The sequence below is a fragment of the Triticum urartu genome, chromosome 5 (genome assembly GCF_003073215.2).
Source record: "Triticum urartu cultivar G1812 chromosome 5, Tu2.1, whole genome shotgun sequence".
NCBI lineage: Eukaryota > Viridiplantae > Streptophyta > Magnoliopsida > Poales > Poaceae > Triticum > Triticum urartu.
Genome location: NC_053026.1, coordinates 566,825,789 through 566,897,877, shown reverse-complemented (window position 1 = coordinate 566,897,877; position 72,089 = coordinate 566,825,789). Strand labels below are relative to the sequence as shown.

Here is a 72,089-nt window from a genome sequence, read left to right as displayed (position 1 = left end):
CATGGATACTGCCATCCAGAGGCCATGTAGAAGGGCCTCGTATTCGGCTGCATTGTTGGAGTCTGTGTACATAATTTGGAGTACATACTGGACTGTGTCTCCTGTGGGGGACGTTAAAACGATGCCAGCCCCCAGTCCAGCCAACATTTTGGAGCCGTCGAAATGCATGATCCAGTTTGAGTATGTGCCGTATTCTTTAGGGAGTTCGGCCTCCGTCCATTCTGCGACGAAGTCGGCCAAAACTTGCGATTTGATAGCTCGCCATGGCTTATAGGTTATATCGAACGGGAGGAGCTCAATGGCCCATTTTGCGATCCGGCCCTTTGCATCACGGTTGTTGAGAATATCGTTAAGTGGTACTTCCGAGGCTACTTTTATGGAGCACTCTTGAAAGTAGTGTCATAGCTTTTGGGATGCCATGAATACTGCGTATGCAATTTTTTGATAATGCGGGTACCGTGATTTGCATGGAGTGAGGACAATGGACACGTAGTAGACCGGCCTTTTAAGGGGGAGTTTGTGTCCATCCGTTTCCCGCTCGACAATGAGCACTGCGCTGACAACTTGATGTGTTGCTGCAATGTACAATAGCATTGGTTCGCCAGTGTTAGGCGCGGCCAAGACTGGGTTTGTTGCCAGTATGGCTTTTATTTCCTCGAGTACGGCCGTGGCGGCGTCCGTCCACTCGAAGTGTTCGGTGCGCCGGAGTAGGCGATAAAGGGGCAGTGCCTTTTCTCCCAAGCGGGAGATGAAGCGGCTTAGAGCCGCCACGCATCTGGTTAGCTTTTGTATTTGTTTGAGGTCCTTTGGGATATTCAATTGTGACAAAGCTCGGATCTTGGCCGGATTTGCTTCAATTCCTCTACCGGATACGATGAAGCCCAAGAGCTTTCCGGCTGGAACGCCGAAGACGCATTTTTTCGGGTTGAGCTTGATGTCGTATTTTCGAAGGTTATCGAATGTGAGCCTCAAGTCGTCTACTAGAGATTCGACATGTCTTGATTTGATGACCACATCATCCACATATGCCTCCACTGTTTTGCCAATTTGATTTGCCAGACATGTCTGCATCATGCGCTGATATGTTGCGCCGGCGTTTTTTAGCCCGAAGGGCATTGTGTTGAAGCAGAATGGGTCGTATGGTGTGATGAATGTTGTTGCATCTTGGTATGATTCCGCCATCTTGATTTGATGGTAACCGGAGTATGCGTCGAGGAAACACAACGAGTCGTGTCCTGCGGTGGCATCGATAATTTGATCGATACGGGGGAGGGGGAAGGGATCCTTTGGGCAAGCCTTGTTAAGGTCTTTAAAGTCGACACACAGGCGCCAAGATTTGTCCTTCTTTGGTACCATCACCAGGTTTGCTAGCCAGTCCGGATGTTTTATGTCTCTAATGAATCCGGCCTCCAATAGCTTGGCTAGATCTTCTCCCATAGCCTGTCTCTTGGGTTCGGAGAAACGCTGAAGGGCTTGTTTGACAGGCTTGAATCCTTTTAGGATATTTAAGCTGTGTTCGGCCAGCCTGCGTGGGATCCCTGGCATGTCTGAAGGGTGCCAGGCAAAAACGTCCCAATTCTCTCGTAGGAACTCTCGCAGTGCGGCGTCAACATCGGGGTTCAGTCGTGCCCCGATGGAAGCTATTTTATTCGGGTCCGTTGGATGGACCTGGAATTTGACTATTTCGTCAGCTGGCTTGAAGGATGTGGATTTGGATCTTTTGTCGAGTATCACGTCATCCCTGTTAACCATGGAGCGCAGCGCGGTCAGTTCCTCGGCCGCTAAGGCTTCGGATAGTGCCTCAAGGGCTAATGCGGTCGTCTTGTTTTCGGCGCGGAGTGCTATGTCCGGATCACTAGCTAGAGTGATAATTCCATTCGGCCCGGGCATCTTAAGCTTCATGTACCCGTAATGGGGTATCGCTTGGAAGATTGTGAATGCTTCCCGCCCTAGTAAGGCGTGATGTCCGCTTTTAAACGGGGCCACCTGAAACGTGACTTCTTCGGACCTGTAATTATCCAGCGTGCCGAACACCACATCTAGTGTGATTTTTCCTGTGCAGTGCGCTTCCCGACTGGGGATTATTCCTCTAAAGGTTGTGCTGCTTTGCTCGACGCGGTTCCAGTCTATTCCCATTTTTTGAAGGGTTTCCTCATAAATGAGGTTCAGTCCGCTGCCTCCATCCATGAGCACCTTGGTGAGGCGAAAGCCGTCCACTATGGGACTGAGGACCAATGCGGCTGGTGCTCGGGCTGTTCGGAATCTAGGTTCATCACTTGCGTTGAAGGTGATAGCAGTGTCGCTCCATGGATTTATTGTTGCAACTTGATAGACTTCGGCGAGGTTGCGGAGTGTTCTTTTTCGCATATTTTTGATGCGAAAGTCTCGAAGACTGTGAGAATGGTACTGGTGTCCTCGGGCTGGCTTTCTGTGGCCTCCCGATTTAAGAGGTCCTCGCCAATTTTGGCTACCTGCCGGAGTATCCAACATGCTCTAAGGCTATGAGTTGGTGTGGCGTCCTCTGTACTGTGAATTTTACAGGGTCCATCAAGCCACTTTTCCAGTACGGTTCCATGCCCTATAAAGGGTTTTGGTTTTTTGCTTTTTATCCCGGGTGTATTATGGTGATGCACCCTCTTAGTTCGGACAGGGTTATTATTCAAGGCCGGATTATCCCAAAATTTTATTTCGGTTTTCCAGGCACTTTCCATCGCACAGTACTTTTGTACTATGGACGCCAAGTCAGCGAAGCGTGTAATATCACGACGACTTATGGCATTAAGGATTCCCTCGTCCGTGCAATTACTGCAGAAGATTGATATTGCGTCTCCCTCGCGGTAATCCTTTATCCTGTTCATAACCAGGAGGAATCTGGCCCAGAAATGATGTACTGTTTCGTCGGGCCTCTGCCTGACTTGGGAGAGATCGCTTATGTTCGGGTGGGTGGGTGTCGTTGAATCTGAAACCTCACCCAATCCAAGATTCGGAGGCCGAAGAGTTTCCGAATTCTGAAGTTCGGATTCCTGGACGTTATCCAACGAATCCGGCCCGTTGCCTGATTCTAAGCTCAGGTCTTGAGTTACATCCTCCCCTCCGCGGGTATCCGTCTTGGAGGGATCGGGAATTCGGACGTAACTAGTCCTTAAAATAGATGAAGGGTCGCCGCACTGCGCCTCTACCACAGCAACGTGGTGGGTGACTTGAGGAGAGTTAATTTCTCTTAGATCGGGCTTAAGCCCAACCTGGTCATAATCCGTAGCGACCCCCAGGGCGGCGATGCGATCCAAGAGCTCGTTTACGAAAGAGAGCTCCATTGGATCTAACTGCTCGACGAGCTCCGAGTTGACGTGTAGATTGCTTTTGATGACCCGAGAGGTCACCGTCGGTGCAACAGCCGAACAGGCGGTCATGAGGAAACCACCTAGCCGGAGGGTTTGGCCAACAGCCAGGCTCCCTTAGCAACGGCGCCGTCTTTGAAGACGGGAGAAGGCATCCTTCCTGATTGTGACGGCACAGAGGAACTCTCAATGAAAGCACCAATGTCGGTGTCAAAACCGGCGGATCTCGGGTAGGGGGTCCCGAACTGTGCGTCTAGGCCGGATGGTAACAGGAGACAGGGGACACTTTGTTTTACCCAGGTTCGGGCCCTCTCGATGGAGGTAAAACCCTACTCCTGCTTGATTAATATTGATGATATGGGTAGTACAAGAGTAGATCTACCACGAGATCAAGGAGGCTAAACCCTAGAAGCTAGCCTATGGTATGATTGTGTATGGAGTTGATTCTGTCCTACGGACTACAACCCTCCGGTTTATATAGACACCGGATAGGGTTAGGGTTACACAGAGTCGGTTACAATGGGTAGGAGATCTTGAATATCGCGTCGCCAAGCTTGCCTTCCACGCCAAGGAAAGTCCCATTCGGACACGGGACGAAGTCTTCAATCTTGTATCTTCATAGTCCAGAGTCCGGCTGAAGGTATAGTCCGGCTACCCGAACACCCCCTAATCCCGGACTCCCTCAGCTTTCAACTTGGTTAGATCGGACTACTTGCTGGAGGTGCTAAATCATCATGGCTTTCCTACCCGCTTTCGTGACTGAGTCCCGGCACTTCTATCGCTCCGCGTCCTCGGGAGTATTGCTAAATGGTATTGCTGGTGACCCAATCAAGCAAGGCCAGGGTCTCAGGCAGGGGGATCTGCTTTCAACACTCTTCGTGCTTGGCATAGACCCCCTATATCACATCCTCAGCAAAGCCACAGTCCAAGGAAAGCTACATCCCTTGCCCGGGAGACAAACGGGGAGAATTCGTGCCTCGCTCTATGCTGACGACGCCACCATTTTCTGTGCCCCCATTAAGGAGGACATCCAATACCTTACCAACATGCTTTCTTCCTTTGGTGAATCTACTAGCCTCTCCACAAACTGCACTAAGAGTACCGTGGCCCCCATCAGATGTGCCAACGTGGACCTAGATGATGTTCTCCAGTCATTCCCAGCTTGTCACCCCTCCTTCCCGATCCGCTACCTCGGGCTCCCCCTCGCGGTCAAAAGATTAAGGAGGGTGCATCTCCAACTACTTGAAGACAAGGCTGCGGGCAAATTGGCGCCTGGGAAAGGAAGGCACGTTGCTATTGCGGATCATATGACCTTGGTAAAGGCAGTCCTTACGATGGTGGCCATTTATCACATCACGCCGCTCGACATCCCGGTGGAGGTTCTAAAAGCAATTGACAAGTTGCGGTGTGCCTACCTCTTGGTAGGATCTGACACGGTTAGTGGCGGCAAGTGCAAGATTAACTGGGAGCACGTCTGCAAGCCAAAGGAATATGGGGGCCTTGGCATTTTGCACCTTCGCAAGTTTGCCGCCGCCCTCCAGCTGAGGTGGCTATGACTTGAGTGGGATGACCCACCCCGTGCATGGTGTGGATTAGGGACGCCTTGCACGATATCTGACCGCGACCTTTTCGTGGACTTGACTGAGGTCATGATCGGCGATAGACAGAAGGCTTCCTTCTGGGAATCTTCTTGGCTTTAGGGCATTAGGCCCAAAGACATTGCGCCAAAGATTTTTGATATTTCACACAAGAAAGGTGCTACCGTAACCACGACCTTAAGGGGTGTGCACTAGATAGAGAAAATCAACATTGACACTGGCCTCACTCTAGAACATCTTCAACAATTCTTGGCCCTTTGGGAGAAGCTAGTGACCATGACCATTCAGCCGGGTGTACACGACTCTATCGTGTGGAAGTCAACCAATGACAGGCAGTACTCTGCAAAGTCTGCTTACTTGGCATGGTTTCATGACCTCTCGCACTCAAGTTTGGCTGCTATGGTCTGGAAGGCGTGGGCTCCCCCCAAATGCAAATTTTTCGCCTGGCTTGTTATCCAAAACAGAGTTTGGACGGTAGATAGGCTTCAGAGGAGAAGATGGCCCAATTGCGACAAATGCCCACTCTGCAGTCAGGTGCAAGAATCTGCAACACACCTGCTCTTCAAGTGCCACTTCTCTATTCGGATGTGGAATGCAGTCTTCTCATGGCTTGGGCTTGCTATCCCCACAGCCCCGTGGCTCCTGTTCGATTCGGTGAAATCTTGGTGGGATGCGGTCCTCTCTGATAACGCACACCCGACGAAGGCCCTGTCTTCTCTGTTACTACTTATGGGATAGGAGATCTGGAATGAAAGGAATGCTCATGTCTTCACGAACAATGTGGCACTGGTGGCGACTGTCATGCGACGCATCAAAGAGGAAGTTTCTATTTGGGCCACGCGGGTGCTAAGCATTTGCGCAATGTAATGCTGCGAGAGTAATTGTTTTGTTTTTCTGCCGCTTAGCGATGTCTGTTCTGAAATTTCTTAATCAATGAAAATGGCAAGTCTTTTGACTTGTTTCAAAAAAAATAGTTTAGAACTCCAGCTAGTCTAGAAGCGAAGATATCAAGTTAACTAATATGATTAATCGAATAATTCAGATGACCACTGAGACATACAGAATGGTGACATTCGTTGAAGTGAGCGTGACAAGATTTGCACGACGCTCGGATATGTACATGACATGATTTACATTACAGTGTCTAGTTGTCAGTCGGACTATTTGTAGCATATATAACTATGTGCTGATACAGGCTACGAGTTTAGAGATAACTCAGATGAGGTCAGGTCAGTTGCTACTAACACTTTTGTCTGGTTTAAAAACCAATCATGCAGAAGAAACATCACCAGGCAGCTCTTTGTTTATGTTTTAGATGGCCCGCAGACGACCAAGAATCTTTGTAGTGCCAAGGAAACAAGGGATCTCAGTCCGAGTTTCTGTGCAGTGCCATGTGTACCTCCTGAAGGTCGAAACATCAGTGGGATTCTAGTAGGTGCATATGGTGGCAGATGTTTTCAGGCAGCTGCTCGAAAGATACGAGCTGAGCCATGAAAAAAGGGCATTCTTCCAGACACCGCCCATTCCGATATAGCAGTATCATTCAAAAGAACAATCTCAGATATTAAGTATACTTCAAAGACAGGACTACAGCTCAAAATATATTTGTCCTTGTTGTTCTCATGGCATGTATAGCAGTGTTAGAGCTGTGGCGAGGAACAAAAGGGGCCAGATGGATGAAATAAATTAAACTAAGAAAATAGGAAGACAGTATTATGCACTTGTACAAATAGAGCTAGGGAGCTACATATATATAGTATCAGGGCATTGTTTCTCAACAATTGTGCTCATGTCTTTCCATCAAATGATGCAATTGACTATTACCAAGTGGCAACTAGGCAAACACATATGGTAACTATGATTCGTTTACTAGACGGCAACTCCAGTTAGGCGTACGTGACAATCAGATAAACATATGGCAACTGTGATTAACCACACGTGGCAACTAGGTAAATACACATGACAACTATTATTTGACCATATGTGACAAGTAGTTAATCACACACGACAATTATGGTTTGATTACATGCGGCAACTAGCATAAATTAGACATGGCAACTATAGTTAACCAAAATAGAAAGAGTTGACATATTTTTACAACCATATTTTCCATCCCGGATAACTACATCTGCCATCCCAGATGTCAACTAAATCGTCATCCCGCTGGTACCTAATGTAACTGTGCTAGAACGTGTGAGCATATTTGTTTCGTGCCACACGCGCGGGGTGGGGATGAGTAGTACTTGTTGGACGTGTGGCACGAAGTAGCTGCGCTCACACGTATGAGCAATTCTACTGTTCGCACACACACAGCCCGTGTGGGCCGCCCCTGTTCATGCTACACACAATGTGTGGGCAAATGTCTATTATACCACACGTGTGGTGGATATCAGCGTCTAAAAAATATACCCTTGGCCCCCGCGTCGCCTCTTGGGCGAATTGGGATGGCGCACCTCCCCAACCGAACCTGCCCTCCCACATTCCCTCCCCCCCCTCGCAGCCGCTGGCAGGCATCACCGGGGCGAAAGCCTACTGTTGTGCAAGGCGGCGGCAGGGCATCTCTCTCTTAATCATTCTGGTACTCGTCGGATCCTTGGTTCGCTGTGTCATTTGCAAGTTCTCCGTCAAAAAGATTCGGTGGCGGTGTTGGGCATGGATCCGTGGATGCCGGGGCAGTGGCCCTGTGGTGTGGTCAGACAGATTGGATTTTCAGCAGGCTCGTGGTGGTGGTTGCGGCTGCATTATCTGGTCGTGTGGACCGCGAGGGATGTGGTGGTGGGTGATCCTAGCACTAGTGGTGCTTTGGCAGCGGTAGTTCCCGGATCGTGCTCTAGAGGTTTGTTTCTCTGGTGGCAGAACTACGCTCGGGGTTCCTCGTGTGGCGTGTTTCAGAGGCTCCGGGCGAAAGCTCTGCACTCCAGTGCTAGCGGTGGCGATGTCCGTGGATATCGTGCCCCTCTTGAGGGTGTCTTGTGGTCCCTCTCCCCGCGCCAAGGCTCTGGGTGAAAACTCTTGATCTCTCTTCGGTCTCAGCGATGGTGATGCATTGCATCGTCACACTCTTGAGGGCATTGTCGATGAGTCTAGGTTCCATCTGGTCACGCCAAGTCATCATCGGCGTCAAGTTTGAAACCTATCATGAAGCCTCTTCGACTCTAACATGGAGCGTACTCGCTTGCCTCCTTATCCTCTACACGGGTCCTCGTTGGCACCACTCGCGATCCTCGCTATCCGCAGGCAGGATGGGCACTACACGCTCCAGAGCTAGAGGGCAGAGGGCCCTGCCCGACAATAGCTTGGTGCAAGCGATGTTCGAGGTCTAGCGATTTTCCAAGGAGGCCCGGTTCCTTTTCTTTGTAGTAGTCTAGATTGTTATTTTTTTGCTAGGGTGCGATTGCTCGTTTACTTTTTTTTTCCTTTGATCTGCCATGTGACATGGTTCTTATATCGGTTCGGTTGTAGTGCCTTATACATAAAGCGGGGTGGAAGTCATTTTGAAAAAAGTGCTTATGTCCACGGAGGAGGTGGGCCGATCTGGAGATTCTACTGTCACCCATGTTGGGTAAAAGTCTCCATGGCCACCCCTCCAACCGCGTACACATCATCCCTTGAACAGCGATCGGTACTTCGTTCTATGTAGTATAGACCACATACGAAGCTAGTGCGCATGACAATAAATAGCCTGCATAGAAAAAGATATTTTGCCAATAAAAATATAACCAATTTTACATAGTCAGAGCAGTAAGGCAGACGCTCCCACCCGTATTACGTACTAATCATATTTCGTATTCCGTCAAACTAGTGACCATATATATTGGCAACACTTATGCGCAGATACAAATTTAAAGCTATTTAGATGACCGGCCATGTAGAACACACAAACTTGCATTGAAACAAGATACTCTGTGTTCGAGGTCTAGCGATTGACAAACTAGTGCGTTTTTACATTGCTTGACACTGTATTGATTTAACCATTCATAAAATCAGCAACAAAGAAGAACAAATATTCAGCTTAGACAATCAACAGAACTTTTAAATCAACAACATGCACCAGCCTTGTTCATTTTTCAGTTAACTACGAGTTATTCTTGCTTCTCTTGAAAATAATAGTTTTCCCCTTCTTTTAATTTCTTTTGCGGATGCAGTTCTCTTAAATTAACAATATGAACTGGGCAGCCAACCACTCTCTTGATCGAACTCCTAAGAATCGATAGACCGCAGCCGCTCTCCCTCTAACAGGCTGAACAAAGACACAGAAAAAACAAGAAGGTTCACTATCCTTCACTTCTAAGTCCCCTCCTGTTACCACTCAAGCATTTTTAGCTAACTCAACCCCGTTTTTCGAAGGTGTTGTTTTAATCCCACAAATGACGCCCTTCTACGTTGGAAGGAACGTTGCACATGCTACACCAAACATATCTCATATGGTACTTCTACACAACGCACATAATTTAGAGCGTACTCTAGCTAGGCTAGAAGCTAAGATATTATGCTAACTAATATGATTAACGGAATAATTCAGATGAGCACTGAGGCATACAGAATGCCAACATTCGTTGAAGTGAACATGACCAGATTTGCACGATGCTCGGATATGAACATGACATGATTTACATTAGTGTCTAGTTGTCAGTCGGACTATTTGTAGCATATATAACTATGTGGTGATACAGGCTACGAGTTCCGAGATGAGGTCAGGTCAGTTGCTACTAACACTTTTGTCTGGTTTAAAAACCAATCATGCAGAAGAAACATCGCCAGACAGCTCTTTGTTTATGTTTTAGAAGGCCCGCAAATGACCAAGAATCTTTGTAGTGCCAAGGAAACAAGGGATCTCAGTCCGAGTTTCTGTGCAGTGCCATGTGTACATCCTGAAGGTCGAAACATCAGTGGGATTCTAATAGGTGCATATGGTGGCAGATGTTTTCAGGCAGCTGCTCGAAAGATACGAGCTGAGCCATGAAAAAAGGGCATTCTTCCAGACACCGCCCATTCCGATATAGCAGTATCGTTCAAAAGAACAATCTCAGATATTAAGTATACTTCAATGACAGGACTAGAGCTCAAAATATATTTGTCCTTGTTGTTCTCATGGCATGTATAGCACTGTTAGAGATGTGGCAACTGGCGAGGAACAAAAGGGGCCAGATAGATGAAATAAATTAAACTAAGAAAATAGGAAGACAGTATTATGCACTTGTACAAATAGAAGCTAGGGAGCTACATATATATAATATCAGGGCATTGTTTCTCAACAATTGTGCTCATGTCTTTCCATCAAATGATGCAATTGACTATTACCTAGTAAGTACAGGAAAGTACCTTTCAAACAAGTGTCCGCGGAGTTGGTCCACGAAATTGATTTGCTGAGTGAGAGCGCCAACTTACTGATGAAACTACAATTCATATCTACTACTCCCTCCGTTCCAAATTAGTTGACTTGAATTTGTCTAAATACGGATGTATCTATAGTTGTTTAGTGTCTAGATACATTCATGTTTAGATAAATGTGGGTCAAGTAATTTGGAACGGAGGGAGTAGTTCGTACTCACCTCCATCTCATGCACGTGGCTCCAGTTCTTGCATCTCTATGAGTTTCTTTGTACCATACACAAATACACTCTCCCGCAAAAAAAAGTACACAAATACACTACAGCACATGTCAGCCTTGTGGAAGTCTTATAAATACAACTACTAACATCCTTGTGATGAAGCTGTCGATTAGTCGACAGGAATGTATGATAAGCCCAACACCAAATAGAAGACACTGGTACATATGTACCTTTGTAGGAATGAGGGGTACCAGGAAAGCCCACGGCAGTCTTCAGAAAGTTAATAGTTATGATTTACAATGTGTTGAGCCATGGTTTGTATTTTCCTGATCTACATCAGAAGCATGCGTCGGAATAAATTGATATAGGAAGGTTCAAGGTTTGAGAACACTGAGGCCATGACGAGAGTGGTTCTTCTACACCCACTCTCGGTGCACCCACGGTGCATCCACGCAAGAAAACATATCAAAACATTTCGAAAAAATCTGAAACTTCGTGGAAATGATCATCAACAAATGTTATGGGGGCTTGCAAAATTTGGTGGCCAAATAACATTCGAGGAGCTCTCTATAAAAAAGACAAAATCACTGAAAATTAGTCAAAATGTACGTGCACTGTTTGAGCAGATTTTGCAATTTTGTCTTTTTTGTAGGGCGCTTCTCGAATGTTATTTGACCACCAAACTTTGTAAGTCCTCATAACATTTGTTGATCATAATTTTCACGAAGTTTCGTATTTTTCGAAATGTTTTAATATGTTTTCTTGCGTGGGTGCACCGTGCGTGCACCGAAAGTGGCTGCAGCCACTACTTTCCCATGACAATTTTGAAGGAGCAAACTGAAGAAAAGGAGTACTGTCGAGATAAATCACAACATGTGTCTTGCATTAAGCATCAGGAGAACAACTTATACATGTACAGAAGTGTTCAGCTCAACATGTAACACATAACTCCTGAAAACTAGTCAACATGCGCATTAGAGATGGGGAGAGGTTTTGGCGCTAGAACACGATATGAAGTTTCGGGTTACCGACCATGCCCTTGAACCGTTGAACGCATCTGGCATTTTGGCGTACTGACCTTGTGGTGTAATATCATTTTACCCGAAGTTGAAACTGCATTCTTGAAGTTATAAAAAAGATAGAACTACCCTCTTATTCTTATCACCTCCACTCCACCCAGGAGCGAATCCGCACGAGGTTCGAGTTCCCTTTTGTGGGGTGCAAACACATGTCTACGTATGGACCTGCAGGGAGTACCCAACATCAGTCCCCAAATGACCACATATAAAAACGGATTTGCTATTTTACAGCTGACTGTTTTTCAATTCGTTTATGTTCAAGTTGTTGTCCGTCCGTTCTTGCACGAAGATTCGCGCTGGTTATTCTTGTCGGGTCTGGGTTTTTCTGTCTTGTGCGGTTTTTTTTGTGCCCGTTACCACCATGCCCGGCCGGTCTGATTTTTGTTCTGTTTGAATTTTGGGCTGTGTGCCTTCCCCGTTACCTCCTCTTTCATTTTGTCCTCTTTGTTTCGATAAGGCAGAGGCGGAGCTCGAGCGGCAGAGCAGGAGGCGATTTCTCCCCGTCCATGGCGATTTGGCGACCTTCCCCCGCCGGATGTCGCGGTTGGTTGTTCCTCTCTCTCTCTCTCTCTCCGTCGCGCGCTTGTGTTGCTCTGCTCTTGTTCGTTCCAGATCTAGGTCAGTTCATGCCGACCTCTCGCCCATCTGGTGCAGCCGCTGGTAGGTGTGATTGGTAGGGTTTTTGATTGTTGTGGTTCCCCTTTTGTCTGTGTAGTTGGAGCGTGCGGATTTTCTGTAGGTGAGAGGGCGGCTTGTGGTTGTTTTGTGCGGATTTTCTGTAGGTGGGAGGGCGGGTTGTGGTTGTTTTGTTCCCCTTTTTGTCTGTTTAGATGCAGCGTGTGGATTTTCTGTAGATGTTCGTGTAGGTGCTCATGTTTCTATAGGTGAGAGGCCGATCTGTAGGTGCTCTTGTACCTGCTCATGTTCATGTAGTTGAGCGGGATTCGTGTTCATGTTGGTGCGGATGCCGTAGGTGTACTGGTAGATGAGCGGGATGCCGTAGGTGTACTTGTAGATGCCGAGCTCATGTTCCTGTTCATGCTGCCATGCTCCCTGATGCTTCCTGATCATGCCCTTATGCTAGTTGTTAATGTTCCTGCTCTAGCTTTTTATATATTCCAATGAAATTTGGCTCCTGGTGCTCCTTTTCAGTGTTGTCAATTGTTTGGTCAGTCACTTTCAGTGTTGTCATAGACAGTGTTGTATTTTTGCTTCTAGGGGTGATTTTTTATTGTAATTACAGTGTAATTTTCCGAGAATGTCACTGTAACTTTATGTCTGTTTTACTGTGTAATTCCAGTGTAATTTTTACCCATTAGTTCCGGTGCAATTTCAATTGTAAGTACAGTGTAATTCCAGTGTCAATGCTATTTCCAGTGTAATTACAGTGTAGTTCCAGTGTAATTTTTATCCATTTTTTCCAGTGCTATTTCCAGTGCAATTTCAATTGTAATTACAGTGTAATTCGAGTGTATTTAATTCCAGTGCTATTTCCAGTGTAACTACAGTGTAATTCCACTGTAATTTTTACCCATTTTTTCCAGCGCTATTTTCCAGTGCAATTTCAATTGTAATTATAGTGTAATTCCAGTGTGATTTGAGTGAGATTTCTGCAGTGTTATTTGATTGTATTTACAGTGTACTTTTCAGTGTAATTTACCCATTTAATTCCAATGTAATTTTAATGGATTTTTACAGTGTAATTTGATTGTAGTTCCAGTGTAACTGTGGTTTCACCAAAATTATTAAATTCCAGTGTGGTTTCCGTTTACAGGTTTAAAATGGGTAGGCTATGAAAAGTGTGTCATCAGGATATTCCATTAGTATCATCATTAGAGAGTGCAGATTCAGTTGGTGAAGCTTTTTTGCCTAATGATTTTGCAGAAGATGGTTCTTATCCTATGTCTCCGGTAGTTACTTATTTACGTTTCTCTTCTTTATTGTTTTATTTTTTAGTTTTGATTTAATTTTGTTTGATCTGTTTTATTTCTTTTTTGTTTGCAGGATCTATCTCGAGACGAAGGAGGGCTCGACAAAGCTCTTTTGAAGTTCTATCTCAATCAAGTATGTTCCATTTTGTCTTTTATGTTCTTTCTTTCTTTTGTTATTTTGGCTTTTTCTTTATTTTGTTTTTTGTCATTTCAGAAATGAAGTAATTAAAATGCACTATAATTTAGGAGGAATTTACAGTGTACTTACTGTGTTTTTTGTACTATAATTTACTATGTTCTTCCACTGTAATTACTTCCTTTTGTTTGCAACTATTTTTACTCTAGAATTTAGGACGAATTTACACTGTACTTACTGTGTTTTTTGCAGTGTATATGTTCTTGCATTTGTAATTACTTCATTTTGTTTGCAACTACTTTTACTCTGGAATTTAGGAGAAATTTACACTGTAAATTTAGAGGATACAAGACTATTTACATAGTGAATGTAGAGGAATTTACAGTGGAATTTTTGTTGTGGTTCTGATGTTGATCTCTCCCCTATGTTTCGGAGTAGAACGAAGGAAAATCTTGTGAAACTATCAACGTAAGAGCATAAAGAGGTGAAAGAAGAGATGATGCAGTGGAGTTGCTGACCTGTGGATCATGTTCTTCATCTTTTTCGTGATTAGCAGGTTCATCCCCGTCTGTCATCTGTGTGTTTCCTCTTCGTTCTACTCTTCCTGGGAGCTCTCCTCCTCCCCGATCTGTCATGGTCGCCTCTTCCTTTCCCATGGGTGTCCCCAGATCTGGTTAGGTGAGATCTGTCTAGCATTTTTTCTGGAGGTGGGGGTTTTGTATAGCGTTTTTTGATCTGTTGCGTGGTTTGCAAGCTTCCAGAAAGTACTGTTGTGGTCCCTGAATAGGTGGATGTTTTGTTTTGCTGGAGAAAGCAGGCTGGATGGTTGTCCGACCCGTTAGCGTCTTGATTTTCTCCTTTTTTGATGACTGCCCTGATAGTACAGCTGTAACGTTGTCATTGGACAAGAAATTTGACTGTTTTCAAAAAGGAAAACAGTCAGATGTCAATTAGACATTCCCAAAAACAATTTTACGGGATTTTTTGACTTCTGAGCTGGGTTTCTGGAAGAAAAGTGAGGCCCAGGCCCATGACCAGGTCTCAAAATCACAGATTTGGACGTTGTCGTTCTAGAGGGGTTCTTTGTGCTTCGCATCAGTCATCAAATGGCCCTACAAATGTTAGATGTAATCTTGATTGTTAGGTTTGAAAAGTAGTATCCTTGCATGTCACGTGGCTTAGTTCTTTGGCAACTGACCAAAGTCATGTACGTGTACTAGTAGGAGAGTCCAAGTAGAAGTAGCAGGCATATACGTGCATGTTTGTGTCCGGACGTGTAGAGCTAGATAGGTCTTGTCCGGTCAGGTTTCTAGCAAGCTTATACGCATAGGTTTAGGATTGTGTCTTAGTCAGCTTGGTGTCTTAGCTTTGGCTGTGTGTATATATATATATATACACATAGCCAGGGTATAGATTTCTACCTGGTGCAAGAAAACAGAAAATAAAAACAGGGAAAAGAAAGGCACGGCACGTGCCTTTGGTAAAAAAATTGCGCATGTGTGTTCATCGTGATTTGATATGATCGATTCCGAGGGCCGAGTTCCAACAATTAGTATCAGAGCTAGGTCGATTTGAAGCTGCACTTGCTCCGAAGTCGCGCCCTATTAGCGCCTCGGGGCAGGTGATGAAGTCGCTGGCGATGTTGTAGCGACGAGCAGAGATCAAGCGATCGTCGTTCGGCGGAGCGACATGGAGGGAGACGGCAAACTGTCGTCGGCAAGGCAGATGGAGATTGTTGAGGGGAGCGGTGGTGTCGTGGTGCGGTGCCGGAAAGTCGTCAAGATCGTTGTCCGGGAGTTAGAGTCAAGGAGTCATGCGGGTTATACGGTTGGTCGGTCATTGTCATGTCAGTGAGTCGTCGTGATCATCGTCGTCACCAAGTGCTCGTCTTTATGAGGAGGCGTTGAAGATGAAGCATGCCAAAGTCGTCTATATGTCTCGACGAGAGGATCAAGTTCAACTATGTGGGGGGCGGTAAACCAATGAAGGTGAGTCTCTTCAATGAGGCCATGGCTTTACATGAGGCTAGAGTGGGCAGTGTAGTCCCCAGGATGGTGTGATCCACAAGGAGCCGGTATGTATCTTGCTAGGGTGGATGTAGTTTTTGAAGGAAATATGCCCTAGAGGCAATAATAAAGTTATTATTTATTTCCTTATATCATGATAAATGTTTATTATTCATGCTACAATTGTATTAACCAGAAACATAATACATGTGTGAATACATAGACAAACAGAGTGTCACTAGTATGCCTCTACTTGACTAGCTCGTTAATCAAAGATGGTTATGTTTCCTAACCATAAACAAAGTGTTGTTATTTGATTAACGAGGTCATATCATTAGTTGAATGATCTAATTGACATGACCCATTCCATTAGCTTAGCACCCGATCGTTTAGTATGTTGCTATTGCTTTCTTCATGACTTATACATGTTCCTATGACTATGAGATTATGCAACTCTCGTTTGCCGGAGGAACACTTTGTGTGCTACCAAACGTCACAATGTAACTGGGTGATTATAAAGGAGCTCTACAGGTGTCTCCAAAGGTACATGTTGGGTTGGCGTATTTCGAGATTAGGATTTGTCACTCTGAATGTCGGAGAGGTATCTCTGGGCCCTCTCGGTAATGCACATCACTTAAGCCTTGCAAGCATTGCAACTAATGAGTTAGTTGCGGGATGATGTATTACGGAACGAGTAAAGAGACTTGCCGGTAACGAGATTGAACTAGGTATTGGATACCGACGATCGAATCTCAAGCAAGTAACATACCGATGACAAAGGGAACAACGTATGTTGTTATGCGGTCTGACCAATAAAGATCTTCGTAGAATATGTAGGAGCCAATATGGGCATCCAGGTCCCGCTATTGGTTATTGACCGCAGACGTGTCTCGGTCATGTCTACATTGTTCTCGAACCGTAGGGTCCGCACGCTTAAGGTTTCGATGACAGTTATATTATGAGTTTATGAGTTTTGATGTACCGAAGGAGTTCGGAGTCCCGGATGAGATCGGGGACATGACGAGGAGTCTCGAAATGGTCGAGACGTAAAGATCGATATATTGGACGACTATATTCGGACTTCAGAAAGGTTCCGAATGATTCGGGTATTTTTCGGAGTACCGGAGAGTTACGGGAATTCGCCGGGAGAAGTATTGGGCCTTATTGGGCCATACGGGAAAGAGAGAGGGGCTGCCTAGGGCAGGCCGCGCGCCCCCCAAGGCCTAGTCCGAATTAGACTAGGGGGAGGGGCTGCGCCCCTTCCTTGTTTCCTACTCCTACTACATGGAAGGACTCCTAGTTGGACTAGGAAAAGGGGAATCCTACTCCCGGTGGGAGTAGGACTCCCCTAGGGCGCGCCATAGAGAGGGCCGGCCCTCCCCTCCTCCACTCCTTTATATACGGGGGCAGGGGGCACCCCATAGACACACAAGTTGATCCACGTGATTGTTCCTTAGCCGTGTGCAGTGCCCCCTGCCACCATATTCCACCTCGATCATATCGTTGTAGTGCTTAGGCGAAGCCCTGCGATGGTTGAACATCAAGATCGTCACCACGCCGTCGTGCTGACAGAACTCCTCCCCGAAGCTTTGCTGGATCGGAGCCCGGGGAGCGTCATCGAGCTGAACGTGTGCCAAGAACTCGGAGATGCCGGAGTAACGGTGCTTGGATCGGTTGGACTGGGAAGACGTACGACTACTTCCTCTACGTTGCGTCAACGCTTCCGCTTCGGTCTACGAGGGTACGTAGACAACACTCTCCCCTCTCGTTGCTATGCATCACCATGATCTTGCGTGTGCGTAGGAATTTTTTTGAAATTACTACGTTCCCCAACAGTTTTCCACCGGGTGGTGTTTTTCTACATGTTACTAGCGAGGCTGGGTAGTCCAAGACATATTTGAGGTGGTTCGTAAATTCGCCAAGTCAAAATTGAAAGGGAGATTGTTGCAAGGAACCAAGCCAACAATTTAACTTGTCGTGGTGCAAGTGGATGAGTCGACAAAGGGTGAATCATCGACAAGCCAAGACCGGAGAAATACGGAAGACAAAGTGTCAAGATTAAAGAGAGATTGTTAGATGTAACCTTGATTGTTAGGTTTGAAAAGTAGTATCCTTGCATGTCACGTGGCTTAGTTCTTTGGCAACTAACCAAAGTCATGTACGTGTAGTAGTAGGAGAGTCCAAGCAGTAGTAGGAGGCATATACGTGCATGTTTGTGTCCAGTCGTGTAGAGCTAGATAGGTCTTGTCCGGTCAGGTTTCTAGCAAGCTTGCACGTATGAGTTTAGGATTGTGTTTTAGTCGGCTTGGTGTCTTAAGAAAAAGGGTTTTCTCCCGCTTTGTATTATAAAGCAACCATCCGATACAATAAATGATAGGGGCTGGAGCGAAAGCAGCATAAAACACGCCCAAAAAAAGAGAAAAAAGAAAAGAAATAAATGCCGATAACGTCGGATCGACAAAAACGACGAAGCCTCGTGACCGCTGCGTCCACCGGAGATCGCCCACCAAACTCCGAGACTCCGAAGCGCCGGTACCAAACAACACCTTCAAGAAGGGACGCGACGATGACGGCGCTGCTGCCAAGGGTTTCCTCCGGTACGCGACGAGGAGAGAGAAAGGGTAGCCGCGACGCCCTCCAGGAAGGTTCGGCGGCACCCTCAGGCGCCACCGCGTCGGTGTCGGCCAAGCCAACAGGGATTTCCCCCGATCCCAGCCTCTACCCCAGGCACTACGGAGCTCACCACCAGACCGACCACCACCCTGCCAACACGGACACGAAGCTTTCCATGCTGTCTCACCACGGCACCATCATGATGGTCTCCACAACGAAGAAGAGGAGCCGAGACTAAGGCAGTAGCACCGTCGGCATACGGGAGGGCCCCACCTCCACCATCCACGACGGTAGCCAACCGGACGCCATAGCAGGAGCCTACCGGGCCCTCAAAGGCCCGAACAGCTCCCGCCTCTGCGCAGCAGCTGGCACATCGTCGGTGTCGCTGTCCCAGTCCAAGCCGCTCCCCTGCCTCCAGTGGCGAAGCCACACATAGGCTGTGTAGTCACTTGACTACACAGCTCTTTGGAAAAACGCAATACAACAAGTATACACCAAGCAGAAAAAACATAGAAATATGTATATTTGACTACACAATTTTGAAGTGACTACACATGATTTGATTTCTGGCACCGCCACTGCCTGCCTCCCCATACAGAGAGCGTCGCGGTCGCGTCGGAGCCGACCCGCAAGGACCCAGAAGGGACCCGCGGTCGCGTCGGCTTGGTGTCTTAGCTTTGGCTGTGTGTGTGTATATATATATACTAGCACAAATGCCCGTGCGTTGCAACGGGAGAAAATGTTGGCTCCTATGAATCTGCCAGATCAAGGAACCATGTCGTTGGACAACGCTCGCTGATGATAAGAAATTGGTTCATTTTATCAACATATGGGGTATGATTTCAAGTAAATTGATCTGTCTGAACAACCACTTCTTGATTGTTAGTTCATTCTTTAGATTATTTGTTCATTCTTGAATTTCAATAAATATGAAGTAATAGCACCAAGCAAACTAACCTAGAATAATAATTGCAGCAGCAAGCAAACTAACCTAAAATACGTTGCAGCAAGCATAATCTGTTCATTTAAAAAAATTGTTTAGCTAGCATCACAGCGTATTTTTATCAATAATCCAGTGATATGTAGTATATATCCATAAGCACGTGATTATTTTTTGCAGAAATTTTGTAAACTTACTTAAAGGTTCGTTTTCAAGTTCTGCATAATTTGGCTCCATGCCGAGAGTCAAAAATCGTTTACATGAAAGATGAACCATGTATAAGTTGCATCCACACTATTTATAGAAACATGTGCCAACAACCTTGCAATGGAGACAAAATAAATAAATACAATTCTAGTTCTTTATAGTCTAGCACAACCATAAATAGTGTAGTTATGGAATGGGGGGAGTAATATTTTTAGACTTCAGTAAAAGTGAATATTCCAGGATAGCAGCTCAATTGGTCTCGGTCTTACAGGCTTAGTGGGAGGACGTGAGTTCGATCCCCACGTACGGCACAAATTTTTTTGGTCTTTGCCCGCGTAGATGGGCCACGCAGGTTGTCGCTGCGAATTCAGGGCGAAAAGAATAGGGCCTGCCTCAAACAATGAAAAACAGTTTTTTTTTCTTACACTTTAGTATCATCTCGTGTATATGTTTTAAATTCAAACTGAAAGCGTAAATTTATAAAAAGGAAGCGTATTGTGACGGTGAACTCGACAAAGTCAATCCGTGCTTTAGGGATAGATTAGAGAAAGAATTATTATTAGGGAGAGATAGATGTATAGATGTACATATATAAATTTGATGGATAATGAGTGGTGGATTGTGAAGTTCCTTTTTGAAGTTAGATTAAAAAGGTCCTGTCGCACATAGTTTGTTATAACAGGTTACGATGAAAACATGTTTGCAGGTTGAATCATTTCTCTTATCTAACTTTTCAGGTGATACATCATCAACCGACTGGGATAAGGCTTGGTCTAGTTTTAAGAAGAAAGGGAAGAAGACCCTATTCTCAGAGTTCTCACCGAACAAATATGTGACCTGTAACCCACGGCGCATTGAGTATCCATTGTCAGAAGAAGTCGATCCAATCAAAAGAGCCGAGAGGTCTAACTTGATGTTGTGAACAAGCCCAATATGTACCTTAGTAGGGGTGATTATCTTCGTTTCGGCATTTCTTATCTATACATTGGTTGTCCCACCCAAGTAACTGCTAAAGTGACAGATAACAGGTGAGCTGTAGGCCAAAGATTCTACTTGGAAGTCTGTATTGTACATTTAGTTTGTACTATACCAAGTATAATCATGGTTCTGTATTGCTTCAAGCACATTGTAATAGATCATAATACAGAACTCCTTCCATTTTGGTGATTTTCTTCACCTGCACATAAATTGGACCCTCTTTAGTCCTCCATTATAACCAAGAATATTGGGTCACCTAGAATAATAATATGTTGATCACTATCCACGACTGTGCTCCTGATGTGATTTTTTTTCATAGTTCTCACTTCCTAGTTCGTCTCACATTTCCACAATCTTAAGACATGGTCCGACTCATATTTCAACGACCTACGGAGATATACGGTCGATCTGGTTCAGGCAGCATGGTTCAGACCCCATGGTTCACCACGGGCAAAACATGGTTGACCGGGTTAAGAATGCATGGTTCAGACCTGTGGTTCACTATGAGTAGACTGCATGGTTCAGAGTCCTGATTTTTTCATAAACCAGGATTGACCCGGTGTCGAGGAACTATGCTGGGGGACATGGATTGAAAATTACAAAACAATCAATCGATTGAAAGAAATTCAGATTATTTATAGGGCAGTTAGTGAAACATAAACCCACACATGCATAGATACTCTGATAGATAAGCAGCTACAGCAAAAAAGGAAACTACAACAATCTAGCGGAAATAAAAATTCTACATCTCATAGGAGAAATCAAGCTAGTGAACATAGCTTCTAGTGAAGAAGTGCCGACTTCAGTTTTTAGGCACTTGTATATCCAACTACAACTACAAAAATATCTAATCATTTGAAAATTTCAACTATAAGTCTATAACCCATAAATATACAACCAGTATAACTGGAAGTTCCAGCTTGCCGAGAAAACTGTGAATGATGAACTATTTTCCACATAATCATCTACAGGATATTCTTTGAGCATCAATAAATAATTTTCAAACATATACTGTAATTTAAACAAAATCAGAACCTTCTTTACCATTCACTCCTAAATGTAATCATCTATGCAGGTCTCGGTCTTGTAGTAGCCCACATTGTCCGCAAGCTACTGTAGTGGAAAGTAGTTTCACAATGGAGAAGTTACTACCAGAAATAAGTCTGTCCAAACACTATGTCAGGTACCTTGCAGATAAAAAAAAGTGGGAGATGCATCATATGAGTTCATAAGAGTACTTACAAATATTGATATTGACATTATCCAGAAACGTGCAGCCAAAGCTAATGAAAAGGTTCATATATATATTTTTTAATTTGTATTTAGTGAAAACTGACTTGGCACTTGACATACAGTATGTGATGCTAGCTCCAGGTAAATATGCATTGCAGTAAATACAAAGGGGGGGAATAGTGGATCTGCATTCAATTCTTGCAGACCTTACTATATAAATTACCCAAAGAAAGACCAGACTTAACTGAAAATGAAATTTTAGAGAACGTTCACTTAAACATTCAAAGAAAAATTGTTAATATCATGGAAAAATACAGAGATTTGAACACATCTCGCAGAATACATCTCACTAACTGTCTAAGATATATATATATATATATAATTCCAACTGACATTGTGGATGGGATGCTAGTAGAAGAAAAACACATGGTAGAACAATTATCATTAAAACCAAGAGGTTAGCAATTAATTGGTGCAATCCTGTAACTTTGGGCCAAGAATGTTCATATTTCAGTCGATCTACTGAAGGGGTTTTATGGTATCTCGGTCTATGTCGTTAATTGACCATTTCGACCATTGATACAATTCACAATGGTAAACAATTCTCAGGAGCAAAAGGGTAAATGATTTCAGGGCTCTTTCAAAAAGAAATTGCATCAGTAAAACTTAGGAAGGCATAATTGCATAACCAGGCCCAAGCTTCCATGCATGTTTCCCATCACATGTATGCAGCCATGTATGCCAAGCAAGGCTGGCCTCAGACGGGTGCCACAACTTGGGGTGTCTTTGGCTCGCTTGTGAAGGAGACTAAGGGGAAGAGGCAAGGTTGTGCTGCTACACCTCGTCGTTTGTCCGCTCGGTCTGCAATGCTCTCCAACGACAGGTTGGAGATGAAGTGGTTGCACGCGAAGTGAGCGGCATGGTGGCCCGCGTTTCCATCGAGGAAAAAGCACAGGGGCGAGGCAGAGTGGAGGCGACACTGATTATACATCAAACTTTCTCACTCCCAATACTGCATGAAGCACCCTGCCTGGTCATGTTCTTCTGACTGAAATTTGATGTGGCCCTGAATATATGTGCAACGGTGACACTGCACTTACTTTGCCAGCCCCTGCAATCAAATTTGTCAACCAGTAGAGCATAGTCCATAAATACTCTGGTTTTTCTCAAGGGGACTATAGGGGCCAAATAATTTCAAAATCAGGGAGAAAATCATAGATGAATATGTTGAGCGAAGCCTGCTACCCCTGCTGTCTTGAAGCTCCTACACCACAGAACAAATATCAGTGCACTGCTTTGCTAATCTAGACCAAAACAAATCAAGGAAACTATCAATTTTTCCGATAAAGATCAAGAGAACTCTCCTAATCGTGACATACTCATCCTAATCCGCCTCTGCCTGCAACAACCCACTTCCTCTGGCTGTGAACACTGACGTACATCCAGATGCACGCACCAACGCCACATTAGTCTAGCAACCCGATTGAGTTCCACCATCATACCATTTTTTGAATCATATGGAAGGGGAGTTATTCTCATGATGTATTCATGTGGGAGTTAACCTCAAGGAGACAAACACCCAAACACCTTGTGTGCAAAAAATAACTAAGAACATCCACGACCTATGACCAGCTAATTCTATCCCTATTGACAAGAAGCACCACATATGCAGTAATTTGACATCATGAAACTGTGCAAACTCGTGATCCTCAGCAGAAAATAAAAATCATCCAGAGAGACTGGCACGCGGTTTCCTCTGGTAGCATGGGGTGGGCACAGAAATACACGTGTGTCCGAAGTTGAGGTGGAGGAGCAGAGGGGGCGGCGAGTGCAACGACGACCGGATGGCCGTGTGGCTCTGGTCGAGCGGCGAGCGCGCGCCCTCCCAGGCAGCACACATCGAGGAAGGATGAGCTGAGGCAGAATGATGGTGCAGGGTGTTGCGATCTCCGTCGTCGGTCGGCCGGGCCGACGACCGGCGACTGGTGCGTCACCGGATCGAGCGTCCCGCGGGTCGGGCGAGTCCTGGCGGCGCAGATCGGCCCGCGAGCGCCGCACCCTCCCATCCTCTGCCTCCCGCGAGGTCGCAACGAGGGGAGCAGTGAACGGCGAAGAAAGCCGTGGGTGAGGAGGAGATGGGATTGGGAGAGGAAGGAGGCGGTCGACGTCGCGCGGTGAGGCCGTGCGGGGCGGGGCGGGAGGCGCCGGCGGCGCGCGGGGCATGGCCGGAGGTGTGTGGCGCGGGGCGGAGCGCCGTGAGGCAGAGCATGGCTGCGTTTATTTTTTTCCTTTGTACCGATTCGATTTGGACTACGGGTTGATTTGTGTGAACTTTAAGGGCTTTTTTGCAAAAGTATTAATGACGAACAACCAAAAGCAATAGCTGCTTTATTAGCAGGTAAAGAGGGCTATATATAGAAAGTCTATTAAGAACGCTGGGTGAAGAATTACCAATTCTTCACCCCGGTCGGACGACCCAGCCACACTCGCACGCAACCTGCCTCCAGCCGAGGTAATTTTATTTGCTCAAAAGAAAAGCCGAGGTAATTTTTTCTTTACCTAGCAACTGCTTAGCTAGCCCACTCCCTGCAGTTTCTGGAATATTGGGAGAGGAAGCGGCGAGCGGCGGGTGGTTTCGGCGGCGAGCGGCGAGTGGCGGGTGGTTTCGGCGGCGAGCCACCGCAGGTGGAGTCGGATGCGTGCGACGCCGGGGGTGGCCCCGTTTGCCGGCGGCAGCGTCGAGTCGGGCAGTATTTCGCAGCGTTTGGTAACCTCTTCGGCCGACGGCCGCGCCACGACCCACCTCCATCCCTCGTTCCCTTCGTCAGCCCCGGCGATGGCCCGACCTCCGTTCCCATTTCCCGACCCCAAACTCCTGCCCTGGCCTCTCGTCGCCGCGCCGTGCCGCGCCGAACTCCGCCCCTCCTTCCTTTTTGGGATGCACGGCAGCGGGATGGCTCCGATTGGAGTGAGGCTCGCGAGAAGCGACTCCCTTCCTACTACTGGTCCATAGCGCTGACGAGGTGGAGGTCGTCGTTGTCAATCCTGCAGCGAGCTCCGCGTAAGATGCCCAGGCTCCATGGCACCAAGCCATTCCCAGGTTTCCTCGCTTTCTCTCTTCCCCTTTCTCCCTCTGTAGGTGTTTTCATGCGTTCGTGTGTATTCTTACTGTCATTTTGCTACTGATGCTTAGATTAATTAGCATATTATGCAGCACAAGTATTGTGCAGACCTCCATTAGTAAAGTGATAAAGACAGGAGTCAATTTACATCTTATCTGACCATCTTAGATCTTTCCTTACTAGTTAGATTTATGCCTTGGATTTGCTCTGTGTATAAGTTTATTCTCACTCACGAATCAGCTACTGTACCGCAATACATTTCTGTCATTCTAATTCCCGAAAGTATTTTAGAAATCCCATATTATTAATTGCTGATTTGATGGTTGCAAACCTAGATTTTTCCATTTTTTCAAATCCCATGTATTGTTTCTTATAGGGTTTATAGACATATCTTGCTCTAAATCTGCATTATATTTGTGAATTTGGTTTCTTCATTTCTGTTAGCTTGATGATGCATTTCTATCAAAGCATAGGTATACTATTGTTAGGTGAATTTAATCGTCAATTGATCTGCTTTCCATGTCATACAAAACTAATTCATTCTCTTCTTTATTGTTTGATTTTAAAAATTGTTATAGCGTTGGTTTGAGGAATCCGTGGAATTCTTCATGATGGACGACGGGATGTTTATTTTTGCTTGCTTGCGATCATGCCATGATTCTTGGCCTTGATATTTTCAACTCAAATCATGATCCGGGGCATCAATTAGGGGTGCATGTACTTCATCTTTTTGTGATTGTGCAGATGATGGTCATTTGGCCATATATATAGTAACTCTAACGCACCCTGGTCGATCAACCGTGTCAGATTTCTCTTGGATCTAATCCAATCAATGTGTTGTGCCTCTCCACGCGTGAGGTAAAATCTTGTAGTGCCGACGTAAGTTTACGTTTTGCAAAAAAGAAAACTTTCTGTTCGTGGTAGCTATATCCCCCTTTCTCCGGCTCGTCATTTCCTATTCTAATCGTGGTGGCCGATTCCCTAAAAAAATCATGGCGGCATGCGGTTTTCGACGGCGACTAGCTTGGGGGTGGTGGCCGACATCTAAGTGACCAGCGGGTGGGTGCAATGTCATGGTCGTTGGAAGAAAGGCTGGGCGGATTGGGGAGCGGCGGCTGACCACGGTGGGGTTGTGACGACATGGTGCTCGACAGCAATGTCGGCAAGGTGTGCAGGGTGTGGCCTCAATTTTGGGAAAAGCGACTTGTGGTAGTCTGCTGGCCGCAGGAACGGTGTCGGGTCGTCACTGTGCTGCTTCAACGGCGAGCGATTCATGCTGCTTGCTTCACTATGCGCTACTGAGTTTAATCCAAATCTCTTCAACGACTCATGAAGAAGTTGTTGAACATGCTAATTGAATACAAGCCAACCCGTGAAGAAGCAGATTGCTATTAGCATAACTAGCCTACTTTGTTGAATAATTTTAGAGGGCGAATCATAGTGGCGCCGAGCAGATGTCGAATTTTATTTTTCTGTCTTTGAAAAGACGTCCAATTTGACTTGTTTTCAGTGCACATACATTGTTTCATCAATTAGTAATGCAAATTAGCTGCCACTTCATTTTTCTTCTCTGTATTTTCTTTGCAATCAGTAAGGAACTCAAAGACAGATGTGCATTTGCTCACTGCATTCTTCTCCGTATTATTTCTGTACATCTTAGGATAGATTATGCTGGCCGTAGCAACAATGGCTTAATCTTTCGTATATAGTTGAAATCCTGCATATATCTCTCTTGATTTATTTATCTTGTCTGCTATCCTGCACCAATACTTGATGAAAGAAAATATCACAGTAAAATTTGACAGCGCCAACTTTCCAGAAACCTATAGTTTCTGTATACCAAGATTTTCTTCCAGTAATTCAATCCTTGTTCAAGTGCTGACAAACATAAACTTAAACGTGCAAAAATGTGTACAAATGTTTATCTCTGTAAGTATAACAAGCTTTTACAGTCAGGGGTAAATTTAAAAATGCTGGTCTGAATTCCGGATATTCTAATACCATCTTGGCTTCTTCCACACATAAAAATATGGTGTACGGCAACACCGTATAAATAGGTTTCTCTAGTTTCTTCAGGTTGTTTCCACTATCATAGAAAGGTTTGCTTATATTGTAGCTTCCTATTTTCCAATTTCTACTTTATATTGTAGCTTCCAGATTTAATATTTACTTTTTTTGCAACAAATAAAATTTCTCTTGGGCTTTGCTTCAGATTCTTATATACTATTAAGTGTTGGTTTTGCTCAGTTGGTTTTGCTCATCTTTGACCATTCTTTAGCTTTCGAGCTATGTTTTCGATATGATACATTTATCTTCCTTGGGGCTCTTTTAGCACTGCCATGGACAAGTCTCTAGTTCTTGTCATTTTTATGTAGTTCCTTAATATGTGGCTTGCTGGATTATGGAGAGTACCTTGAAACTAATTGTTCATCTTTTCAGCTTACAGTTTTCTTTGGTACATTTTGCATCTAGCGAGGAGCTGCAATGATATTGCTACATGTACAATTTTCCAGCACTAGAAACTTTTTCAGTAATCGTTACAGAAACATTAGGGTCATTCAGATGAGGATGGCGCAAAGGCTAAGGTACAGCTTTGTAAGAAATTGTAGGTTCATCTAGATGGGGATTTGTAACCTCTAGTATTGAAATGCAATGTTGAGTTTGGCCAAATTTTTCTAGTATTCTTTTTGATTTTTTCCGTGAGCGCGGGTGCAGCTGAGCCCGGGTGCAGATTCGCCGCACTCGTTGGTTTTGCTCATCTTTGACCCATTCTTTTAGCTTTCGGAGCTATGTTTTCGAATATGATAAATTTATTCTTCCTTGGGGCTCTTTTAGCACTGCCATGGACAAGTCTCTTTTAGTTCCTTGTCATTTTTATGTAGTTCCTTCTAATATGTGGCTGCTGGATTATGGAGAGTACCTTTGAAACTAATGTTCATCTTTTCAGCTTACAGTTTTCTTTGGTTACATTTTGCATCTAGCGAGGAGCTGCAATGATATTGCTACATGTAACAATTTTCCAAGCACTAGAACTTTTTCAGTAATCGTTACAGAAACATTAGGGTCATTCAGATGAGGATGGCGCAAAGGCTAAGTACAGCTTTGTAGAAATTGTAGGTTCATCTAGATGGGGAATTTGTAACCTCTTAGTATTTGAAATGCAAATGTTTGAGTTTGGCCAAAAGAAGACCAGTGCCCATCTCAAGATTGACAGGAGATTGTTCTACTACAGAAAGATAGTTTTCTCTACAGATATTGATTTTTTTTAAATGCTACTTTGTCAAGCAGCATACTGATTTTTTTATTTATGTGTGATGAAATCACATCGCCTTTGTTCATTGTAAAAAGACCTAGTTAATTTTGTCAGGAAATCCAAGTGCTTTGTGAGTAGTTCTGCCGTGGTGTTTTTTTTCGAAAAGGGGGTTTACCTCAGCCTCTGCATCAGAAAGATGCATACGGCTCATATTATTAAAAATAAATCCAGTAACAAAGTCATCAAGTAACGTGGTGCGAAGAAAAAGACAAAAGGCTCGAAAGAGCTCAAACCCAAAGCCACAACCGGCTGGCAAACACAATAGGAGCACTACATGTCTATCCTATTACATGACCGCCATCCAAACCGGTTGAAAATATCCCGCGCTACCATCTCCCATCGGGTAGACGCAGTAACCAAACGCTCCCTGGCGTCCGTCAGAGTGAGTAGCGACCACATACGGATGAAAGCCGTGGCCTTGAAGATAACCTGCAAAAAGTGAATGTTTGTTGATCTGTTAAAAACCAAGTCATTTCTGCAGTTCCATACTGACCAAAGTAAAGCACAAACGCCAAGCACAAACGCCAACACGAATGTGTCTTGCAGTATCGGAATCAACCCCATCAAGCCATGTTCCAAATAACATATTGATAGAGGTGGGCGGATTGATATTAAACGCAATATTAATTGACCACCACAGAATCTTAGCCAACGGACAATCGAGAAAGAGGTGTTTGATGTTTTCATTATGATCGCAAAAGCTACACCTAGATGAGCCCATCCAGTTGCGTTTTGCCAGGTTATCCTTAGTCAAAATGACTTGTTTATGCACAAACCACATAAACACTTTGATACGTAAGGGAACCTTAACTCTCCAAACGTGAATCGAGGAAGGGATAACGCTAGAGTTAATGACATCCAGATACATAGACTTAACTGAGAACACGCCGTTCCTAGTAAGTTTCCAAGACAGCTGATCTGGTTGCTGGGTCAGCTGCACCTGCATTAAACGTCTAACAAGGTGGAGCCAGGCCTCCCAACGATGTCCAACTAGCGTTCTTCAAAAACTAATATTGAGAGGAGTGGATTGTAAAACAGTTGCAACGTAGGCTTCTCTACGTCGCACAATGTTGTACAAAGTAGGATATTGAAGTGCAAGGGGAGTCTCCCCAAGCCATGTATCCTCCCAAAACCTCGTAGTGGCACCATTCCCGACAATAAATTTTGACTTGTTGAAAAAAATTTGTTTAACTCTCATCAAACCCTTCCAAAAAGGTGAGTCGGAGGGCCTCACATTTACCTGAGCCAAGGTTTTAGCATAAAGATACTTATTACGCAAAATCTGTGCCCAAGTAGCTTCCGTCTCATATGACAGTTTAAATAGCCACTTGCTAAGGAGACATATGTTTTTGACTTCCAAATTTTCAATACCTAGACCCCCTTGGTCCTTCGGCCTACAGATTATATCCCACTTAGCAAGCCTATATTTTCGTTTGAGCTCGTCATTCTGCCAAAAGAATCGAGATCGGTAGAAATCTAACCTTTTCCTGACTCCCACCGGAACCTGGAAAAAGGATAATAGAAACATAGGCATACTAGTAAGGACTGAATTGATCAGAATCAATCGTCCTCCGTATGACATGAGCTTCCCTTTCCAACAGCTCAGTTTCTTTTCAAAGCGATCCTCGATGCATTTCCACTCCAAGTTAGTCAGCTTACGATGATGAATGGGTATACCTAAGTACGTAAATGGTAAGGAGCCCAATTCACATCCGAACAATTGTTTATACGTGTCCTGGTCATCCTTTGCTCGTCCAAAGCAAAACAATTCGCTCTTGTGGAAGTTAATTTTGAGGCCAGACAATTGTTCAAATAAGCATAACAGCAGCTTCATGTTTCTTGCTTTCGCCAGGTCGTGCTCCATAAAGATGATAGTATCATCAGCATACTGAAGAATGGAAATCCCTCCGTCAACTAGATGTGGGACCAGGCCACTTACCTGCCCTGCATCCTTTGCCCTGCCTATTAAGATAGTGAGCATATCAGCCACTATGTTAAACAAGATCGATGACATCGGATCTCCTTGCCTTAGCCCCTTGTGTGTTTCGAAATAGTGACTTATGTCATCATTCACTTTAATCCCTACACTCCCTTTTTGCGTAAAGGAATCAATCTGGTTTCTCCATGCCGGATCAAAACCTTTCATACGCAACGCTTGTTGAAGGAAAGGCCACTTAACTTTATCATATGCTTTTTCAAAATCCACTTTAAAAACTACGCCATCAAGTTTTTTTGAGTGAATTTCATGGAGCGTTTCATGCAAGACAACAACCCCTTTAAGGATGTTTCTATCAGGCATGAAAGCAGTCTGGGACGGATGAACCACAGAGTGCGCAATCTGCGTTAGTCTATTCATCCCGACCTTGGTGAAAATTTTGAAACTCACATTAAGCAGACATATCGGTTTGAACTGCTCAATACGAACCGCGTCTGTCTTCTTAGGAAGAAGGGTTATCGTTCCAAAATTCAGCTTAAACAACTGAAGCTGGCCCTCAAAGAACTCCTGGAACATGGGCATCAAATCCCCCTTAATAAAATGCCAGCACTTTTTGTAGAACTCCGCCGGAAACCCATCCGGTCCTGGAGCCTTATTATTCTCCATTTGTGCAATGGCTTCAAACACCTCTTTCTCAGAGAAAGGAGCAGTCAGGAGCTCATTCTCGGCAGTCTCAAGTTGAGGAACATCCTCAACCCTCGACTCATCTAAGGACACAAAATTCTCTTCCGGGGGACCAAACAACTGCTTATAATAGTTGGTAATGTAGACTTTCAGATTGTCTTGACCAACTATCGTCCCTTCGTCTTGCTCTAGCTGGAAAATTCTTTTTTTACGATGCTTCCCATTAGCAATCATATGAAAGAATTGAGTATTGTCCTCGCCTTCTACTATCTTGCGAACCTTAGCTCGCAACGCCCACTTCAATTCCTCCTCGCGAAGAAGCTCTTTAAGTCGCATCTCCGCCTCCATCTTCGTTCCCAACTCACTGGAATCCAAGATAGAAGTTTCAGCTTTAACTTCAAGGTTTTGAATAAGAAGAAGAAGTCTCTCCTTCTCCGCCTTATAAATACCATGCATGTGTTTAGACCATCCTCGAAGGAACCTTCGGAGATGACGAATCTTGCATTGCCATCGCTCGATAGGTGTCCTTCCTCCTGAGTCTTTAGCCCACTCCTAAGCTAACAGCTCAAGGAAACCTTCTCTTTCAAACCAGGCAAGTTCAAATGAGAAAATGTTCTTGTTGCCCACAAAAGTTTGAACTCCCGAATCAACAAGTAACGGTGTATGATCAGAGACACCTCTTGTCAAAGCTGTAGGGGAACGCAGTAATTTCAAAAAAATTCCTACGCACACGCAAGATCATGGTGATGCATAGCAACAAGAGGGGAGAGTGTTGTCTACGTACCCTCGTAGACCGCAATGGAAGCATTGACGCAACGTAGAGGAAATAGTCGTACGTCTTCCCGATCCGACCGATCCAAGCACCGTTACTCCGGCACCTCCGAGTTCTTAGCACACGTACAGCTCGATGACGCTCCCCGGGCTCCGATCCAGCAAAGCTTCGGGGATGACTTCCGTCAGCACAATGGCGTGGTGACGATGATGATGTTCTACCGACGCAGGGCTTCGCCTAAGCACTACAACGATATGATCGAGGTGGAATATGGTGGCAGGGGGCACCGCACATGGCTAAGGAACGATCACGTGGATCAACTTGTGTGTCTTGGGGTGCCCCCTGCCCCCGTATATAAAGGAGCAAGGGGAGGAGGCCGGCTGGCCAGGTGTGGCGCGCCAAGGAGGAGTCCTCCTCCTAGTAGGAGTAGGACTCCTACGAGGAGGGGGAAAGAGGTGGAGAGGGAGAAGGAAAGGGGGGGCGCCGCCCCCCTCCCCTAGTCCAATTCGGACCAGGGAGGAGGTGGCGCGCGGCCCACCTCTGGCAGCCCCTCTCTCTCCACTAAGGCCCATATGGCCCATTACTTCTCCCGGTAGGGTTCCGGTAACCCTCCGGCTCTCCGGTTTTCTCCGAAATCACCCGAAACACTTCCGGTGTCCGAATATAGCCGTCCAATATATCAATCTTTATGTCTCGACCATTTTGAGACTCCTCGTCATGTCCGTGATCACATCCGGGACTCCGAACTAACTTCGGTACATCAAAATGCATAAACTCATAATAACTGTCATCGTAACGTTAAGCGTGCGGACCCTACGGTTCGTGAACAATGCAGACATGACTGAGACACATCTCCGGTCAATAACCAATAGTGGGACCTGGATGCCCATATTGGCTCCTACATATTCTACGAAGATCTTTATCGGTCAGACCGCATAACAACATACGTTGTTCCCTTTGTCATCGGCATGTTACTTGCCCGAGATTCGATCGTCGGTATCCAATACCTAGTTCAATCTCGTTACCGGCAAGTCTCTTTACTCGTTTCGTAATACATCATCTCGCAACTAACTCATTAGTTGTAATGCTTGCAAGGCTTATGTGATGTGCATTACCGAGAGGGCCCAGAGATACCTCTCCGACAATCGGAGTGACAAATCCTATTCTCGAAATACGCCAACCGAACATCTACCTTTGGAGACACCTGTAGAGCTCCTTTATAATCACCCAGTTACGTTGTGACGTTTGGTAGCACACAAAGTGTTCCTCCGGCAAACGGGAGTTGCATAATCTCATAGTCATAGGAACATGTATAAGTCATGAAGAAAGCAATAGCAACATACTAAACGATCGGGTGCTAAGCTAATGGAATGGGTCATGTCAATCAGATCATTCAACTAATGATGTGATCCCGTTAATCAAATAACAACACTTTGTTCATGGTTGGGAAACATAACCATCTTTGATTAACGAGCTAGTCAAGTAGAGGCATACTAGTGACACTAAGTTTGTCTATGCATTCACACATGTATTATGTTTCCGGTTAATACAATTCTAGCATGGATAATAAACATTTATCATGATATAAGGAAATAAATAATAACTTTATTATTGCCTCTAGGGCATATTTCCTTCAAAAGCCTGCACGGTTACCAGAGGAAACTTCTGTTCCCATTCGACACTTGCTAGGACACGGTCAAGTTTCTCAAACGTTGGGACCGGTAATGAATTAGCCCAAGTGAATTTCCTACCCGAAAGCTCTATCTCTCTGAGATCCAAACTTTCGATAATAGTGTTGAACATGAACGACCATCGGCCGTCAAAATTGTCATTATTCTTCTCCTCCTTCCTTCGGATAATGTTAAAATCCCCCCCCCCACTAAAAGGGGGAGCTGCTCATTACCACAAATAGGAACCATATCCGCCAAGAAGTCTGGCTTGAGCTCTGGTTGCGCAGCTCCATACACCGCCACCAAAGCCCAATCAAACCCATCCGCCTTAGTTCGAACTCAAAACTTGACGGCAAAATCCCCCAAAACTACACTCCGAACTTCCAATGTGTCGCACTTAACCCCAAGTAAAACCCCACCAGATCTTCCTCGAGGGGGGAGGCAATGCCAATCAAAATCTACCCCCCGGACAAAGTGGAAAGAAATTGTGAAGTGAAGTTGCTTCTTCCAGTCTCAGACAATGCAATAAAATCTAACTGATGTTCAATAGACGCCTCCGCTAGAAACCTTCTTTTAGCCAAGTCTCTAAGACCTCTGCTATTCCAGAAAATGCCTCTCATAGTTCATCATGAAATTTTTTTGCAGTGCGGATCCTAGCACTCCTACGTGCTGCCGAGACGGGGTAGACCTTCCGTTTCCACGTCCGCTTTGGCTTAAGGAGACCATCAGCCAGATTAGCACAGTCATTCTCAGCTTCTATCGGCTCGGGCTCATCTACATGAAGAGACACCTCAGGAATGGTGTCCTCCTCCGTCTCGGGTAGCGCAGGGTCCAGATCAGCACACATGCCATCAAGGACCCTAACCCCAAGCGCATCTATCTCCGAATCGTTCATAGGTTTAACCGCAGCAATGTGACGGATCATCTCTACCGCACGATCTACTTCTAGATCAAGAATGTCGTTAACCGACCTAGAAACCTCCAAATCATTTTTACCAAGTGATACACCTATTTGATTTGCGTTATGAATGATTTCAACACCAGTAAAATGCAAAATGGAATTCGACTTATTAACCGACATACCAGTGGAGGTCTCGACGTCGCGCAGCTTGGCAGCTCTCAAAGCACACCTTAGCTGCATGTCATCAACATCCGGCTGCTCCTGCAGCCTCCCGCTGACCCGCCTCCCCTGGGAGACAGGGTCCGGGATACCACCAAAGGCGATGACCTCCTCGCCTGAGGCTCTGCTAGGGGAAAGGTCTCCTGCCCCTCCCCCAATAGCGGCGCCCCAGGCCGTAGCCACCGGGGCAGGAGAGAAGCGTGGCGACGACTCCCGCGGCATACTCACGGGCGACCCGCCGGCAGTGGGGTCCGGGGAGACGCGCGCACGGTGCTCCGGAGAGGCAACCGGTGAGACGGGCGCGTCCCCTGACCCACCCACCGAAACGGGGCAAGGAGAAACGGCGGCCTCCTGCACGGCCACCCCTCCTCCCTCACATGGCGACGAGGAAAAGGGCGCCAAGTCCTCCATGGGCGCCATCGGCGTCGGCCTCACAGGGGATCGGGCCTCCTGCCCATCACCTGTAGCCATAGCCGCAGTCACGGCACCATCCAGTGCAGTCAACGGCGAGGTAGGAGTCGTGGGACGGGCCACCTGCCTGTCAGAATCTCCCAAGTCAGGAACTGTGGACATACAAAGGGGAGCCACGGGATCCACCGGACCCGGAGAAACACCCAGCAGCCGAGGTGGTGCAGAGAACGATCCCAAGGACCCAAGCTGCAAAGTGGATGTCGGAGCAACCCCGGAAGACGTAGCAGGAGCCATATCAGAAGATGCAGACGGACCAACCGGACCCTTGGCCCCGTCTTCATCACCCCTAGCCGAATCCTCCTGGTTCCCCGGGGCACCTCCTCCCTCAGTCGTATCCATAGGGTTTGTTAGGGAACGCAGCAATTTCAAAAAATTTCCTACGCACAGGCAAGATCATGGTGATGCATAGCAACGAGAGGGGAGAGTGTTGTCTACGTACCCTCGTAGACCGCAACGGAAGCGTTGACGCAACGTAGAGGAATTAGTCGTACGTCTTCCCGATCCGACCGATCCAAGCACTGTTACTCCGACACCTCCGAGTTCTTAGCACACGTACAGCTCGATGACGCTCCCCGGGCTCCGATCCAGCAAAGCTTCGGGGATGAGTTCCGTCAGCACAATGGCGTGGTGACGATGATGATGTTCTACCGACGCAGGGCTTCGCCTAAGCACTACAACGATATGATCGAGGTGGAATATGGTGGCAGGGGGCACCGCACATGGCTAAGGGATGATCACGTGGATCAACTTGTGTGTCTAGAGGTGCCCCCCTGCCCCCGTATATAAAGGAGCAAGGGGGAGGCCGGCCGGCCCTTGTTTGGCGTGCCAGGAGGAGTCCTCCTCCTAGTAGGAGTAGGACTCCTACTAGGAGGGGGAAAGAGGTGGAGAGGGATAAGGATAGGGGGGCGCCGCCCCCCTCCCCTAGTCCAATTCGAACCAGGGAGGAGGTGGCGCGTGGCCCACCTCTAGCAGCCCCTCTCTCTCTCCACTAAGGCCCATATGGCCCATTACTTCTCCCGGTAGGGTTCCGGTAACCCTCCGGCTCTCCGGTTTTCTCCGAAATCACCCAGAACACTTCCGGTGTCCGAATATAGCCGTCCAATATATCAATCTTTATGTCTCGACCATTTCGAGACTCCTCGTCAGGTCCGTGATCACATCCGGGACTCCGAACTAACTTCAGTACATCAAAATGCATAAACTCATAATAACTGTCATCGTAACGTTAAGCATGCGGACCCTACGGTTCGAGAACAATGTAGACATGACTGAGACACATCTCAGGTCAATAACCAATAGCGGGACCTGGATGCCCATATTGGCTCCTACATATTCTACGAAGATCTTTATCGGTCAGACCGCATAACAACATACGTTATTCCCTTTGTCATCGGTATGTTACTTGCCCGAGATTCGATCGTCGGTATCCAATACCTAGTTCAATCTCGTTACCGGCAAGTCTCTTTACTCGTTCCGTAATACATCATCTCGCAACTAACTCATTAGTTGCAACGCTTGCAAGGCTTATGTGATGTGCATTACCGAGAGGGCCCAGAGATACCTCTCCGACAATCGGAGTGAAAAATCCTATTCTCGAAATACGCCAACCCAACATCTACCATTGGAGACACCTGTAGAGCTCCTTTATAATCACCCAGTTACGTTGTGACGTTTGGTAGCACACAAAGTGTTCCTCCGGCAAATGGGAGTTGCATAATCTCATAGTCATAGGAACATGTATAAGTCATGAAGAAAGCAATAGCAACATACTAAACGATCGGGTGCTAAGCTAATGGAATGGGTCATGTCAATCAGATCATTCAACTAATGATGTGACCTCGTTAATCAAATAACAACACTTTGTTCATGGTTAGGAAACATAACCATCTTTGATTAACGAGCTAGTCAAGTAGAGGCATACTAGTGACACTAAGTTTGTCTATGTATTCACACATGTATTATGTTTCCTGTTAACACAATTCTAGCATGAATAATAAACATTTATCATGATATAAGGAAATAAATAATAACTTTATTATTGCCTCTAGGGCATATTTCCTTCAGTCTCCCACTTGCACTAGAGTCAATAATCTAGATTACACAGTAATGATTCTAACACCCATGGAGCCTTCGTGCTGATCATGTTTTGCTCGTGGAATAGGCTTAGTCAACGGGTCTGCAACATTCAGATCCGTATGTATCTTGCAAATCTCTATGTCTCTCACCTGGACTAGATCCCGGATGGAATTGAAGCGTCTCTTGATGTGCTTGGTTCTCTTGTGAAATCTGGATTCCTTTGCCAAGGCAATTGCACCAGTATTGTCACAAAAGATTTTCATTGGACCCGATGCACTAGGTATAACACCTAGATCGGATATGAACTCCTTCATCCAGACTCCTTCATTCGCTGCTTCCGAACCAGCTATGTACTCCGCTTCACATGTAGATCCCGCTACGACGCTTTGTTTAGAACTGCACCAACTGACAGCTCCACCGTTTAATGTAAACACGTATCCGGTTTGCGATTTAGAATCGTCCGGATCAGTGTCAAAGCTTGCATCAATGTAACCTTTTACGGTGAGCTCTTTGTCACCTCCATATACGAGAAACATATTCGTAGTCCTTTTCAGGTATTTCAGTATGTTCTTGACCGCTATCCAGTGATCCACTCCTGGATTACTTTGGTACCTCCCTGCTAAGCTTATAGCAAGGCACACATCAGGTCTGGTACACAGCATTGAATACATGATAGAGCCTATGGCTGAAGCATAGGGAACTGAAGGAAATATGCCCTAGAGGCAATAATAAAGTTATTATTTATTTCCTTATATCATGATAAATGTTTATTATTCATGCTAGAATTGTATTAACCGGAAACATAATACATGTGTGAATACATAGACAAACAGAGTGTCACTAGTATGCCTCTACTTGACTAGCTCGTTAATCAAAGATGGTTATGTTTCCTAACCATGGACAAAGAGTTGTTATTTGATTAACGGGATCACATCATTAGTTGAATGATCTGATTGACATGACCCATTCCATTAGCTTAGCACCCGATCGTTTAGTATGTTGCTATTGCTTTCTTCATGACTTATACATGTTCCTATGACTATGAGATTATGCAACTCCCGTTTACCGGAGGAACACTTTGTGTGCTACCAAACATCACAACGTAACTGGGTGATTATAAAGGAGCTCTACAGGTGTCTCCAAAGGTAGATGTTGGGTTGGCATATTTCGAGATTAGGATTTGTCACTCCGATTGTCGGAGAGGTATCTCTGGGCCCTCTCGGTAATGCACATCACATAAGCCTTGCAAGCATTGCAGCCAATGAGTTAGTTGCGAGCTGATGTATTACGGAACGTATTACGGAACGAGTAAAGAGACTTGCCGGTAACGAGATTGAACTAGGTATTGGATACCGACGATCGAATCTCGGGCAAGTAACATACCGATGACAAAGGGAACAACGTATGTTGTTATGCGGTCTGACCGATAAAGATCTTCGTAGAATATGTAGGAGCCAATATGGGCATCCAGGTCCCGCTATTGGTTATTGACCGGAGATTTGTCTCAGTCATGTCTACATTGTTCTCGAACCGTAGGGTCCGCACGCTTAACGTTACGATGACAGTTATTATGAGTTTATGCATTTTGATGTACCGAAGTTAGTTCAGAGTCCCGGATGTGATCACGGACATGACGAGGAGTCTCGAAAGGTCGAGACATAAAGATTGATATATTGGAAGCCTATATTTGGATATCGGAAGTGTTCCGGGTGAAATCGGGATTTTACCGGAGTACCGGGAGGTTACCGGAACCCCCCGGGAGTCATATGGGCCTTATGGGCTTTAGTGGAAAGGAGAAAGGGGCTGCAGAGGGGCGCGCCTCCCCCCTCCCCTAGTCCTATTAGGACTAGGAGAGGTGGCCGGCCACCCCTCTCCCTCTTTCCCCCTTGGGAGTCCTATTTGGAATAGGATTGGGGGGGGAGTCCTACTCCCGGTAGGAGTAGGACTCCTCCTGGCGCGCCCTATGGCTGGCCGCACCCCTCCCCCTTGGCTCCTTTATATATGGAGGCAGGGGGCACCTCTAGACACACAATTGATCATTGAGATCGTTCCTTAGCCGTGTGCGGTGCCCCCTGCCACCATATTCCACCTCGATCATATCGTTGTAGTGCTTAGGCGAAGCCCTGCGTCGGTAGAACATCAAGATCGTCACCACGCCGTCGTGCTGACGGAACTCCTCCCCGAAGCTTTGCTGGATCGGAGCCCGGGGATCGTCATCGAGCTGTACGTGTGCTAAGAACTCGGAGGTGCCGGAGTAACGGTGCTTGGATCGGTCGGATCGGGAAGAAGACGTACGACTACTTCCTCTACGTTGTGTCAACGCTTCCGTTGCGATCTACAAGGGTACGTAGATCATACTCTCCCCTTCATTGCTATGCATCATCATGATCTTGCGTGTGCGTAGGAAATTTTTTGAAATTACTGCGTTCCCCAACAGTGGCATCCGAGCCTAGGTTTTATGGTTTGATGTTATATGCACGAGTAGAACACAAGTGAGTTGTGGGCGATATAAGTCATACTGCCTACCAGCATGTCATACTTTGGTTCGGCGGTATTGTTGGACGAGACGGCCCGGACCAACATTACGCGTACGCTTACGCGAGATCGGTTCCCCCGACGTGCTTTGCACACAGGTGGCTTGCGGGCGACTGTCTCTCCAACTTTAGTTGAACCGAGTGTGGCTACGCCCGGTACTTGCGAAGGTTAAAACGGAGTCTATTTGACAAACTATCATTGTGGTTTTGATGCGTAGGTGAGATTGGTTCTTGCTTAAGCCCGTAGCAGCCACGTAAAACTTGCAACAACAAAGTAGAGGACGTCTAACTTGTTTTTGCAGGGCATGTTGTGATGTGATATGGTCAAGACATGATGCTAAATTTTATTGTATGAGATGATCATGTTTTGTAACCGAGTTATCGGCAACAGGCAGGAGCCATATGGTTGTCGCTTTATTGTATGCAATGCAATCGCGATGTAATGCTTTACTTTATCACTAAGCGGTAGCGATAGTCGTGGAAGCATAAGATTGGCGAGACGACAACAATGCTACGATGGAGATCAAGGTGTCGCGCCGATGACGATTGGTGGATCATAAGGTGTCTTCGAGATGGAGATCACAGGCACAAGATGATGATGGCCAATATCATATCACTTATATGATTGCATGTGATGTTATCTTTATTGCCATCTTATCTTGCTTTGATTTACGGTAGCATTAGTAAGAATGATCCTCACTAAATTATCAGAAGTGTCCTGAGTATCCCTGAGTATGCACCGTTGCGAAAGTTCTTCGTGCTGAGACACCACGTGATGATCGGGTGTGATAGGCTCTACGTTCAAATACAACGGGTGCAAAACAGTTGCACACGCGGAATACTCAGGTTATACTTGACGAGCCAAGCATATACAGATATGGCCTCGGAACACGGAGACCGAAAGGTCGAGCGTGAATCATATAGTAGATATGATCAACATAATGATGTTCACCGATGAAACTACTCCATCTCACGTGATGATCGGACATGGTTTAGTTGATTTGGATCACGTAATCACTTAGAGGATTAGAGGGATGTCTATCTAAGTGGGAGTTCTTAAGTAATATGATTAATTGAACTTAAATTTATCACGAACTTAGTACCTGATAGTATCTTGCTTGTTTATGTTGATTGTAGATAGATGGCTCGTGCTGTTGTTCTGTTGAATTTTAATGCGTTCCTTGAGAAAGCAAAGTTCAAAGATGATGGTAGCAATTACACGGACTGGGTCCGTAACTTGAGGATTATCCTCATTGCTGCACAGAAGAATTACGTCCTGGAAGCACCGCTGGGTGCCAGGCCTGCTGCTGGAGCAACACCAAATGTTATGAACGTCTGGCAGAGCAAAGCTGATGACTACTCGATAGTTCAGCGTGCCATGCTTTACGGCTTAGAATCGGGACTTCAACGACGTTTTGAACGTCATGGAGCATATGAGATGTTCCAGGAGTTGAAGTTGATATTTCAAGCAAATGCCCGGATTGAGAGATATGAAGTCTCCAATAAGTTCTATAGCTGCAAGATGGAAGAGAACAGTTCTGTCAGTGAGCATATACTCAAAATGTCTAGGTATAATAATCACTTGATTCAATTGGGAGTTAATCTTCCAGATGATTGCGTCATTGACAGAATTCTCCAATCACTACCACCAAGCTACAAGAGCTTCGTGATGAACTATAATATGCAAGGGATGAACAAGACAATTCCCGAGCTCTTCGCAATGCTGAAAGCTGCGGAGGTAGAAATCAAGAAGGAGCATCAAGTGTTGATGGTCAACAAGACCACTAGTTTCAAGAAAAAGGGCAAAGGGAAGAAGAAGGGGAACTTCAAGAAGAACAACAAGCAAGTTGCTGATCAAGAGAAGAAACCCAAGTCTGGACCTAAGCCTGAAACTGAGTGCTTCTACTGCAAGCAGACTGGTCACTGGAAGCGGAACTGCCCCAAGTATTTGAAAGATAAGAAGGATGGCAAGGTGAACAAAGGTATATGTGATATACATGTTATTGATGTGTATCTTACTAATGCTCGCAGTAGCACCTGGGTATTTGATACTGGTTCTGTTGTTAATATTTGCAACTCGAAACAGGGACTACGGATTAAGCGAAGATTGGCTAAGGACGAGGTGATGATGCGCGTGGGAAACGGTTCCAAAGTCGATGTGATCGCGGTCGGCACGCTACCTCTACATCTACCTTCGGGATTAGTATTAGACCTAAATAATTGTTATTTGGTGCCAGCGTTGAGCATGAACATTATATCTGGATCTTATTTAATGCGAGATGGTTATTCATTTAAATCAGAGAATAATGGTTGTTCTATTTATATGAGTAATATCTTTTATGGTCACACACCCTTGAAGAATGGTCTATTCTTATTAAATCTCGGGAGTAGTGATACACATATTCATAATGTTGAAGCCAAAAGATGCAGAGTTGATAATGATGGTGCAACTTATTTGTGGCACTGCTGTTTAGGTCATATCGGTATAAAGCGCATGAAGAAACTCCATACTGATGGGCTTTTGGAACCACTTGATTATGAATCGCTTGGTACTTGCGAACCGTGCCTCATGGGCAAGATGACTAAAACACCGTTCTCCGGTACTATGGAGAGAGCAACAGATTTGTTGGAAATCATACATACAGATGTATGCGGTCCGATGAATATTGAGGCTCGTGGCGGATATCGTTATTTTCTCACCTTCACAGATGATTTAAGCAGATATGGGTATATCTACTTAATGAAACATAAGTCTTAAACATTTGAAAAGTTCAAAGAATTTCAGAGTGAAGTGGAAAATCATCGTAACAAGAAAATAAAGTTTCTATGATCTGACCGTGGAGGAGAATATTTGAGTTACGAGTTTGGTGTACATTTGAAAAATTGTGGAATAGTTTCGCAACTCACTCCACCCGGAACACCACAGCGTAATGGTGTGTCTGAACATCGTAATCGTACTTTACTAGATATGGTGCGATCTATGATGTCTCTTACTGATTTACCGCTATCGTTTTGGGGATACGCTCTAGAGACGGCTGCATTCAAGTTAAATAGGGCACCATCAAAATCCGTTGAGACGACACCTTATGAACTGTGGTTTGGCAAGAAACCGAAGTTGTCGTTTCTAAAAGTTTGGGGCTGCGATGCTTATGTGAAAAAGCTTCAACCTGATAAGCTCGAACCCAAATCGGAGAAATGTGTCTTCATAGGATATCCAAAGGAAACTATTGGATACACCTTCTATCACAGATCCGAAGGCAAGACTTTTGTTGCTAAATTCGGAAACTTTCTGGAGAAGGAGTTTCTCTCGAAAGAAGTGAGTGGGAGGAAAGTAGAACTTGACGAGGTAATTGTACCTACTCCCTTATTGGAAAGTAGTACATGACAGAAAACTGTTTCTGCGACACCTACACCAATAAGTGAGGAAGCTAATGATGATGATCATGAAACTTTAGATCAAGATACTACTGAACCTCGTAGATCAACCAGAGTAAGATCCGCACCAGAGTGGTACGGTAATCCTGTTCTGGAAGTCATGCTACTAGATCATGATGAACCTACGAACTATGAAGAAGCGATGGTGAGCCCAGATTCCGCAAAATGGCTTGAAGCCATGAAATCTGAGATGGGATCCATGTATGAGAACAAAGTATGGACTTTGGTTGACTTGCCCAATGATCGGCAAGCAATTGAGAATAAATGGATCTTCAAGAAGAAGACTGACGCTGATGGTAATGTTACTGTCTACAAAGCTCGACTTGTCGCGAAAGGTCTTTGACAAGTTCAAGGGGTTGACTACGTTGAGACCTTCTCACCCGTAGCGATGCTTAAGTCTGTCCGAATCATGTTAGCAATTGCCGCATTTTATGATTATGAAATTTGGCAGATGGATGTCAAAACTGCATTCCTGAATGGATTTCTGGAAGAAGAGTTGTATATGATGCAACCATAAGGTTTTGTCGATCCAAAGGGAGCTAACAAAGTGTGCAAGCTCCAGCGATCCATTTATGGACTGGTGCAAGCCTCTCGGAGTTGGAATAAATGCTTTGATAGTGTAATCAAAGCATTTGGTTTTATACAGACTTTTGGAGAAGCCTGTATTTACAAGAAAGTGAGTGGGAGCTCTGTAGCATTTCTGATATTATATGTGGCTGACATATTACTGATTGGAAATAATATAGAATTTCTAGATAGCATAAAGGGATACTTGAATAAGAGTTTTTCAATGAAAGACCTCGGTGAAGCTGCTTACATATTGGGCATTAAGATCTATAGAGATAGACCGAGACGCTTAATTGGACTTTCACAAAGCACATACCTTGACAAAGTTTTGAAAAAGTTCAAAATGGATCAAGCAAAGAAAGGGTTCTTGCCTGTGTTACAAGGTGTGAGATTGAGTAAGACTCAAAGCCCGACCACTGCAGAAGATAGAGAGAAAATGAAAGATGTTCCCTATGCTTCAGCCATAGGCTCTATCATGTATGCAATGCTGTGTACCAGACCTGATGTGTGCCTTGCTATAAGTTTAGCAGGGAGGTACCAAAGTAATCCAGGAGTGGATCACTGGACAGCGGTCAAGAACATCCTGAAATACCTGAAAAGGACTAAGGATATGTTTCTCGTATATGGAGGTGACAAAGAGCTCACCGTAAAAGGTTACGTTGATGCAAGCTTTGACACTGATCTGGACGATTCTAAATCGCAAACCGGATACGTGTTTACATTAAACGGTGGAGCTGTCAGTTGGTGCAGTTCTAAACAAAGCATCGTAGCGGGAACTACATGTGAAGCGGAGTACATAGCTGCTTCGGAAGCAGCGAACGAAGGAGTCTGGATGAAGGAGTTCATATCCGATCTAGGTGTCATACCTAGTGCATCGGGTCCAATGAAAATCTTTTGTGACAATACTGGTGCAATTGCCTTGGCAAAGGAATCCAGATTTCACAAGAGAACCAAGCACATCAAGAGACGCTTCAATTCCATCCGGGATCTAGTCCAGGTGGGAGACATAGAGATTTGCAAGATACATACGGATCTGAATGTTGCAGACCCGTTGACTAAGTCTCTTCCACGAGAAAAACATGATCAGCACCAAGACTCCATGGGTGTAAGAATCATTACTGTGTAATCTAGATTATTGACTCTAGTGCAAGTGGGAGACTGAAGGAAATATGCCCTAGAGGCAATAATAAAGTTATTATTTATTTCCTTATATCATGATAAATTTTTATTATTCATGCTAGAATTGTATTAACCGGAAACATAATACATGTGTGAATACATAGACAAACAGAGTGTCACTAGTATGCCTCTACTTGACTAGCTCGTTAATCAAAGATGGTTATGTTTCCTAACCATGAACAAAGAGTTGTTATTTGATTAACGGGATCACATGATTAGTTGAATGATCTGATTGACATGACCCATTCCATTAGCTTAGCACCCGATCGTTTAGTATGTTGCTATTGCTTTCTTCATGACTTATACATGTTCCTATGACTATGAGATTATGCAACTCCCATTTGGCGGAGGAACACTTTGGGTGCTACCAAACATCACAACGTAACTGGGTGATTATAAAGGAGTACTACAGGTGTCTCCAAAGGTAGATGTTGGGTTGGCGTATTTCGAGATTAGGATTTGTCACTCCGATTGTCGGAGAGGTATCTCTGGGCCCTCTCGGTAATGCACATCACATAAGCCTTGCAAGCACTGCAACTAATATGTTAGTTGTGAGATGATGTATTACGGAACGAGTAAAGAGACTTGCCCATAACGAGATTGAACTAGGTATTGGATACCGATGATCGAATCTCGGGCAAGTAACATACCGATGACAAAGGGAACAACGTATGTTGTTATGCGGTCTAACCGATAAAAGATCTTCGTAGAATATGTAGGAGCCAATATGGGCATCCAGGTCCCGCTATTGGTTATTGACCGGAGATGTGTCTCAGTCATGTCTACATTGTTCTCGAACCGTAGGGTCCGCACGCTTAACGTTACGATGACAGTTATTATGAGTTTATGCATTTTGATGTACCGAAGTTAGTTCGGAGTCCCGGATGTGATCACGGACATGACGAGGAGTCTCGAAATGGTCGAGACATAAAGATTGATATATTGGAAGCCTATATTTGGATATCGGAAGTGTTCCGGGTGAAATCGGGATTTTACCGGAGTACCGGGAGGTTACCGGAACCCCCCGGGAGTCATATGGGCCTTTATGGGCTTTAGTGGAAAGGAGAAAGGGGCAGCCCAAGGTGGCCGCGTGCCTCCCCCTCCCCTAGTCCTATTAGGACTAGGAGAGGTGGCCGGCCCCCCTCTCTCTCTTTCCCCCTTGGGGAATCCTAGTCCAACTAGGATTGGGGGGGGGAGTCCTACTCCCGGTAGGAGTAGGACTCCTCCTGCGCCCTCCTCCTGGCCGGCGGCCCCCTCCCCCTTGGCTCCTTTATATACGGAGGCAGGGGCACCTCTAGACACACAAGTTGATCATTGAGATCGTTCCTTAGCCGTGTGCGGTGCCCCCTGCCACCATATTCCAGCTCGATCATATCGTTGTAGTGCTTAGGCGAAGCCCTGCGTCGGTAGAACATCAAGATCGTCACCACGCCGTCGTGCTGACGGAACTCCTCCCCGAAGCTTTGCTGGATCGGAGCCCGGGGATCGTCATCGAGCTGTACGTGTGCTAAGAACTCGGAGGTGTCGGAGTAACGGTGCTTGGATCGGTCGGATCAGGAAGAAGACGTACGACTACTTCCTCTACGTTGTGTCAATGCTTCCGTTGCGATCTACAAGGGTACGTAGATCATACTCTCCCCTTCGTTGCTATGCATCACCATGATCTTGCGTGTGCGTAGGAAATTTTTTGAAATTACTACGTTCCCCAACAGGAACATCTTTCATTTTCTCTCTATCTTCTGCAGTGGTCGGGCATTGAGTCTGACTCAACTTCACACCTTGTAACACAGGCAAGAACCCTTTCTTTGCTTGATCCATTTTGAACTTTTTCAAAATTTTTTCAAGGTATGTGCTTTGTGAAAGTCCAATTAAGCGTCTTGATCTATCTCTATAGATCTTTATGCCTAATATGTAAGCAGCTTCACCGAGGTCTTTCATTGAAAAACTCTTATTCAAGTATCCCTTTATGCTATCCAGAAATTCTATATCATTTCCGATCAGTAATATGTCATCCACATATAATATCAGAAATGCTACAGAGCTCCCACTCACTTTCTTGTAAATACAGACTTCTCCGAAAGTTTGTATAAAACCAAATGCTTTGATCACACTATCAAAGCGTTTATTCCAACTCCGAGAGGCTTGCACCAGTCCATAAATGGATCGTTGGAGCTTGCACACTTTGTTAGCTCCCTTTGGATCGACAAAACCTTCCGGTTGCATCATATACAACTCTTCTTCCAGAAATCCATTCAGGAATGCAGTTTTGACATCCATCTGCCAAATTTCATAATCATAAAATGCGGCAATTGCTAACATGATTCGGACAGACTTAAGCATCGCTACAGGTGAGAAGGTCTCATCGTAGTCAACCCCTTGAACTTGTCGAAAACCTTTTGCGACAAGTCGAGCCTTGTAGACAGTAACATTACCGTCAGCGTCAGTCTTCTTCTTGAAGATCCATTTATTCTCAATTGCTTGCCGATCATTGGGCAAGTCAACCAAAGTCCATACTTTGTTCTCATACATGGATCCCATCTCAGATTTCATGGCTTCAAGCCACTTTGCGGAATCTGGGCACACCATCGCTTCTTCATAGTTCGTAGGTTCATCATGATCTAGTAGCATGACTTCCAGAACTGGATTACCGTACCACTCTGGCGCGGATCTCACTCTGGTTGATCTACGAGGTTCAGTAGTATCTTGTTCTGAAGTTTCATGATCATTATCATTAACTTCCTCACTTATTGGTGTAGGTGTCGCAGAAACAGTTTTCTGTGATGTACTACTTGTTGGGGAACGTTGCAGAAAACAAAAATTTTCCTACTCGTTTCACCAAGATCATCTAGGAGTTCATCTAGCAACGAGTCATCTAATGCATCTACATACCTTTGTAGATTGCGCACGGAAGCGTTCAAAAGAACGGTGATGATGTAGTCGTACTCGACGTGATCCAAATCACCGATGACCAGCGCCGAACGGACGGCACCTCCGCGTTCAACGCACGTACGGGACGGGAGACGTCTCCTCCTTCTTGATCCAGCAAGGGGGGAGGAGACGTTGATGAAGATCCAGCAGCACGACGGCGTGGTGGTGGATGCAGGGCGTCACAGAAGCAGGGCTTCGCCAAGACTACGAGGGAGAGACGTAACGGGGAAAGAGGGAGGCGCCAGGGGCTGGTGTGTAATCCCTCCTCTCCCCCCCCACTATATATAGGGGTGCCAGGGGGGTTGGTGCGCAGCCTAGGAGATCTGATCTCCTAGGTGCGGCGGCCAGGGGAGGGTTTCCCTCCCCCCCAAGGCACCTCGGGGTGCCTTCCACCACTTGGACTCCTCCTTGGTGGAAACCCTAGGCGCATGGGCCTAGTAGGGCTGGTGCCCTTGGCCCATGTAGGCCAAGGCGCACCCCCTACAGCCCATGTGGCCCCCCGGGACAGGTGGCCCCACCCGGTGGGCCCACGGGACCCCTCCGGTGGTCCCGGTATAATACCGATAACCCCGAAACTTGTCCCGATGCCCGAAACAGCACTTCCTATATATAATTCTTTACCTCCGGACCATTCCGGAACTCCTCGTGACGTCCGGGATCTCATCCGGGACTCTGAACAACATTCGGGTTACTGCATATACTTATCTTCACAACCCTAGCGTCACCGAACCTTAAGTGTGTAGACCCTATGGGTTCGGGAGACAAGCAGACATGACCGAGACGACTCTCCGGTCAATAACCAACAGCGGGATCTGGATACCCATGTTGGCTCCCACATGCTCCACGATGATCTCATCGGATGAACCACGATGTCGAGGATTCAATCAACCCCGTACGCAATTCCCTTTGTCTATCGATATGTTACTTGCCCGAGATTCGATCGTCGGTATCCCAATACCTCGTTCAATCTCGTTACCGGCAAGTCACTTTACTCGTACCGTAATGCATGATCCCGTGACCAGACACTTGGTCACTTTGAGCTCATTATGATGATGCATTACCGAGTGGGCCCAGCGATACCTCTCCGTCATACGGAGTGACAAATCCCAGTCTTGATCCATGTCAACCCAACAGACACTTTCGGAGATACCCGTAGTCTACCTTTATAGTCACCCAGTTACGTTGTGACGTTTGTACCCAAAGCACTCCTACGGTATCCGGGAGTTACACGATCTCATGGTCTAAGGAAAAGATACTTTGACATTGGAAAACTCTAGCAAACGAACTATACGATCTTGTGCTATGTTTAGGTTTGGGTCTTGTCCATCACATCATTCTCCTAATGATGTGATCTCGTTATCAATGACATCCAATGTCCATAGTCAGGAAACCATGACTATCTGTTGATCAACGAGCTAGTCAACTAGAGGCTCACTAGGGACATGTTGGTGTCTGTTATTCACACATGTATTACGATTTCCGGATAATACAATTATAGCATGAATAAAGACAATTATCATGAACAAGGAAATATAATAATAATAATGCTTTTATTATTGCCTCTAGGGCATATTTCCAACAGCCCACTTGCACTAGAGTCAATAATCTAGTTACATTGTGATGAATCGAACACCCATGGAATTCTGGTGTTGATCATGTTTTGCTCTAGGGAGAGGTTTAGTCAACGGATCCGCTACATTCAGGTCCGTATGTACTTTACAAATCTCTATGTCTCCATCTTGAACATTTTCACGAATGGAGTTGAAGCGACGCTTGATGTGCCTTGTCTTCTTGTGAAACCTGGGCTCCTTGGCAAGAGCAATAGCTCCAATGTTGTCACAGAAGAGCTTGATCGGCCCCGACGCATTGGGTATGACTCCTAGGTCGGTGATGAACTCCTTCACCCATATTGCTTCATGTGCTGCCTCCGAGGCTGCCATATACTCCGCTTCACATGTAGATCCCGCCACGACGCTTTGCTTGCAACTGCACCAGCTTACTGCCCCACCATTCAAAATATACACGTACCCGGTTTGTGACTTAGAGTCATCCAGATCTGTGTCGAAGCTAGCGTCGACGTAACCCTTTACGACGAGCTCTTCGTCACCTCCATAAACGAGAAACATTTCCTTAGTCCTTTTCAGGTACTTCAGGATATTCTTGACCGCTGTCCAGTGTTCCTTGCCGGGATTACTTTGGTACCTTCCTACCAAACTTACGGCAAGGTTTACATCAGGTCTGGTACACAGCATGGCATACATAATAGAACCTATGGCTGAGGCATAGGGGATGACACTCATCTCTTCTATTTCTTCTGCCGTGGTCGGACATTGAGCTGAGCTCAATTTCATACCTTGTAACACAGGCAAGAACCCCTTCTTAGATTGATCCATATTGAACTTCTTCAATATCTTATCAAGGTATGTGCTTTGTGAAAGACCTATGAGGCATCTCGATCTATCTCTATAGATTTTGATGCCTAATATATAAGCAGCTTCTCCAAGGTCCTTCATTGAAAAACTTTTATTCAAGTAGGCCTTGATGCTGTCCAAGAGTTCTATATCATTTCCCATCAAAAGTATGTCATCCACATATAATATGAGAAATGCTACAGAGCTCCCACTCACTTTCTTGTAAACGCAGGCTTCTCCATAAGTCTGCGTGAACCCAAACGCTTTGATCATCTCATCAAAGCGAATGTTCCAACTCCGAGATACTTGCACCAGCCCATAAATCGAGCGTTGGAGCTTGCACACCTTGTCAGCATTCTTAGGATCGACAAAACCTTCCGGCTGCATCATATACAATTCTTCCTTAAGGAAACCATTAAGGAATGCCGTTTTGACGTCCATTTGCCATATTTCATAATCATAGAATGCGGCAATCGCTAACATGATTCGGACGGACTTCAGCTTCGCTACCGGTGAGAAAGTCTCATCGTAGTCAACCCCTTGAACTTGTCGATAACCCTTAGCGACAAGTCGAGCTTTATAGATGGTCACATTACCATCCGCGTCTGTCTTTTTCTTAAAGATCCATTTATTCTCTATGGCTCGCCGTTCAATGGGCAAGTCAGTCAAAGTCCATACTTCGTTTTCATACATGGATCCTATCTCGGATTTCATGGCTTCTAGCCATTTGTCGGAATCCGGGCCCGCCATCGCTTCTTCATAGTTCGAAGGTTCACCGTTGTCTAACAACATGATTTCCAAGACAGGGTTGCCATACCACTCTGGTGCGGAACGTGTCCTTGTGGACCTTCGAATTTCAGTAGGAGCTTGATCAGAAGTATCTTGATCATTATCATTAACTTCCTCTCTAGTCGGTGCAGGCACCTCAGGAACATTTTCTTGAGTTGCGCCATTTACCGGTTCAAGAGGTAATACTTCATCAAGCTCTACTTTCCTCCCACTTACTTCTTTCGAGAGAAACTCTTTCTCTAGAAAGGACCCATTCTTGGAAACAAAGATCTTGCCTTCGGATCTGAGGTAGAAGGTATACCCAATAGTTTCTTTTGGGTATCCTATGAAGACGCATTTTTCTGACTTGGGTTCGAGCTTCTCAGGTTGAAGTTTCTTGACATAAGCATCGCATCCCCAAACTTTTAGAAATGACAGCTTAGGTTTCTTCCCAAACCATAATTCATACGGTGTCGTCTCAACGGATTTCGACGGAGCCCTATTTAAAGTGAATGCGGCAGTCTCTAAAGCATAGCCCCAAAAAGATAGCGGTAAATCGGTAAGAGACATCATAGACCGCACCATATCTAATAGAGTGCGATTACGATGTTCGGACACACCGTTATGCTCAGGTGTTCCAGGCGGCGTGAGTTGCGAAACTATTCCAAATTTTCTTAAGTGTGTGCCAAACTCGTGACTCAAGTATTCTCCACGATCTGATCGTAGAAACTTGATTTTCCTGTCACGTTGATTTTCAACCTCACTCTGAAATTCCTTGAACTTTTCAAAGGTTTCAGACTTGTGTTTCATTAAGTAGATATACCCATACCTACTTAAATCATCAGTGAGGGTGAGAACATAACGATAGCCACCGCGAGCCTCAACACTCATTGGACCGCACACATCAGTATGTATGATTTCCAATAAGTCAGTTGCTCGCTCCATTGTACCTGAGAACGGAGTCTTGGTCATTTTACCCATAAGGCATGGTTCGCACGTGTCAAATGATTCATAATCAAGAGACTCTAAAAGTCCATCTGCATGGAGCTTCTTCATGCGTTTGACACCTATGTGACCAAGGCGGCAGTGCCACAAGTATGTGGGACTATCATTATCAACCTTACTTCTTTTGGTACTCACATTATGAACATGTGTAGCATCACGTTCGAGATTCATAAAGAATAAACCATTCACCATAGGAGCATGACCATAAAACATATCTCTCATAAAAATGGAACAACCATTATTCTCAGATTTAAAAGAGTAGCCATCTCGAATTAAACGAGATCCCGATACAATGTTCATGCTCAAAGCTAGCACTAAATAACAATTATTAAGGTTTAAAACTAATCCCGAAGGGAGATGCAGAGGCAGCGTGCCGACGGCGATCACATTGACCTTGGAACCATTCCCGACGCGCATCGTCACCTCGTCCTTTGCCAGTTTCCGCTTATTCCGCAGCCCCTGCTTTGAGTTACAAATGTGAGCAACCGCACCGGTATCAAATACCCAGGAGCTACTACGGGCACTAGTAAGGTACACATCAATTACATGTATATCACATATACCTTTTGTTTTGCTGGCCTTCTTATCCGCTAAGTACTTAGGGCAGTTCCGTTTCCAGTGACCGCTTCCCTTGCAATAAAAGCACTCAGTCTCGGGCTTGGGTCCATTCTTTAGCTTCTTCCCGGCAGCTTGCTTGCCGGGCGCGGCAACCTCCTTGCCGTCCTTCTTGAAGTTCTTTTTACCCTTGCCTTTCTTGAACTTAGTGGTTTTATTGACCATCAACACTTGATGTTCTTTCTTGACTTCTACCTCCGCTGATTTCAGCATCGAGAACAACTCAGGAATGGTCTTTTGCATCCCCTGCATGTTGAAGTTCATCACAAAGCTCTTGTAGCTTGGTGGAAGCGACTGGAGGATTCTGTCAATGACCGCATCATCCGGGAGATTAACTCCCAGCTGAGACAAGCGGTTATGTAACCCAGACATAGTGAGTATGTGCTCACTGACAGAACTATTTTCCTCCATCTTACAGCTGAAGAACTTATCGGAGACTTCATATCTCTCGATCCGGGCATGAGCTTGAAAAACCATTTTCAGCTCTTCGAACATCTCATATGCTCCATGTCTCTCAAAACGCTTTTGGAGCCCCGGCTCTAAGCTGTAAAGCATGCCGCACTGAACAAGGGAGTAGTCGTCAACACGTGTCTGCCAAGCGTTCATAACGTCTTGGTTCTGTGGGACGGGAGCTTCACCTAGCGGTGCTTGTAGGACATAATCTTTCTTGGCAGCTATGAGGATGATCCTCAGGTTCCGGACCCAGTCCGTATAGTTGCTGCCATCGTCTTTCAGCTTGGTTTTCTCTAGGAACGCGTTGAAGTTGAGGACTACGTTGGCCATTTGATCTACAAGACACATTGCAAAGATTTTAGACTAAGTTCATGATAATTAAGTTCATCTAATCAAATTATTAATGAACTCCCACTTAGATTAGACATCCCTCTAGTCATCTAAGTATTACATGATCCGAGTTAACTAGACCGTGTCCGATCATCACGTGAGACGGACTAGTCAACGTCGGTGAACATCTTCATGTTGATCATATCTTCTATACGACTCATGCTCGACCTTTCGGTCTTCTGTGTTCCGAGGCCATGTCTGTACATGCTAGGCTCGTCAAGTCAACCTAAGTGTTTGCATGTGTAAATCTGTCTTACACCCGTTGTATGTGAACGTCTGAATAAAACACCCGATCATCACGTGGTGTTTTGAAACAGCAAACTGTCGCAACGGTGCACAGTTAGGGGGAACACTTCTTGAAATTATTATAAGGGATCATCTTATTTACTACCGTCGTTCTAAGTAAACAAGATGCGAAACATGATAAACATCACATGCAATCAATTAATAAACGTGACATGATATGGCCAATATCACATAGCTCCTTTGATCTCCATCTTGGGGCTCCATGATCATCTTGTCACCGGCTTGACACCATGATCTCCATCATCATGATCTCTATCATCGTGTCTCCATGAAGTTGCTCGCCAACTATTACTTCTACTACTATGGCTAACGCGTTTAGCAATAAAGTAAAGTAATTTACATGGCGTTCCTCGATGACACGCAGGTCATATAAAAGAATAAAGACAACTCCTATGGCTCCTGCCGGTTGTCATACTCATCGACATGCAAGTCGTGATTCCTATTACAATAGCATGAACATCTCATACATCACATATAGATCATTCATCATTCATCACAACTTTGGCCATATCATATCACGAACCACTTGCTGCAAAAACAAGTTAGACGTCCTCTAATTGTTGTTGCAAGTTTTACGTGGCTGAATTAGGGTTCTAGCAAGAACGTCTTCTTACCTACGTTAAAGCCACAACGTGATTTGTCAACTTCTATTTACCCTTCATAAGGACCCTGTTCATCGAATCCGCTCCAACTAAAGTGGGAGAGACAGACACCCGCCAGCCACCTTATGCAACTAGTGCATGTTAGTCGGTGGAACCGGTCTCACGTAAGCGTACGTGTAAGGTTGGTCCAGGCCACTTCATCCCACAATACCGCTGAAGCAAGAAAAGACTAGTAACGGCAAGAAAGTTGACAAATCTACGCCCACAACTCATTGTGTTCTACTCGCGCAAGAAGAACTACGCATAGACCTAGCTCATGATGCCACTGTTGGGGAACGTTGCAGAAAACAAAAAATTTCCTACTCGTTTCATCAAGATCATCTAGGAGTTCATCTAGCAACGAGTCATCTAATGCATCTACATACCTTTGTAGATTGCGCACGGAAGCGTTCAAAAGAACGGTGATGATGTAGTCGTACTCGACGTGATCCAAATCACCGATGACCAGCGCCGAACGGACGGCACCTCCGCGTTCAACACACGTACGGGATGGGAGACGTCTCCTCCTTCTTGATCCAGCAAGGGGGGAGGAGAGGTTGATGAAGATCCAGCAGCACGACGGCGTGGTGGTGGATGCAGGGCGTCACAGAAGCAGGGCTTCGCCAAGACTACGAGGGAGAGACGTAACGGGGAGAGAGGGAGGCGCCAGGGGCTGGTGTGTAATCCCTCCTCTACCCCCCACTATATATAGGGGTGCCAGGGGGTTGGTGCGCAGCCTAGGAGATCAGATCTCCTAGGTGCGGCGGCCAGGGGAGGGTTTCCCTCCCCCCCAAGGCACCTCGGGGTGCCTTCCACCACTTGGACTCCTCCTTGGTGGAAACCCTAAGCGCATGGGCCTAGTAGGGCTGGTGCCCTTGGCCCATGTAGGCCAAGGCGCACCCCCTACAGCCCATGTGGCCCCCTGGGACAGGTGGCCCCACCCGGTGGGCCCACGGGACCCCTCCGGTGGTCCCGGTACAATACCGATAACCCCGAAACTTGTCCCGATGCCCGAAACAGCACTTCCTATATATAATTTTTTACCTCCGGACCATTCCGGAACTCCTCGTGACATCCGGGATCTCATCCGGGACTCCGAACAACATTCGGGTTACTGCATATACTTATCTTCACAACCCTAGCGTCACCGAACCTTAAGTGTGTAGACCCTACGGGTTCGGGAGACAAGCAGACATGACCGAGACGACTCTCCAGTCAATAACCAACAGCGGGATCTGGATACCCATGTTGGCTCCCACATGCTCCACGATGATCTCATCGGATGAACCATGATGTCGAGGATTCAATCAACCCCGTACGCAATTCCCTTTGTCTATCGATATGTTACTTGCCCGAGATTCGATCGTCGGTATCCCAATACCTCGTTCAATCTCGTTACCGGCAAGTCACTTTACTCGTACCGGTAATGCATGATCCCGTGATCCCAGACACTTGGTCACACTTTTTTGAGCTCATTATGATGATGCATTACTGAGGCCCAGTGATACCTCTCCGTCAACTGAATCTCACTCTGGCGATATCACAGCTGCGATACGCTCTCCTGTCAACATCATGGACTCATCTTGCCAATCCCCTGTACACTACCTAACAGGCCACGCACTCCAACGAACATGCTACCAAGGTCCCAACATCAAAGCAAGCTGAAGAGCGACAACCTCCATATCCCCCTATGCACAACATACGAATCTCCGCTGATCGAACGACAATCATACCGACCTCCCGATCTCCGCCCTAAACTGCATACCGAGCGACCCGCACGACAGACGATACAAGTCCAACACACACTACCCTCGCTACATCTCACCTACTACGTATTACCTCAACCGCCACTAGCTCTCACCGTCCTCGATCTTGGACCAATGTCCTCCATTCTCCTATCTTCACACGTAAACACCTACAGAGTCCAACTGCATCATCTAACACGTTTGATACACCCAAAGCACCCTACGGTATCCGGGAGTTACACATCTCAATGTCAAGGAAAAGATACTTGACATTGGAAAAGCTCTAGCAAACGAACTACACGATCTTGTGCTATGCTTAGGATTGGGTCTTGTCCATCACATCATTCTCCTAATGATGTGATCCCGTTATCAATGACATCCAAGGTCCATAGTCAGGAAACCATGACTATCTGTTGATCAACGAGCTAGTCAACTAGAGGCTTACTAGGGACATATTATGGTCTATGTATTCACACGTGTATTACGATTTCCGGATAATACAGTTATAGCATGAATAAAGACAATTATCATGAACAAAGAAATATAATAATACTGCTTTTATTATTGCCTCTAGGGCATATTTCCAACACGGGAGTGGTCCCGATTATTGTCACTTCGGGGTTACCGGATCATAACACATAGGTAGGTGACTATTGACTTGCAAGATAGGATCAAGAACTAACATATATTCATGAAAACATAATAGGTTTAGAACTGAAATCATGGCACTCGGGCCCTAGTGACAAGCATTAAGCATTGCAAAGTCATAGTAACATCAATCTTAGAACAAAATGGATACTAGGGATCAAACCCTAACAAACTAACTCGATTACATGATAAATCTCATCCAACCCATCACCGTCCAGCAAGCCTATGATGGAATTACTCACGCACGCGGTGAGCATCATGAAATTGGTGATGGAGGAAGGTTGATGATGACGATGGCAACGGATTCCCCTCTCCGGAGCCCCGAACGGACTCCAGATCAGCCCTCCCGAGAGAGATTAGGGCTTGGCGGCGGCTCCATATCGTAAAACATGATGAATCCTTCTCTCTTATTTTCTCTCCCCAACGTGAATATATAGAGTTGGAATTGAGGTCGGTGGAGTCTCAGGGGCCCACGAGGCAGGGGCACGCCCCAAGGGGGTGGGCGCGCCCTGCACCCTCGTGGACAGGGTGTGGGCCCCCTAATGCTAATTCTTTCACTAGTATTATTTTATTAATTCCAAAATGTGTCTCCGTGGATTTTCAGGTCATTCCGAGAACTTTTATTTCTGCACAAAAATAACACCATGGCAATTCTGCTAAAAACAACGTCATTTGATAACCCACAAGTATAGGGGATCGCAACAGTTTTCGAGGGTAGAGTATTCAACCCAAATTTATTGATTCGACACAAGGGGAGCCAAATAATATTCTCAAGTATTAGCAGCTGAGCTGTCAATTCAACCAAACCTAGAAACTTAATATCTGCAGCAAAGTATTTAGTAGCAAAGTAATATGATAATAATGGTAATGGTAGCAAAATTAATATTTTTGGTTTATAGTGATTGTAACAGTAGCAACGAAAAAGTAAATGAGCGAAGAACAATATATGAAAAGCTCGTAGGCAATGGATCAGTGATGGATAATTATGTCGGTGCGATTCCTCATGCAACAGTTATACATAGGGTGACACAGAACTAGCTCCAATTCATCAATGTAATGTAGGCATGTATTCCGAATATAGTCATACGTGCTTATGGAAAAAGAACTGCATGACATATTTTGTCCTACCCTCCCGTGGCAGCGGGGTCCTATTGGAAAATAAGGGATATTAAGGCCTCCTTTTAATATAGTACCGGTCCAAAGCATTAACACTTAGTGAATACATGAACTCCTCAAAATACGGTCATCACCGGTAAGTATCTCGATTATTGTCACTTCGTGGTTAACGGATCATAACACATAAGTAGGTGACTATAGACTTGCAAGATAGGATCAAGAACTCACATATATTCATGAAAACATAATAGGTTCAGATCTGAAATCATGGCACTCGGGCCCTAGTGACAAGCATTAAGCATAGCAAAGTCATAGCAACATCAATCTCAGAACATAATGGATAGTAGGGATCAAACCCTAACAAAATGATACGTCTACAACGTATCTATAATTTTTGATTGTTCCATGTTATTATATTATCTGTTTTGGATGTTTAATGGGCTTTATTATACACTTTTATATTAGTTTTGGGACTAACCTACTAACCCAAGGCCCAGTGCAAATTGCTGTTTTTTTGCCTATTTCAGTGTTTCGCAGAAAAGGAATATCAAACGGAATCCAAACGGAATGAAACCTTAGGGAGAGTTATTTTTGGAACAAACATGATCCAGGGGACTTAGAGTAGACGTCAAGAAAGAAACAAGGTGGCCACGAGGCAGGAAGGCGCGCCTGCCCCCTGGGCGCCCCCGCCCTCATGGGCCCCTCACAGCTCCACCGACCTACTTCTTCCTCCTATATATATCCATATACCCCGAAAACATCCAGGAGCAGAAACCCTATTTCCACAGCCACAACCTTCTGTACCTAATAGATCCCATCTTGGGGCCTTTCCGGAGCTCCGTCGAGGGGGAATCGATCATGGAGGGCTTCTACATCAACACCATAGCCTCTTCGATGATGTGTGAGTAGTTTACCACAGACCTTCGGGTCCATAGTTATTAGCTAGATGGCTTCTTCTCTCTCCTTGGATCTCAATACAATGTTCTCCTCGATCTTCTTGGAGATCTATTCGATGTAACTCTTTTTGTGGTGTGTTTGTCGAGATCCGATGAATTGTGGGTTTATGATCAAGTTTATCTATGAACAATATTTGATTCTTCTCTGAAATCTTTTATGTATGATTGGTTATCTTTGCAAGTCTCTTTGAATTATCAGTTTGGTTTGGCCTACTAGATTGATCTTTCTTGCAATGGGATAAGTGCTTAGCTTTGGTTTCAATCTTGCGGTGTCCTTTCCCAGTGACAGCAGGGGCAGCAAGGCACGTATTGTATTGTTGCGATATAGGATAAAAAGATGGGGTTTATATCATATTGCCTGAGTTTATCCCTCTACATCATGTCATCTTGCCTAATGCGTTACTCTGTTCTTATGAACTTAATACTCTAGATGCATGCTGGATAGCGGTCGATGTGTGGAGTAATAGTAGTAGATGCAGAATCGTTTCGGTCTACTTGTCGCGGACGTGATGCCTATATACATGATCATGCATAGATATTCTCATAATTATGCACTTTTCTATCAACTGCTCGACAGTAATTTGTTCACCCACCGTAATACTTATGCTATCTTGAGAGAAGCCACTAGTGAAACCTATGGCCCCGGGTCTATCTTTTATCATATAAGTTTCCAATCTATTTTACTTTGCAATATTTATTTTCCTATCTATATCATAAAAATACCAAAAATATTTATCTTATTATTTCTATCAGATCTCACTCTCGTAAGTGACCGTGAAGGGATCAACAACCCTTTTATCGCGTTGGTTGCGAGGTTCTTATTTGTTTATGTAGGTACGAGGGACTTGCGTGTAGTCTCCTACTGGATTGATACCTTGGTTCTCAAAAACTGAGGGAAATACTTACGCTACTTTGCTGCATCACCCTTTCCTCTTCAAGGGAAAACCAACGCATGCTCAAGAGGTAGCAAGAAGGATTTTTGCACCGTTGCCGGGGAGATCTACTCACAAGTCAAGACATACCAAGTACCTATCACAAACTCTTATTGTCGGTGTCAAAACCGGCGGATCTCGGGTAGGGGGTCCCGAACTGTGCGTCTAAGGCAGATGGTAACAGGAGGCAGGGCACACGATATTTTACCCAGGTTCGGGCCCTCTTGATGGAGGTAAAACCCTACGTCCTGCTTGATTAATATTGATGATATGGCTGAAGGAAATATGCCCTAGAGGCAATAATAAAGTTATTATTTATTTCCTTATATCATGATAAATGTTTATTATTCATGCTAGAATTGTATTAACCGGAAACATAATACATGTGTGAATACATAGACAAACAGAGTGTCCTTAGTATGCCTCTACTTGACTAGCTCGTTAATCAAAGATGGTTATGTTTCCTAACCATGAACAAAGAGTTGTTATTTGATTAACGGGATCACATCATTAGTTGAATGATCTGATTGACATGACCCATTCCATTAGCTTAGCACCCGATCGTTTAGTATGTTGCTATTGCTTTCTTCATGACTTATACATGTTCCTATGACTATGAGATTATGCAACTCCCGTTTGCCGGAGGAACACTTTGGGTGCTACCAAACGTCACAACGTAACTGGGTGATTATAAAGGAGTACTATAGGTGTCTCCAAAGGTAGATGTTGGGTTGGCGTATTTCGAGATTAGGATTTGTCACTCCGATTATCGGAGAGGTATCTTTGGGCCCTCTCGGTAATGCACATCACATAAGCCTTGCAAGCACTGCAACTAATATGTTAGTTGTGAGACGATGTATTACGGAACGAGTAAAGAGACTTGCCAGTAACGAGATTGAACTAGGTATTGGATACCGACGATCGAATCTCGGGCAAGTAACATACTGATGACAAAGGGAACAACGTATGTTGTTATGCGGTCTGACCGATAAAAGATCTTCGTAGAATATGTAGGAGCCAATATGGGCATCCAGGTCCCGCTATTGGTTATTGACCGGAGATGTGTCTCAGTCATGTCTACATTGTTCTCGAACCGTAGGGTCCGCACGCTTAACGTTACGATGACAGTTATTATGAGTTTATGCATTTGTTGTACCGAAGTTAGTTCGGAGTCCCGGAAGTGATCACGGACATGACGAGGAGTCTCGAAATGGTCGAGACATAAAGATTGATATATTGGAAGCCTATATTTGGATATCGGAAGTGTTCCGGGTGAAATCAGGATTTTACCGGAGTATCGGGAGGTTACCGGAACCCCCGGGGAGTCATATGGGCCTTTATGGGCTTTAGTGGAAAGGAGAAAGGGGAAGCCCAAGGTGGCCGCGCGCCTCCCCCTTCCCCTAGTCCTATTAGGACTAGGAGAGGTGGCCGGCCCCCTCTCTCTCTTTCCCCCTCGGGGAATCCTAGTCCAACTAGGATTGGGGGGGGGAGTCCTACTCCCGGTAGGAGTAGGACTCCTCCTGCGCCCTCCTCCTAGCCGGCGGCACCCTCCCCCTTGGCTCCTTTATATACGGAGGCAGGGGGCACCTCTAGACACACAAGTTGATCATTGAGATCGTTCCTTAGCCGTGTGCGGTGCCCCTGCCACCATATTCCACCTCGATCATATCATTGTAGTGCTTAGGCGAAGCCCTGCGTCGGTAGAACATCAAGATCGTCACCACGCCATCGTGCTAACAGAACTCCTCCCCGAAGCTTTGCTGGATCGGAGCCCGGGGATCGTCATCAAGCTGTACGTGTGCTAAGAACTCGGAGGTGCCGGAGTAACAGTGCTTGGATCGGTCGGATCGGGAAGAAGACGTACGACTACTTCCTCTACGTTGTGTCAATGCTTCCATTGCGATCTACAAGGGTACGTAGATCATACTCTCCTCTTCGTTGCTATGCATCACCATGATCTTGCGTGCGCGTAGGAAAATTTTGAAATTACTACGTTCCCCAACAGTGGCATCCGAGCCTAGGTTTTATGGTTTGATGTTATATGCACGAGTAGAACACAAGTGAGTTGTGGGCGATATAAGTCATACTGCCTACCAGCATGTCATACTTTGGTTCGGCGGTATTGTTGGACGAGACGACCCGGACCAACATTACGCGTACGCTTACGCGAGACCGGTTCCCCCGACGTGCTTTGCACACAGGTGGCTTGCGGGCGACTGTCTCTCCAACTTTAGTTGAACCGAGTGTGGCTACGCCCGGTCCTTGCGAAGGTTAAAATGGAGTCTATTTGACAAACTATCGTTGTGGTTTTGATGCGTAGGTGAGATTGGTTCTTGCTTAAGCCCGTAGCAGCCACGTAAAACTTGCAAAAACAAAGTAGAGGACGTCTAACTTGTTTTTGCAGGGCATGTTGTGATGTGATATCATCAAGACATGATGCTAAATTTTATTGTATGAGATGATCATGTTTTGTAACCGAGTTATCGGCAACTGGCAGGAGCCATATGGTTGTCGCTTTATTGTATGCAATGCAATCGCGATGTAATGCTTTACTTTATCACTAAGCGGTAGCGATAGTCGTGGAAGCATAATATTGGCGAGACGACAACGGTGCTACGATGGAGATCAAGGTGTCGCGCCGGTGACGATGGTGATCATGACGGTGCTTCGGAGATGGAGATCACAGGCACAAGATGATGATGGCCATATCATATCACTTATATTGATTGCATGTGATGTTTATCTTTTATGCATCTTATCTTGCTTTGATTGACGGTAGCATTATAAGATGATCTCTCACTAAATTATCAAGAAGTGTTCTCCCTGAGTATGCACCGTTGCGAAAGTTCTTCATGCTGAGACACCACGTGATGATCGGGTGTGATAGGCTCTACGTTCAAATACAACGGGTGCAAAACAGTTGCACACGCGGAATACTCAGGTTATACTTGACGAGCCAAGCATATACAGATAATGTCCTCGGAACACGGAGACCGAAAGGTCGAGCGTGAATCATATAGTAGATATGATCAACATAGTGATGTTCACCAATGAAACTACTCCATCTCACGTGATGATCGGACATGGTTTAGTTGATTTGGATCACGTGATCACTTAGAGGATTAGAGGGATGTCTATCTAAGTGGGAGTTCTTTAGTAATATGATTAATTGAACTTAAATTTATCATGAACTTAGTACCTGATAGTATCTTGCTTGTTTATGTTGATTGTAGATAGATGGCTCGTGCTGTTGTTCCATTGAATTTTAATGCGTTCCTTGAGAAAGCAAAGTTGAAAGATGATGGTAGCAATTACACGGACTGGGTCCGTAACTTGAGGATTATCCTCATTGCTGCACAGAAGAATTACATCCTGGAAGCACCGCTGGGTGCCAGGCCTGCTGCTAGAGCAACACCAGATGTTATGAACGTCTGGCAGAGCAAAGCTGATGACTACTCGATAGTTCAGTGTGCCATGCTTTACGGCTTAGAATCGGGACTTCAACAATGTTTTGAACGTCATGGAGCATATGAGATGTTCCAGGAGTTGAAGTTAATATTTCAAGCAAATGCCCGGATTGAGAGATATGAAGTCTCCAATAAGTTCTATAGCTGCAAGATGGAGGAGAACAGTTCTGTCAGTGAGCATATACTCAAAATGTCATGGTATAATAATCACTTGATTCAATTGGGAGTTAATCTTCCGGACGATTGCGTCATTGACAGAATTCTCCAATCACTGCCACCAAGCTACAAGAGCTTCGTGATGAACTACAATATGCAAGGGATGAACAAGACTATTCCCGAGCTCTTCGCAATGCTGAAAGCTGCGGAGGTAGAAATCAAGAAGGAGCATCAAGTGTTGATGGTTAACAAGACCACTAGTTTCAAGAAAAAGGGCAAAGTGAAGAAGAAGGGGAACTTCAAGAAGAACAACAAGCAAGTTGCTGATCAAGAGAAGAAACCCAAGTCTGGACCTAAGCCTGAAACTGAGTGCTTCTACTGCAAGCAGACTGGTCACTGGAAGCGGAACTGCCCCAAGTATTTGGCGGATAAGAAGGATGGCAAGGTGAACAAAGGTATATGTGATATACATGTTATTGATGTGTACCTTACTAATGCTCGCAGTAGCACCTGGGTATTTGATATTGGTTCTGTTGCTAATATTTGCAACTCGAAACAGGGACTACGGATTAAGCGAAGATTGGCTAAGGACGAGGTGACGATGCGCGTGGGAAACGGTTCCAAAGTCGATGTGATCGCGGCCGGCACGCTACCTCTACATCTACCTTCGGGATTAGTATTAGACCTAAATAATTGTTATTTGGTGCCAGCGTTGAGCATGAACATTATATCTGGATCTTGTTTAATGCGAGACGGTTATTCATTTAAATCAGAGAATAATGGTTGTTCTATTTATATGAGTAATATCTTTTATGGTCACGCACCCTTGAAGAGTGTTCTATTCTTATTAAATCTCGAGAGTAGTGATACACATATTCATAATGTTGAAGCCAAAAGATGCAGAGTTGATAATGATGGTGCAACTTATTTGTGGCACTGCCGTTTAGGTCATATCGGTATAAAGCGCATGAAGAAACTCCATACTGATGGGCTTTTGGAACCACTTGATTATGAATCACTTGGTACTTGCGAACCGTGCCTCATGGGCAAGATGACTAAAACACCTTTCTCCGGTACTATGGAGAGAGCAACAGATTTGTTGGAAATCATACATACTGATGTATGTGGTCCGATGAATATTGAGGCTCGTGGCAGATATCGTTATTTTCTCACCTTCACAGATGATTTAAGCAGATATGGATATATCTACTTAATGAAACATAAGTCTGAAACATTTGAAAAGTTCAAAGAATTTCAGAGTGAAGTTGAAAATCATCGTAACAAGAAAATAAAGTTTCTAAGATCTGATCGTGGAGGAGAATATTTGAGTTACGAGTTTGGTGTACATTTGAAAAATTGTGGAATAGCTTCGCAACTCACGCCACCTGGAACACCACAGCGTAATGGTGTGTCCGAACGTCGTAATCGTACTTTACTAGATATGGTGCGATCTATGATGTCTCTTACTGATTTACCGCTATCGTTTTGGGGTTATGCTCTAGAGACGACCGCATTCACGTTAAATAGGGCACCATCGAAATCCGTTGAGACGACGCCTTATGAACTGTGGTTTGGCAAGAAACCAAAGTTGTCGTTTCTTAAAGTTTGGGGCTGCGATGCTTATGTGAAAAAGCTTCAACCTGATAAGCTCGAACCCAAATCGGAGAAATGTGTCTTCATAGGATACCCAAAGGAAACTGTTGGGTACACCTTCTATCACAGATCCGAAGGCAAGACATTCGTTGCCAAGAATGGATCCTTTCTGGAGAAGGAGTTTCTCTCGAAAGAAGTGAGTGGGAGGAAAGTAGAACTTGATGAGGTAACTGTACCTGCTCCCTTACTGGAAAGTAGTACATCACAGAAAACTATTTCAGTGACACCTACGCCAGTTAGTGAGGAAGCCAATGATAATGATCATGAAACTTCAGATCAAGATACTACTGAACCTCGTAGATCAACCAGAGTAAGATCCGCACCAGAGTGGTACGGTAATCCTGTTTTGGAAGTCATGCTACTAGATCATGATGAACCTACGAACTATGAAGAAGCGATGGTGAGCCCAGATTCCGCAAAGTGGCTTGAAGCCATGAAATCTGAGATGGGATCCATGTATGAGAACAAATATGGACTTTGGTTGACTTGCCCGATGATCGGCAAGCAATTGAGAATAAATGGATCTTTAAGAAGAAGACTGACGCTGATGGTAATGTTACTGTCTACAAAGCTCGACTTGTCGCAAAAGGTTTTCGGCAAGTTCAAGGGATTGACTACGATGAGACCTTCTCACCCGTAGCGATGCTTAAGTCCATCCGAATCATGTTATCGATTGCCGCATTTTATGATTATGAAATTTGGCAGATGGATGTCAAAACTGCATTCCTGAATGGATTTCTGGAAGAAGAGTTGTATATGATGCAACCGGAAGGTTTTGTCGATCCAAAGGGAGCTAACAAAGTGTTCAAGCTCCAGCGATCCATTTATGGACTGGTGCAAGCCTCTCGGAGTTGGAATAAACGTTTTGATAGTGTGATCAAAGCATTTGGTTTTATACAGACTTTCGGAGAAGCCTGTATTTACAAGAAAGTGAGTGGGAGCTCTGTAGCATTTCTGATATTATATGTGGATGACATATTGCTGATTGGAAATGATATAGAATTTCTGGATAGCATAAAGGGATACTTGAATAAAAGTTTTTCAATGAAAGACCTCGGTGAAGATGCTTACATATTAGGCATTAAGATCTATAGAGATAGATCAAGACGCTTAATTGGACTTTCACAAAGCACATACCTTGACAAGATTTTGAAGAAGTTCAAAATGGATCAAGCAAAGAAAGGATTCTTGCCTGTGTTACAAGGTGTGAAGTTGAGTAAGACTCAATGCCCGACCACTGCAGAAGATAGAGAGAACATGAAAGATGTTCCCTATGTATCAGCCATAGGATCTATCATGTATGCAATGCTGTGTACCAGACCTGATGTGTGCCTTGCTATAAGTTTAGCAGGGAGGTACCAAAGTAATCCAGGAGTGGATCACTGGACAGCGGTCAAGAACATCCTGAAATACCTGAAAAGGACTAAGGATATGTTTCTCGTATATGGAGGTGACAAAGAGCTCACCGTAAAAGGTTACGTTGATGCAAGCTTTGACACTGATCCGGACAATTCTAAATCGCAAACTGGATACGTGTTTACATTAAACGGTGGAGCTGTCAGTTGGTGCAGTTCTAAACAAAGCGTCGTAGCGGGATCTACATGTGAAGCGGAGTACATAGCTGCTTCAGAAGCAGCGAACGAAGGAGTCTGGATGAAGGAGTTCATATCCGATCTAGGTGTTATACCTAATGCATCGGGTCCAATGAAAATCTTTTGTGACAATACTGGTGCAATTGCCTTGGCAAAGGAATCCAGATTTCACAAAAGGACCAAACACATCAAGAGACGCTTCAACTCCATCCGGGATCTAGTCCAGGTGGGAGACATAGAGATTTGCAAGATACATACGGATCTGAATGTTGCAGACCCGTTGACTAAGCCTCTTCCACGAGCAAAACATGATCAGCACCAAGGCTCCATGGGTGTCAGAATCATTACAGTGTAATCTAGATTATTGACTCTAGTGCAAGTGGGAGACTGAAGGAAATATGCCCTAGAGGCAATAATAAAGTTATTATTTATTTCCTTATAATCATGATAAATGTTTATTATTCATGCTAGAATTGTATTAACCGGAAACATAATACATGTGTGAATACATAGACAAACAAAGTGTCACTAGTATGCCTCTACTTGACTAGCTCGTTAATCAAAGATGGTTATGTTTCCTAACCATGAACAATGAGTTGTTATTTGATTAACGAGGTCACATCATTAGTTGAATGATCTGATTGACATGACCCATTCCATTAGCTTAGCACCCGATCGTTTAGTATGTTGCTACTGCTTTCTTCATGACTTATACATGTTCCTATAACTTTGAGATTATGCAACTCCCGTTTGCCGGAGGAACACTTTGGGTGCTACCAAACGTCACAACGTTACTGGGTGATTATAAAGGAGCATTACAGGTGTCTCCAAAGGTAGATGTTGGGTTGGCGTATTTCGAGATTAGGATTTGTCACTCCGATTGTCGGAGAGGTATCTCTGGGCCCTCTCGGTAATGCACATCACATAAGCCTTGCAAGCATTGCAACTAATATGTTAGTTGTGAGATGATGTATTACGGAACGAGTAAAGAGACTTGCTGGTAATGAGATTGAACTAGGTATTGGATACCGACGATCAAATCTCGGGCAATTAACATACCGATGACAAAGGGAACAACGTATGTTGTTATGCGGTCTGACCGATAAAGATCTTCGTAGAATATGTAGGAGCCAATATGGGCATCCAGGTCCCGCTATTGGTTATTGACCGGAGACATGTCTCGGTCATGACTACATTGTTCTTGAACCCGTAGGGTCCGCACGCTTAAGGTTACGATGACAGTTATATTATGAGTTTATGCATTTTGATGTACCGAAGGTTGTTCGGAGTCCCAGATGTGATCAAGGACATGACGAGGAGTCTCGAAATGGTCGAGACGTAAAGATTGATATATTGGAAGCCTATGTTTGGACATCGGAAGTGTTCCGGGTGAAATCGGGATTTTACCGGAGTACCGGGAGGGTTACCGGAACCCCCCGGGAGCTATATGGGCCATAGTGGGCCTTAGTGGAAAAGAGAAGGGGCTGCCCTAGATGGGCTGCGCGCCTCCCCCTTCCCCTAGTCCTATTAGGACTAGGAGAGGTGGCCGGCCCCCTCCTCCTCTTTTCCCCTCCGAGGAATCCTAGTTGGACTAGGATTGGAGGGGGAATCCTACTCCCAGAGGGAGTAGGACTCTCCTGCGCCCTCCTCCTTGGCCGGCCAGCCCTCCCCCTTGGCTCCTTTATATACGGAGGCAGGGGACACCTCTAGACACACAAGTTGATCCACGTGATCTATTCCTTAGCCGTGTGCGGTGCCCCCTGCCACCATATTCCTCGATAATACTGTAGCGGAGTTTAGGCGAAGCCCTGCTGCTGTAGTTCATCAAGATCGTCACCACGCCGTCGTGCTGACGGAACTCTTCCCCGACACTTTTCTGGATCGGAGTCCGGGGATCGTCATCGAGCTGAACGTGTGCTCGAACTCGGAGGTGCCGTAGTTTCGGTGCTTGATCGGTTGGATCGTGAAGACGTACGACTACTTCCTCTACGTCGTGTCAGCGCTTCCGCAGTCGGTCTGCGTTGGGTACGTAGACAACACTCTCCCGTCTCGTTGCTATGCATCACATGATCTTGCATGTGCGTAGGAATTTTTGTGAAATTACTACGTTCCCCAACATATACTACTATTACTCCATACATCGACCGCTATCTAGCATGCATCTAGAGTATTAAGTTCATAAGAACAGAGTAACGCCTTAAGCAGGATGACATTATGTAAAGGGATAAACTCATGCAATATGATATAAACCCCATCTTTTTATCCTCGATGGCAATAATACAATACGTGTCATTTCCCTTTCTGTCATTGGGATCGAGCACCGCAAGATTGAACCCAAAGCTAAGCACTTCTCCCATTGCAAGAAAGATCAATCTAGTAGGCCAAACCAAACTGAAAATTTGAAGAGACTTGCAAAGATAAACCAATCATATATATAAGAATTCAGAGAAGATTCAAATATTGTTCATAGATAAACCTGATCATAAACCCACAATTCATCGGATCTCGACAAACACACCGCAAAAGAAGATTACATCAAATAGATCTCCAAGAGAATCGACGAGAACTTTGTATTGAGATCCAAAGAGCGAGAAGAAGCCATCTAGCTACTAGCTATGGACCCAAAGGTCTGAGGTAAACTACTCACACATCACCGAAAGGGCCATGGAGTTGATGTAGAGGCCCTCCGTGATCAATGCCCCCTCCGGCGGAGCTCCGGAAAATGCCCCAAGATGGGATCTCTTGGGTATAGAAGGTTGCGGCGGTGGAAATAGGGTTATGTGGTGCTCCTAGATGTTTGCGGGGTATATGGATATATATAGGAGGAAGAAGTAGGTCGGTGGAGCAACGAGGGGCCCACGAGAGTGGAGGGCGCGCCCAGGACGTAGGCGCGCCCCCTGCCTCGTGGCCTCCTTGATTGTTTCTTGACGTCCACTCCAAGTCTCCTGGATCATGTTTGTTCCAAAAATAATGCTCCTGAAGTTTTCATTCCGTTTGGACTCCGTTTGATATTCCTTTTCTGTGGAACACTAAAATAGGGAAAAAAACAGCAATTTGGGCTGGGCCTCCGGTTAATAGGTTAGTCCCAAAAAATAATATAAAAGTGTAAAATAAAGCCCATTATCATCCAAAACAGATAATATAACAGCATGGAACAATCAAAAATTATAGATACGTTGGAGACGTATCACGCACCGAAGAAGTGCTGAAGGGTTCGTGGTCCTTCTGGATTAAACTCCCACATATGGAGGGGCCGTCTTTTGCACGGGAGGAATCGGTGGACTAGCATTACTTGAATCACGTCAATGAGATCGGTGTTCTTAACAAGGAGACTCCGGATGTGGCTCTGTAGAGTCTGCAGTTCATCGGATGATCCCCACTCTAACCCTTTATTAACCCACGATGCGAGTTGAATTGGAGGGCCAGATCGGAACGCAGGTGTAGCCGCCCACTTGGTGCCACGGGGTTCAGTGATGTAAAACCATTCCCATTGCCATAAGTCAGAAGATTCTTGAAGGATCCTTTTAGCCATGGAGCGTTGATAAGTTTGCCCACTGTAGCACCACCGCACTCTGCTCATCCCCTACCGACTACCTTAGGCTTCACATTAAAGGTTTTAATGAAGGAAATATGCCCTAGAGGCAATAATAAAGTTATTATTTATTTCCTTATATCATGATAAATGTTTATTATTCATGCTAGAATTGTATTAACCGGAAACATGATACATGTGTGAATACATAGACAAACAGAGTGTCACTAGTATGCCTCTACTTGACTAGCTCTTTGATTAAAGATGGTTATGTTTCCTAGCCATAGACAAAGAGTTGTCATTTGACTAACGGGATCACATCATTAGGAGAATGATGTGATTGACTTGACCCATTCCGTTAGCTTAGCACTTGATCGTTTAGTATGTTGCTATTGCTTTCTTCATGACTTATACATGTTCCTATGACTATGAGATTATGCAACTCCCGTTTACCGGAGGAACACTTTGTGTGCTACCAAACGTCACAACGTAACTGGGTGATTATAAAGGTGATCTATAGGTGTCTTCGAAGGTACTTGTTGGGTTGGCGCATTTCGAGATTAGGATTTGTCACTCCGATTGTTGGAGAGGTATCTCTGGGCCCACTCGGTAATACACATCACTTAAGCCTTGCAAGCATTGTAAGTAATGAGTTAGTTACGGGATGATGTATTACGGAAAGAGTAAAGAGACTTGCCGGTAACGAGATTGAACTAGGTATTGAGATACCAACGATCGAATCTCGGGCAAGTAACATACCGATGACAAAGGGAACAACATATGTTGTTATGCGGTTTGACCGATAAAGATCTTCGTAGAATATGTGGGAGCCAATATGAGCATCTAGGTTCCGCTATTGGTTATTGACCGAAGACGTGTCTCGGTCATGTCTACATAGTTCTCGACCCCATAGGGTCCGCACGCTTAAAGTTCGATGACGGATATATTATGACTTTATGTGTTTTTATGTGCCGAAGGTAGTTCGGAGTCCCGGATGTGATCACGGACATAACGAGGAGTATCGAAATGGTCGAGGCGTAAAGATCGATATATTGGACGACTATGTTCGGACACCGGAATGGTTTCGGGGAGTTTCGGGCATATACCGGAGTACCGGGGGGTTACCGGAACCCCCCGGGGAGACTAATGGGCCTATTGGGCCCTAGTGGAGAAGAGGAGGGGCGGCCAAGGGCAGCCCCGCACAATTGGACAAGGAAGGGGGGCGCCCCCCCTTTCCTTTCCCCCTCTCTCTCCTTCCCTCTCCTCTCCTACTCCCACATGGAAAGGGGGAGTCCTACTCCCGGTGGGAGTAGGACTCCTCATGGGGTGCGCCTAGGGTGGCCGGCCCCCTCCCCCTCCTCCACTCCTTTATATACGAGGAGGGAGGCACCCCTTGGAGACAACAATTGATCATTGATCTTTTAGCCGTGTGCGGTGCCCCCCTCCACCATAATCCACCTCGGCCATATCGTAGCAGTGCTTAGGCGAAGCCCTGCGTCGGTAGCATCATCATCACCGTCATCACGTCGTCGTGCTCACGGAACTCTCCCTCGAAGCTCTGCTGGATCGGAGTTCGTGGGACGTCATCGAGCTAAACGTGTGCTGAACTCGGAGGTGCCGTGCGTTCGGTACTTGGATCGGTCGGATCGTGAAGACGTACGACTACATCAACCGCGTTGTGCTAATGCTTCCGCTTTCGGTCTACGAGGGTACGTGGACACACTCTCCCCTCTCGTTGCTATGCATCATCATGATCTTGCGTGTGCGTAGGATTTTTTTTGAAATTACTATGTTCCCCAACACTTAAGCCATATATAACCCGAAGTGTGGGGGAATACGGAGGAAAGCTTTGCATGTGATAATGAACGCCGAGATGTGAACGAAGGAGTCCGGAGTTAGATCGTGGAAATCTATCCCGTAATAGAACATAAGCCCTCGAACAAAGGGGTGTAGGGCGAACCCTAGCCCTCGGAGGAAGTGGGAGATGAATACGACCCTCTCGCTGGATCTGGGAGTAGAAATAACCTGCCCTTGAGCAGGAAGCCTGTGGGGGATTTCCGCGGTCAGGTATCTGGCTGCCCGGAGCTTCGCTATGTCCTCCTCTGTGACGGAGGAGGGCACCCACCGACCTTGAGGACTAGGGCTAGCCATAACTGGGAAGCTTGAAACAATCGAAACCTTGGGCGTTGGAGCTCGAGGTTGGAGAGGATGAGGAAAGGGTTGGCATAAAGAAGCCAGATGGGCCCTAGTCCCTTTATAAAGGCAATGAATATCAAACACCTCCT

The 72,089-nt window shown here is 45.3% G+C and overlaps 1 long non-coding RNA gene across 1 annotated transcript; it reads right to left on the bottom strand.

The window, feature by feature from the left end:
• Positions 1-20,008: 20,008 nt before the first annotated feature.
• LOC125510791 lies at positions 20,009-23,910 on the bottom strand. The gene is made up of 2 exons (XR_007284746.1): positions 21,423-23,910; positions 20,009-20,577 (listed from the first exon to the last, which is right to left on the bottom strand). It is a non-coding gene; the product is annotated as an uncharacterized LOC125510791 (long non-coding RNA).
• Between the last annotated feature and the right edge of the window lie 48,179 nt (positions 23,911-72,089).